Source organism: Panthera onca, chromosome A1, assembly GCF_046562875.1.
Source record: "Panthera onca isolate mPanOnc1 chromosome A1, mPanOnc1 haplotype 2, whole genome shotgun sequence".
Taxonomy (NCBI): Eukaryota; Metazoa; Chordata; class Mammalia; order Carnivora; family Felidae; genus Panthera; species Panthera onca.
Window position 1 is genome coordinate 147,750,972 of NC_138339.1, and position 72,089 is coordinate 147,823,060.

At 44.9% G+C, this 72,089-nt stretch overlaps 1 long non-coding RNA gene across 1 annotated transcript; it reads left to right on the forward strand.

Moving 5' to 3' along the window:
• The first annotated feature begins 14,659 nt into the window (after positions 1-14,659).
• On the forward strand, positions 14,660-59,212 carry LOC145715518 (uncharacterized). The gene is made up of 3 exons (XR_014137745.1): positions 14,660-14,854; positions 56,506-56,583; positions 57,969-59,212. It is a non-coding gene; the product is annotated as an uncharacterized LOC145715518 (long non-coding RNA).
• The last annotated feature ends 12,877 nt before the right edge of the window (positions 59,213-72,089 follow it).

Sequence of the window (72,089 nt, forward strand, 5' to 3'; positions counted from 1 at the left end):
TTGTAACTGAGAAATTGTTGAAGACCAAGCTTGACTCAAGAGAATGTGTGTCCATTTGAAGTTGTCCCAGGAGATGTGGAGAAAGAGGTCTAAAAGCTATTGTACAAATAAACACATACATTAATTTGAGTATCTAGAAAACTATGCTCAGTACTTGAAATGCAAAAAGTGAGAAGCAGCAGCTGTACACTAAATGGAGGGAATAAGGCCCAGGAACCTGACAGAAAAGCTATCTGGTCCTACAGGCAGGAAAGGCTAAAGGCAGGATTCCAACTCCCTCCTCTATGATCTGAAAGCTGCCATGATGGGGAAGGAGTCTCTGTGTGGGAAGAAGAGTGGAAGAAGAGAAGAATGATGGATCCCAAGGCAGCAGGAAGCCAAGTTTTCTTCCTGCACTTGGTCTCTGTGTTCCACCTGAACCCCAGGGACAAGACAGAACTAGATGTCTTCTCATTCCATTACACAGGAACAGCTAAGGCATGGCATCCCTTGTGTCAGGTATAGTGGGCTTTGATTTTCAAACTGTCTTAAACTTCAGTCATAAGAGGTGGCTCACTGCCTCTGGGGTGGGGTCCTCTCAGGAGGAGACAGGAAACAGATGTAGAGATAGCATGGACAGCTGAGGTTTCATGGGTTCCATTGGGGACCTTAGGATGTTCATGTAGATCACCTGTAAGAACCCCACAGCATCATCTCCTAGGGAACAATTCCTGAATTCCCTTCATCCCTTACTCATAGCCTCAACTTAAGCAGAAATGTTAAACTCAGCTATCACACATACAGGACATGAACTAAATTTGTTTCAACATTAGAAGTAAACCAAAGCCAGCGGGATAGGTCAAATTCATGAACTGCAGGCCAGGGGGTTACAGGGGATGCTTTGGCTGAGGGCACTCTGACCTTGATTGCTATATGCTCTGGAGTATGAACTTTAAACATGACCAGGATGCCTGAGAGGTTCAGGCGCCCCCGAAAGTGATGTGTGGTGAGGACCTCCAGGACCCGGCCAGGCACCTAGGGCCCTGTCACCTTCAAGCCCATCTCCTCAACTTCACGCAAGAGAAGGTCCCATTTCTCCATGGGATCTAGATAGGTCCTTCATTAGCTCTGAACCAGATCTGGAGACTTTAAGATCCTCTGGAACATTGTCAAAAGACTGAATCCTAGTGATCTTGATCTTAGTAATAGAGTGATGGATTGTTTAATAATAGCAAATTTTCAAGAGAAAGACTAGGGTAAGTTGGAATCTAAATTTGGAGAAAAAACTCATTGACTTCTCGCCAGAAATTGGAGAGAGCGTGACCCCGAAACATCAAGGATACAGGTGCGCATATACAACACAGAAATATTCTTCTAAGACAGATTACTTAAGGAGCTTCAGCTCAATGTCAATGAAAGGGTGAGGTGCAGTACTGGTAAATAAATGGATGATGCCGTCCTACTGGAAAACGCAGAAGGCAGGATGGAAGAGCTATCCTCTCAGAATGTGCAAGCTACCCTTTGAAGATTCATGAGCCTGACACTAAGAATGAATGAGATAGCAGCCAAAGAAGGGTGGCCATCTCAAGGCCTAGGAAGCTGAGTCACTATCCAGCTCCTTGGCTTCCAATTCTCTCTCCAATCATGGCCACCAAGGAGAAGAGGATAATAAATGTTGTCTGTTTCCATCTCAATTCTACTTCTTGACCTTAGCATTGGGGAAGGAAAGGTTTCATTGTTACAGTGGACTGTGCTAACACCTTATCACCCAATGCAATTGGGATCAGTATTCTGAGAATCACAAAGCCTCTAGAGCTGGTTCAGAGTTAATGGAGGTCTAGTCCTGCTCCTGGGGAGAGATGGGGGCATCTCTTGGTGAAGTTCAGGTGATGGTCTTGAAGGTGACCAGGGAAGACTTGGGCCCTGGCTGCTTGGCTAGGTCCTGGAGGTCCTTGTCACACATCACTTCCTGTGCTCCCTGAGCCTCTAAGAGTCCCTGGTCATATTTAAAGTTCAGGCTCCTGAGTGAAGTAGCAGTCAAGGTGAGACTGCCCTCAGCCAGAGCAGCCCTTGTATCCACAGGAGATGTGACCGACCCCAGTGGCTTTGGGAACTTGGCAAAGGCAGCTGTTTTCAAAGTTGGAATCCCACATGAATACACTGCAGGTGACACAGATTCATGAGTTTTTTCCTGCTTTGCAATGAGGTGTTAATCTGCAAAGACTTCTTAGTCAGCATTTGGTCATTTGTCTGCTGATGGCCTTCTGGGTGTGTGACAGAGCTCTGAGATGTAGTGAGATTTCTGATGACAGATCTTGAAGATGGGCCAGAGAGATTCCACCTGAGTCCAGAGTTAGTGAGGTTCTGGATCCACTTGCCCAACTCTCCCAATGTTGGTTCCTCAACCCCCAGTCATGGTGTTGAAGGGTGGGGGCTGTCCACGCTCCTGTTCATGTTCCATGGGAGGCTGTATGAGGCTGAGTTCAGAGGTCCTAGGAAGTAGCCTTAACTTTATGCCTCCTTTACTGTCTGCTGAGACTGTGTCCTGAGCTGAGGAATATGTTCTGGTGGATTCCAAGGGCTGCCTGTAGATAGTCAAGGCCAACCAGGCCACTGTCCCAGTTGACTCATCCAAGTTTTAGTCTTTTGTTCTCTTCAGCCATCATCACACAACTGCACCTGTGAGTAGAATCTTGGGAGAGGATAGCTGTAGACTAGAGAAGATGGGGTTTCCAAAGTCCCAGGTCAACTATCTTTCAATGAAACAATTCCCTAATCAGGCTGAAATTCCAGATGTAGATTTGACCAAACAAGCACCTATTTTGAAGGTGTTGTCAAAGTTTGTGTATATCCTCTGCCTCTGGCCAGAATTTCCTCTAATAGGGTTAGAAAACTCCCCCATTTTTGGTCAATTATGGATGGACCCAGTGAGATCTCTTGTGATTTTTAAAATGCACAAAGGAGGAGAGTTTCTGTCTCTCTAGTTAAGACAGGCCAGTCCACAAAGACTGTGGTTAATTCGAGGACTTAGGACTTGGAGTCCATCTCTGTAATCACAGCTAAACTAGTGCTTGGTTTGGTCCCCAGGAGTGTGTGTGCCTGATCGCAATGTGGCAGAGATCGTGGAACAACGTTGGGCCACATGCCCTACCTTGAAAACGAAAGTTTGGGTAATTCTCACAAATGCACACCCCTGATTGCAGAATTCTTTTTTCCTTGCTGAGGGTTTCCAGGCTAGTGTGAAGTACAGAAACACCAGTCTGTACGTAAACGTGAAATTAGCTGATGGTTCTTCACTCTGGAATTCAACTAGTTGTGGCATCAAGTTGGGCTTTTCCCATGGACACCAGCAGTAACATCCTCACTGGCAACCTTGCTTGTCTTGTCCTTGGTGTTCAGACCAACCCACCTAACACTGATAAATGGACACAGGAGCTTGTTTCTGGGTGGGTGGGGGGGGGAGGCCCCTGATCAGGGTGGTCGTGATCCAGTCGCGGTCAGATGTGCATGTACCCAAGGCTGTCAATGACTGACATGTGGTGCACTGCCCAGTGCAGCAATCCTAGTATGACCCTTGGTCTGGTTTTTAACAGGTCAGAAGTTCTCAGTCAACCCCAGCACCAGATGGGAATGTTCATTTCTGCCTCTGGGGTGAGGTGATGGGTGCCCTCTGTGACCCATCAGGCAATAGAATTCTCACTAAGCTAATATTTTCCATGGGAGATCAATTATCTGCAAATACCCTCATTCCTGTTGTGCCTTAACTAGGCATTGTTAGGAATGTGAAATGAGAGATGTATACATACAGGTATATGTTTGTACCTGACAAATTGTTCAAGACAAAACTTTGAATACATATCCTTTTGAGTAGATTGACTTTGACTTTGTCAACATGTTTGAGGAAATGTGGAGAACATGTCTTAATTAAGAAAATTTAGAAAACTATGCTGGGTACTTTTATTGTAATGCAAAAAAGTGTCTACTTGGGTGAGAAGCAGCAGCTGCACATTGAATGGAGGGAATGAGGCTCAGGAACCTGACAGGAAAGACATCTGATCCATCAGGCAGGAAAGGCTGAAGGCAGGTTTCCAACTCTCTGGTCTGAAAGCTGCCATCATGGGGATGGAGTCTCCATGCAGGAAGAGCAATGGAGGAGAGAGAGAATGACGGGTCCCAAAGCAGCAGGAAGCTGAGTTTTCTCCCTGCCCGAGGTCTCTGTCTGTGTTCCTCCTGAGCCCCAGATAAAATACACAACTAGATGTCCCTTTTCTCTATTACACAGCTTCTTTCATTCCATCAGATATGGGGACTAGAAGCAGCAATGGCATCCCTTGTGTTAGGTACAGTAGGCTTTGACATTCAAATTATTGAAGTTCCAGGCTCAGCCTAGTCCTATAAAGTGACTGACTGCCTCTGGGGTGGAGTCTGCTGGAGAGGAGACAGGAAATGGGTGTGGAGATACCTTGGACAGCTGAGGTTGTAGGGGTCCCATCAGGGATTTTAGGATGTTCGTGTAGATCACACGCTGGGGGCCCACACCATTCCTCACAGGGAACAATTCCTGAATTCCCTCCATCCCTCACACACAGCTTCAACTTAAGCAGAAATCTTGAAATCCAATGTCATACATATGGGGCATGAACTAGAGGTTTCCATATTTAGAAGTAAAAAGTCCAGGCACGGAAGGTCACTCTCAAGATCAACAGCCACAGCATTATTATGGGGATCTTTCTCTCACTGTCCCTGGTTTGCAGACCAAATCTCTTTATTAGGCTATCCAGGACAGTGATTTCTTTCCATGTCTGACCACTCGTTCAGGCTCAACTTCCTCGATTATCCGTGTTCCAGCCACACTGATCTTCTGCACCATCCTGAGTACATCGAGCATGCTTTTCCTTTGAGAGATGCGCTCCTTCTGTGTTAGTTGCACATCACCCTCCAGTGCTACTTACAAGCTGGCTCCTACCCCTGTCTAGGGTGTCCATTTTCTTGTGCATAAAGTCCTTTCAGAAGGTGAACCCCTCAGTCTGTACTTGACCTCACCCAACACTTAGTAAATCCCACTGTAAGTCCTGGTCAGTGAGATCATGGATCATGTGTACAAGGGAATTCAGCTGCAGACTCCTTCCCAGTCCCAACAGTGGACTCCTCTTTTCATAGGTCATTGCCAGTGTTTGGCCCTCAGCCCAAATGTACTGAAGTCTCAAGGATTTATATTTTTGAAGCATCTGGGTGATTTCAGAATGCAGCCTGGGTAGAGATTTCCTCCCATAGGGGAATAGCATGTATCCTGTCATGAGCCACGTGAGAGCAGGGGGGAATTCCCCACCTCAATGTACTGCAGGGGCTGGGATTTTAGTCACACGGAGGCTGTGGATTAGAACTACCTGTAGAGGGTCTCCCAGTGCTGATGAGTGTCCTTTCTTCAGTCAGTCTTATGTGATGATCAAGGCGGGGCCCAAATAGCAATGGTTCTGAAGGACCTGGGTGATCGGAATTTGTACTCTGGGTGCAGATGCTCAGCCTCAGGAGGGTCCAATCAGCCTGGATTTTATGTTCTTTTCTTCCAGGGAGACCTAAAAAGAGCTTTATATCAGAGCAGCTCAGGGAAGAGGACAAGGGCCAGACCCAGAATTCTTCCTGATTGACTCTAGAGGGATATAACATTTGATTAAGTGACTTTTCAGATGTTTTTAGGGCTGTCTTAACATGTGAGGAAATGCTCATGTTCTGCCTTAAAGCTTGTGGCAAATCCTCACTGTAAGGGAAATGTTTTACACTTAAGCCATTTTCAGTATAAATGTAAGGACAACCTGTAATGGACACACTTCTGTGTAAATACATTTAAGTTCTTGTTGAATACTTGAATACAAGGGGCACTGTTTCAGTATCCTAAGGCAAAGTACTAGATGCAAATGAACATAATAGGTTTTCCAGGAGGAAGGGCTTCAGGGGTCAGAACTGGGGGTGCCTGGGAGCCTAGGACAGTGGCTGAAGTGCCATAGAATTGACTTGGAGGCATTTTGGGAGATGCAATCACTGTACATTCCTAGATGGCACGAGGAAAGTTTATATTTCAGTAGAGACTACATGTCAGGGGATAACTGAGCAGGAAGAGAAAACCTGATTGAGAGAATGCTTGACACCATTTTAACCCCAGTGTGATGACAGGATGACCCATCACTAAGATGGGCTGAGGACAGGGGGCTCAGACACACAGTGACCACATCTGGGGACAGGGGGCTCAGACACACAGTGACCACATCTGGGGACAGGGGGCTCAGACACACAGTGACCACATCTGTGCTCAGGGTCAGGATGGGGCTTCCCCCCCCCCCCCCCCCCCCCATTGAGGCAGTCTTGCTTTCCCTGCTGTAGAGCTACCAGCCCTTTGGTGTCCCAGGTGTCCCAGAGGGTGGTGGCTGACACCTCCTCAGATGTCAGGGAAGGTGTGGGGACCAGGTGGCCCTGACTGGGGGTCATCCAGCTGTGAGCCTGGGTCAGACCAGCATCATGTTTGGTCCTCCCTCCTCAGATGCTTCAGGAAATCTGTGGGTAGAGTTGTGTGTGGATCCTCTGGGTAGGTGGTGGTTTGGGAAGGGGCCCAGCCTACAGCTGCAGTAGTTAAGAGACCCACGTATCAATCAAGATTGGGGAATTCCGATCCTGGTGAATGTGGAGCTGATGCTTCCATTCTGTGCCCTGGAGGAAGATCTTTGAACAGCTTGCCAGGGTGAAGACCTGGAGCCCAGGACTAGTTGGGTTCAGCCAGCAATGCCTCTACTTGCTTGGAGATGCTTCCAGGGGACAAGTTCAGAGGCAGTGACTGGACTCCAATCCCAGCACATGTGCTTGAACCAATGCTGATTGCTGACTAATCTGTGGGGGTGGGGGGGGGATGCCCACTCAGTGCATCCTGGAGAGTCCCTCTCTGGGCTTTGACACACAAGACAGAAGTTCCAAGTCCCTGAGGATGTTCCTTTTTGGATGCTGGCCATTCACAGGTGCCCTCTAGTGACCACTAAGCCAGCTCTGTTTTCCTGCAGTTTGTTCTACATAGGAAGGCAGTATTTGTCAAAAGACTGAATCCTAGTGACTTTGATCTTCTCAGTAATAGTGATGAATTGTTTAATAATGGCAGCTTTTCAAGAGAAGGGTTAGGGAAAGTTGGGATCTAAATTGGGAGAAAAAGTCCTTGATTTTTCAGCAGAAATTGGAGAAACCGATGCAGGACACAGCATGACCTCAACATATCCCATATGCAGGTATGTATCCACAACAGGGAAATAGTCCAATGAGACAGATTAATTAAGGGACCTTAGCGCAATGTTTTTGAGAAGCCTGGCTAGAGGTTTGTCAATTTTGTTTATTTTTTCAAAAAACCAACTCTTGGTTTCGTTGATCTGCTCTACAGTTTTTTTAGATTCGATATTGTTTATTTCTGCTCTGATCCTTATTTCTCTTCTTCTGCTGGGTTTAGGCTGCCTTTGCTGTTCTGCTTCTATTTCCTTTAGGTGTGCTGTTAGATTTTGTATTTGGGATTTTTCTTGTTTCTTGAGATAGGCCTGGATTGCAATGTATTTTCCTCTCAGGACTGCCTTCGCTGCATCCCAAAGCGTTTGGATTGTTGTATTTTCATTTTCATTTGTTTCCATATATTTTTTAATTTCTTCTCTAATTGCCTGGTTGACCCACTCATTCGTTAGTAGGGTGTTCTTTAACCTCCATGCTTTTGGAGGTTTTCCAGACATTTTCCTGTGGTTGATTTCAAGCTTCATAGCATTGTGGTCTGAAAGTATGCATGGTATAATTTCAATTCTTGTAAACTTATGAAGGGCTGTTTTGTGACCCAGTATATGAGCTATCTTGGAGAATGTTCCATGTGCACTCGAGAAGAAAGTATATTCTGTTGCTTTGGGATGCAGAGTTCTAAATATATCTGTCAAGTCCATCTGATCCAATGTATCATTCAGGGCCCTTGTTTCTTTATTGACTGTGTGTCTAGATGATCTATCCATTTCTGTAAGTGGAGTGTTAAAGTCTCCTGCAATTACCACATTCTTATCAATAAGGCTGCTTATGTTTATGAGTAATTGTTTTATATATTTGGGGGCTCCGGTATTCGGCGCATAGACATTTATAATTGTTAGCTCTTCCTGATGGATAGACCCTGTGATTATTATATAATGCCCTTCTTCATCTCTTGTTACAGCCTTTAATTTAAAGTCTAGTTTGTCTGATATAAGTATGGTTACTCCAGCTTTCTTTTGGCTTCCAGTAGCATGATAAATAGTTCTCCATCCCCTCACTCTCAATCTAAAGGTGTCCTCAGGTCTAAAATGAGTCGTGTAGACAGTAAATAGATGGGTCTTGTTTTTTTATCCATTCTGATACCCTATGTCTTTTGGTTGGCGCATTTAATCCATTTACATTCAGTGTTATTATAGAAAGATACGGGTTTAGAGTCATTGTGATGTCTGTATGTTTTATGCTTGTAGTGATGTCTCTGGTACTTTGTCTCACAGGATCCCCCTTAGGATCTCTTGTAGGGCTGGTTTCGTGGTGACAAATTCCTTCAGTTTTTGTTTGTTTGGGAAGACCTTTATCTTTCCTTCTATTCTAAATGACAGACTTGCTGGATAAAGGATTCTCGGCTGCATATTTTTTCTGTTTAGCACACTGAAGATATCGTGCCAATCCTTTCTGGCCTGCCAAGTTTCAAAAGACAGATCAGTCACGAGTCTTATAGGTCTCCCTTTATATGTGAGGGCACGTTTATCCCTTGCTGCTTTCAGAATTTTCTCTTTATCCTTGTATTTTGCCGGTTTCACTATGATATGTCGTGCAGAAGATCGATTCAGGTTACGTCTGAAGGGAGTTCTCTGTGCCTCTTGGATTTCAATGCCTTTTTCCTTCCCCAGTTCAGGGAAGTTCTCAGCTATTATTTCTTCAAGTACCCCTTCAGCACCTTTCCCTCTCTCTTCCTCCTCTGGGATAGCAATTATGCGTATATTATTTCTTTTTAGTGTATCACTTAGTTCTCTAATTTTCCCCTCATACTCCTGGATTTTTTTTATCTTTTTCTCAGCTTCCTCTTTTTCCATAACTTTATCTTCTAGTTCACCTATTCTCTCCTCTGCCTCTTCAAGCCGAGCCGTCGTCATTTCCATTTTGTTTTGCATTTCGTTTGAAGCGTTTTTCAGCTCCTCGTGACTGTTCCTTAGTCCCTTGATCTCTGTAGCAAGGGATTCTCTGCTGTCCTCTATACTGTTTTCAAGCCCAGTGATTAATTTTATGACTATTATTCTAAATTCACTTTCTGTTATATTATTTAAATCCTTTTTGATCAGTTCATTAGCTGTTTTTTTTTTCCTGGAGATTCTTCTGAGGGGAATTCTTCCGTTTGGTCATTTTGGATAGTCCCTGGAGTGGTGAGGACCTGCAGGGCACTTCCTCTGTGCTGTGGTGTATAACTGGAGTTGGTGGGCGGGGCCACAGTCAGACCTGATGTCTGCCCCCAGCCCACCGCTGGGGCCACAGTCAGACTGGTGTGTGCCTTCTCTTCCCCTCTCCTAGGGGCGGGATTCACTGTGGGGTGGCGTGGCCCGTCTGGGCTACTTGCACACTGCCAGGCTTGTGGTGCTGGGGATCTGGCGTATTAGCTGGGGTGGGTAGGCAAGGTGCACGGGAGCAGGAGGGGCAGGCTTAGCTCGCTTCTCCTTAGGTGATCCACTTCAGGAGGGGCCCTGTGGCAGCGGGAGGGAGTCAGACCCGCTGCCGGAGGTTTGGCTCCGCAGAAGCACAGAGTTGGGTGTTTGCGGGGAGTGAGCAAGTTCCCTGGCAGGAACTGGTTCCCTTTGGGATTTTGGCTGGGGATGGGCAAGGGAGATGGCGCTGGCGAGCGCCTTTGTTCCCCACCAAACTGAGCTCTGTCGTCCAGGGGCTCAGCAGCTCTCCCTCCCTTTGTCCTCCAGCCTTCCTGCTTTCCGAGCAGAGCTGTTAACTTATGACCTCCCAGACGCTAAGTCGCGCTTGCTGTCAGAACACACTCCATCTGGCCCCTCCACTTTTGCCAGCCAGACTCGGGGGCTCTTTAGCACAATGTTAATGAGAGGGTGACGCACACTACTGGTAAATGAATGGCCGATGCTGCCCTGCTGGAAAATGCAGAAGGCAGGATGGAAGAGCTATCCTCTCAGAATGTGTAAGTTACCCCTTGAAGGTCCATGAGCTTCTGAGCACTAAGAATGAATGAGATAGCAGCAGGAGAAGGGTGTCCAAATCCAGGCTCTAGGAAGCTGAGTCCCTTTCCAGCTCCTTGGCTTCTCATTCTCTCTCACCAATCATGGCCACGAACGAGAAGGAGATAAATAAAGGTTGTCTGTTTCCATCCCCAGTCTGTTTCTTGATCTTAGCCTTGATAGGGAAGGAAAAGTTTCGTGGTTACAGTGGATTGTGCTATAACCCACAATGCAATTGGGATCAATATTCTGAGAATCTCAAAGCCTCTGGAGCTGGTTCAGAGGTGATGGAGGTCCAGATCTGCTCCTGGGGAGAGCTAGGGGCATCTCTTGAGTGAAGTTCAGGAGATGGGCTGGAAGGCGACTGGGGAAGACTCAGGCCCTGGGTGCCTGGCTGGGTCCTGGAAGTCCTTGTCACACATCACTTCCTGTGCTCCCTGAGCCTCTGAAGATCCCTGGTCATGTTTAAAGTTGGGGTTCCTGAGTGAAGTAGCAGTCAAGGTGAGACTGCTCTGAGCCGAGCAGCCCCTGCATTCACAGGAAATGTGGCAAAGGCTTTGGGAACTTGGCAAAGGCAACAGTTTTCAAAGTTGTAATCCCATGTGAATACACTGAGGGTGACACAGGCTCATGAACTTGTTTTCTTTTTTTCTCTTTGCAATGAGGTATTAATCTGCAAAGCCTTCTCTCGGTCAGCATTTGGTCTTTGTCTGCTGATGGCCTTCTGGGTGTGTGACAGAGTTCTGGGATGTAGTGGGATTTCTGGTGACAGATATTGAAGATGGGCCAGAGGGATTCCACCCACCTCCAGGGTTCGTGAGGTTCTGGATATACTTGCCCGACCCTCCCAGTGTTGACTCCTTAATCCCCAGTCATGGTGTGGAGGAGGGTGTCCCCACTGTTTCTCACTTCCATGGGGAGGCTGCTTGTGTTAGACTGAGATCAGAGGTCCTAGGAAGTAGCTTTGACTTTCTACCTCCCTTCCTCTCTGCTGAGACTGTGTCCTAAGCTGAGGGATGTGTCTTGGTAGATTCCAAGGGCTGACTGTGGATGGAGTCATGGTCTCCCTGGCCACTGTCCCAGTTGGTTCATCCAGGTTTGGGGACTTTGTTCTCTTCTGTCATTGTCACACACCTGTACCTGAGCTGGGCTGTGAGTGGAATTGGTCTAGAATGACGCTGGGGTTTCCAGAGCCACATGGTCAACCAGCTTTCAGTGAAACAATTCCCAAATAATGCTGAAATTCCAGATCTATAGATTTGACTAAACAAGTACATATTTTGAAGGTGTTGTTAAAGTTTGTGTATAGGCTCTGCATTTGGCCAGACTTTCCTCTAATTGGGTTATAAAACTCCCCCACGATTGGTCAAGAATGGATGGACCCAGGGAGAGCTCTTATGGTTTTAAAAATCAAAGAGGAGAGCTTCTGTCTCACCCTCTGGGTGAGTTGGCCAGTCCACAAAGACTGTAGTTAATTCAATATTTTAAGACTTGGAGTACATCTCTGTAATCACAGAGGCCCCTAACTAATGTTGTATTTGGTCCTGGGGAGAGTGTGTGCCAGAGACCATGGAGCATTGTTGGGCCCTATGCCCCCATCTAAAAAAAAGTTTGGGGCATTTTCACAAATGTACACCCCTGATCATAGAATTATTTTTTCCTTGCTGAGGTTTTCAGGTGTGCAAAGTGCACCAATACCAGCCTGTACATAAATGTGAAATTAACTGATGGTTCTTCACTTTGGAATTAAAATAGTTGTGGCCTCAAGGGCTTCTTCCCATGGACACCAGCAGTAGCATCCCCTGGACTTTTAGTCACAATGAGGTTGTAGATTAGAACTACCTGGAGAGGCTTTCCCAGTGCTGGTGAGTGTCCTTCAGTGAATCTGATGTGATGACTCAGGCAGGGCCCAAATATCCATTCTGAAGGACCCATATGATTCTAATGTGCACTCTGGGTTGAGAAGCTCAGCCTCAAGAGGCTCCAATCAGCCTTGTTACTTTTTTTTTTTCTCCTTGAGCGACTGAAGCGCTTTATAAATATCAGAGCACCTCGGGAAGAGGACAGGGCCAGACCCAGGATTCTTTCTGAGGTTGACTTGAAATGCATGACTGCATTTCATGAAGTGACTTTTCAAATGTTTGTAGGCTGTCTGTCTTCTTGAGAACAAGTGAAGAAATGCTCTCATTCCACCTTAAAGTTTATGGCAAATCCTCACTGTAAGGGAAATGGTTTCCCCTTTTAGTGTAAAACAGTATTTTCGGCAAAAGTACAAGAGTTTCAGTTAAACGTGTTTAAGCAGAAGGTATTTAAGTTTTTGGCTGAATACTCAAATACAAGGGGCACTGTATTAGTATCTTACAGGCAAAGTACTAGACGTGAATGAACATATTAGGTTTTCCTGGAGGAAGGTCTTCATGGGTCAGAACTGGAGGTGAACTGAGCCCAGAACAGTGGCTGCAGTGTCACGGAAGTGACTTGGAGGCATTTGAGGAGATGGAGTCACTGTATATTCCTGCAAGGCAGGAGGCAAATGGTATTGTAAGACTATCAGGGGAAAAGAAACTGGAGCAGAGGGAGAAACTGAGGAATTTGCTAGTCACTTTTAAACCCAAGTGCGTGAGCAGTGCCTGAGTGTAGGTGAGGTGGAGCTGTGGACAGGGGTCTCAGACACCAGGACCAAGTCTGTGCTCAGGACTCCGAACCTCAGACTGACCCTATTCTAGAGGAGCCTTGCCTCTCCCACTGTAGACCCTCCAGCTTTTGGTGTCTCTGGTGCCCCTGTGGTGGCTGGCCTAGTAGGTGGCTGAGACCTACTACAGGTCTCAGTGGAAAGGGTGGGGACAATGCGGCTCTTACTATTGGGTCATCCAGGTCTGAATGTGGTTCAGAGCAGCATCACATTTACTGGTGACTTAACTGATGCTACATAAACTCCAAGGGCAGCAAGCTGTCTTTTGAGACCTCTGGGTGGATGGGTAGGTGGGTGGGGGTATCAGCCTTCTTACAGTCACTCCCAGTACCAAGAAGGGACCCTGGGTCCTGTTGTACCTGTGGCAGCTGCCTTCTGTGCCCTGTGACTTGGAGACTCTTTGAAAGGCCTCCCAGGGTGAGCACACAGAATCTAGGTCTAACTAGGTTCAGGTACCTTGTCTACGTCCACAGACCTGCCCTGGGGGAGGGGCTCCCAGACAGGGTGACTGCATTTAAAGCCAGCAGATGTGTCTGCATCCACCCCTGTCTCTGGCTAACCTACGGGTGCATTGCCCACCCCCTGGTCCTAGCAGAGTCCCTTTGTCTGGGCTTTGACACCCAAAACAGAGGGTCTGGGTACCCTGGAATGTTCATTTTTGGGTGTCTGGCCCCTCACCAGCGCCCTGTTGTGACCATGAAGTCGGATCCATTTTCACAAAGTTCATATTCTGATCAGGAAGACCATATTTGTCCATGGATGGAATCTGAATGGTTTGGACTGAACTTATTAGTAATAGGATAGTGAAGTGTTGTGTGTAATGATTTTGAAGATAAGGACTAGAGTAGTTGAGCTACTCTAACAGGAGGAAAGTTTAACAGGAGGAAAGTTCACTTACTCTTCTTGTGAGGCATGTGGAGAAATGGCTGTCATACCACGTGAACTCAACATATATGTACGGATGTATGCATGACAGAAATAATCTGAGACTGGGCTGTAGTTGCTTCAGTAGTCAATGTAGTAGGATGATGAGGCCCAGAATTTAAGTGAAAGGTCAAGGCTGCCCTCCTAGAAATAGCTGAATGCAGGGCTGAAAGTCTGTTCTCTTATGTACAAGGTGCCCCATGAATGTCAATGAGCCTGTGAACATGAAGAATGAATGACCTCCTCCCTTCTCCACCTGCTATATGAATCTCCAGGCCTCAGGAAGCTCAACCCCTCCTAACTCCTGGCTTCCATGTCTGTCCTCCAACCCTGGCTACAGGGAGAAAGGGATGGAGGTTTTCTGTTTCCATTCCAAGTTTATTCATGACCTTGGCCTTGGAAGAGGTAGGGTTCCTGGGTAAAGGGACCATGACAATACCTTGTCTACCCAATGAAGACAAGATTAATATTCCAGAGAATCTCCAAGTCTCCATATCTGACTCAGCGTGAGGAGAATATGGGTCCTGTACCCCAGGAGAGCTGCGACCTTCTCTTGGGCAAAGTTGAAGAGATGGGCTTGAAGGTGATGGAGGAAGACTCAGGCCCTGGGTGCCTAGCTGGGTCCTGGAGGTCCTCACAACACATCTTACTGGGCTGCCTGAGCCTCTCAGGGGCCCTGGTCATGTTGAAAGTTCAAGGTCCTGTGCGATGTAGCAGTCAAGGTCAGACTGCCCTCAGCCAGAGCAGCCCTTGCATTAACTGGGCCTGCAGTTCATGAATGTGACCCATCCCACTGGCTTTAGGGTCTTGGCAATGACAGCTGGTTCCAAAGTTGGAATCCCACGTGAATATATGGCAGGCAATAGACTCTCATGACCTTGTTTTCCACTTGACCCTCAGGTGTGTCCTGTCCAACCTTCTCTCAGGCAGTGTTCATGGAATAGACTGCCGCTGGCCTTCCTGGTGTGACAGAGCTCTGGGAGATACTGGGATTTCTGAGGTTTGACCTTGAACATGGGTGAGAGAGTTCACTTGCCTCTTTGCCTTCCTCAGGTTCTGGGTCCACTTGCTACATCTGCAAGCCCAAGTCACCCAGTGTCTGCTCATCGGTACCCTGTTACTACAGGGGAAATTTCCAGGCTCCTCTACACTTTCCCCAGGGAGGCTGCTTGTGTGGGGCTGAGTTCAAGGTTCCAGAGTGTACCCTTAAGCCATAAGCCTCCCTTTCCCTCTGCTGAGAGCTGCCTCTGGATCTCAGGGATGTTTCCTGGTAGATTTTCACTGCTGCCTGTAAATGGAGTCAGGCCCCACTAGGCCACTGTCCTTGTCCATTATCTCCAGAATTGGGGCCTTTGTTGTCCTTCTGCCAGTCCTTGCACATCTGTTCCTTAGCTGGTCTTTGACAGGAAAACTGGGAGAGGATGTACTGTGAACCCAAGGGAAGATGGAAATCTCCAGTCACATGTTGAAACTTCTTTCAGTGAAATCTTTGACACCAAGGGTTGGATATTCCATGCCTATAAATTGAACTTAAGGATAAATTTGAAAGTCCTAAAGTTTGTTTATATCCTTTTGACCAAAGGAGTATCCCATTTTCTCTAATAGGGATAGAAAGCTCACCACAGGATTGGCCTAGCATAGGTATTCCTGTTGAGATCATGGTAGTGGAACAGTGTGGTAATGATCAGGCCTTTGCTGCTGGTGTCAGAGGATCATCCACATAGACCACATTTGGGGAGAGACACACAGTGCTCCTCAAATGGAAGTGGGTCATGGTCCAGGACTAGAGCTGTACCATGAGATGGGTGGTAGCTTCCTTTGCACAGGAAAGACCCAAGTAGCGAGAAAGGCACAGTGGATTGCTCTTGAGGGCATGCCCACCTTCTCCCTGAACCTTTGCTTAAGGCCTGGCCACTCCCATGGGCCACGTCGCTGAACAAGTCCAGAGGAAAAGTCCTTCAAGATCAATGGTTTATGGCAGGATGAGACATTTCATGAAACTAAGTTATGAAAAACAAAAAACTTTCTATACATATTCACAACACCCTGCCCCCCAGAAGCCTTCTAGGAATTGTAGAGAAAACATTGGAACATATCCTTGTGTATATTAGCTTGAATTTAAAACCAGAGATAGACTTTTTTTTGTTGTTTATTTACTTTTGAGAGCATGAAAGGGGAAGGGGCAGAGAGAGAGAGAGAGAGAGAGAGAGAGAGAGAGAGAGAGGGAGAGACAGAATCTGAAGTAGGTTCCAGGCTCTGAGCTCTCAGCACAGAGCCCGAAGCGGGGGTTGAACTCACGAGCCATGAAATCATGGCCTGGGCTGAAGTCAGACGCTCAACTGGCTGAGCCACCCAGGTGCCCCAGAGATAAACATTTTTGCATTTATGACTTGAACCTCATCAGCTTCCATTTTCTTCCTCTTCCTTAGTCCTCTTCTACAAGTGACCAACTTAGCCTTGTCTGTGCTTCCTGCAGTGTGCCTGGTTCTCTATTCTCCAGGCATCTTGATGCAATAATGGCTTGCAGCCCTGGGCAAAGCTCTGGCCATAGACTGGATGTGTTTTCCTCTGGGTATCAAAGTCTCAGTGAACTAAAAGGCCTTTCTTGTGCCCTGGCGCATCTGCTTTAATCCACACTCCACATCACTGTGCACAGCCCCGTCCTCCTTCCTGTCTGGGTACCACACTAAGTGTTCCTCACGCTAGAGAAATCTCCCAGCTGCCTCTTTGTCCTCTGGTTCCAGAATCTGTGCCTTCTGTTGGTGGAACCTGGTCAGGAGCTTGCCGTGTGTAATCTGAAATGAGTCTCTATATGTGGAGGGCAGGGAGAGATTGAAGAATGAACAGGTGACTCCAGATAGTGGGGGACAGGTTTAATAAGCAATAGAATATCTATAGGAGGCTTGTGTCTGGTGGCCACAAGACGAGATCTCTGCTTAGGCCCACCAAATCGTAAAAGTATACATAGGGGCCTAACTGGTTTCAGGCACGCATACCATCCTGATCATCTCAAGAAGCCTTTGTTCTCTCCAGAATATGTGTTCAGAACAGCCCCCAGAGTTGGGACACTTTGCAGGCATCCATACCAAGGATCTGGGTGGGTGGGTGGGGGGAGGCTGCAACTACCTAGGGCCTGTTGGAGGGCCAACTGGAGGCCACTCCTCTTACCACCTCCAACACCTTTCTAGCCTGCAGGCCCAGGGAACTCTTCTTGGATGAAGAAACTCTTCCCCTCTCCATGGGCTTCCTGTTCAGTTTGCTTCTCAAAGGCACTGTACCACCTGTTTCCTCTTCTCTCTTGTCCAGTTAGGTGTAGGTGTACCTCCCTTTCCTGACACCTGTCCTATTCCTTGTCCTGTGGTGTACCAGTTGTGGAGGGCACACCATCTTGAATGACTTGCAAAATAATGTGTCAGCTTCGGAAGGTTGTTTCTTGGCCAGCTCGTCTTTGCCCTTTTTCATGAATTTCTTGCAGCTGGGAACTGCCTCAGGCAGCAGAGGGTGTGGGTGAGCTTGCTGGTGACAGTATCACCTGTGTTAAGTGGTGAGGGGCCTCTACGGTGGGGCAATTGACCTTGCTGTGGGTGGGGGCAGTGGGGATGTCTGTGAACACCTTTTTCCTCCTGGTCCATCATGTGGCCTGGCAGCACCAGCTCATTCCTGTTTTGAGTGCATTTGCTTCAGTGGATATTTCCTTAAGTTCTTCCTGCACTTTGACATTATTGGAAGTCCTAGATCAGACCATCTGAAGCAAAGCAAAATACAGTGTTTTCAAAAAACAAAAAGGTGAAATCATCTGATTCACAGTATAACTTTACCACTGAACAAAGCCAATGTTAAAGGCAATAAAATATCCAAATGCCAACAAGCAAAAGGCCAGAAGCTGACTTGTATCTAAAATTGGCAGGCACACAACCCATGACAAGCCAACAGTGGGAAATGACAGTGTGTGGAATCAGTAGGGAAGGACTTGAAAGCATCTCTGGTAAATAGACTGCTGTGGTCAAGCATCCACAGAGTATGAGCACAGGAGGTAGGACAAGAACATCCTCAAGATATAAATGGAATATTGGAGATATAGAATAGAGTGAGGGAGCCCACAGATCACAGCAGGCCCACAGTCCCCTTAACATCAGGAATGTTGCAGGACCAGCCCAGGAAGGTGTCAGGAGCAGCATGTAGCAGCTTTGTGTGCTGGGGCCTCACTGCTGAGAGTCTGTCTCCAGCTCTGAGAAGTGCAGCTGGGTCAAGGAGGCTACCACCTGCTCTGCCAATGAGGGTAGTAATAGCACCACCCACCAGGCATGTCTTGAGGATCAAATGCATCCATATTTGTAAGGTACAGAGAACTGTGCATGGCACATATTTCTCAGATGGGAAATGCCTGTGTAATGAAAAAGATCTACTTCCCATTAACCCACAGGAAGCTACCTTCCTAGACGTGCCTCCTTTTGCCCTCTTGGGTTTTCCCTGCGATCCATCATCTCTCAGCAGCAATGAGGCTGCATCCAGGACTCGCAGAGCTGGCACACACTTCTGTTTTGCTTGAAGTTTGGGAGTCAGGCAGTCCCAAATGTAGAAATGTGTTTGCTGTGCTTGTAGTCTGGCTGTCTCTGATGCAAATGGAGGTCTAGCTATTCCTGAAGGGCTTGGATGTGATTTAGTTAGACACATTCTGCACACAGAGTTGCCAGGCAGCTCCCAGTAGGATGATTCCCACCAGACGATGGGAAACACTAGATGATTGCATCCAGCACTGGGAGTGAGCCCTGGGCATCAAGACCTCAGTTCCAGGGAGGAGATCTGAGATGAGACTCCGTGCTCCCATGTGCCCTGACCTGGTTTCATCTTATGATCCCCTGAGTCCTGGCATCTTGCACTGCAAAGGGGGAGGATTATCTCACCCACCATCATGTCAACCCATGAATCCAATGGTTCACTTAAGGGCTTGGGACACAAACTAAACCTGGGGAAGACACAAGAAATGGGTATGCACATACCATGGACAGCTGAGGGTGCAGGGATCCCATTGCAAAGCTTAAGGTGTTCAAAAAAATCACATTCCAGGGAGCCCACAGCATCTCTTCATAGGGAGCAATTCCTGAATTCCCTTCATCCCTCACCCACAGCTTCAACTTAAGCAGAAATCTTTAAATCCACCATCACGCATATGGGGCATGAACTGTATATTTTCAAGTAGAAGTAAATAGTCCAGGCATGAAAGGTCACATGGAAAACAGCCATAGCATTCTGATGTGGACCCTACTTACACTGTCCTTGGTGTGTAGACCAAACCTGTTGGGTCAGTACAGTGGTTTCTTCCTCCATGTCTACCTGATCAGATCAGGCTAATTTTTCTCCACTATCCATGCTCCAGCCACATTTCTCTTCACCATCCCAAGTACCTGGAACACGATTTTGCCTCCGGGGCTGTGCTCCTTCTGTGTTAGTTGCACATCACCCACTGGTGCTATTCATCTAGCTGGATCCAACTCCTGGCTGTGGAGTCAGTCACCTTGGGTGTAAAGGCCTTCCCAGGAGTGACCCCCTCTCTAGTCTATGCTTGACTTCACCCAACACTTGGCAAATTCCCGTGTAAGTCCTTGGTCAAGTCCCCTTCCCTGCCTGTTGTCTGAGGTCAGTCAGAGCATCGATCATGTGTGCAAGTGAATTCAGCTACAAACTACTTCCCAGTCCTGAAGCAACAGTGGATTCCTCTTTTCAAAGAACATTGCCAGTGTTTGGCCCTCAACCCAAATGTACTGAAGTCTCAAGGATTGGTCTTCTTCCTCCTCCTTCCTCCTCCTTCCTCCTCCTTCCTCCTCCTTCCTCCTCCTTCCTCCTCCTTCCTCCTCCTTCCTCCTCCTTCCTCCTCCTTCCTCCTCCTTCCTCCTCCTTCCTCCTCCTTCCTCCTCCTTCCTCCTCCTTCCTCCTCCTTCCTCCTCCTTCCTCCTCCTTCCTCCTCCTTCAAAAAAAGTCTGTGGGTGATTTCAACATGCAGTCTGGGTGGAGCTTTTCTCCCATAGATGAATAGCATGTACCCTGTCATGAGTTGCACCTGAAAGCAGGAGCCTCCTCACCTTCCCCACCTCACCATGCTCCAGGGGGCTGGGTTTGGGTGAGTCACACTTGGCCTGTCAATTAGAACTACCGGAAGAGGGTGTCCCAGTGCTGAGGAGGGGCCCTTCTTTAGTGAGTCTGTGATGATCCAGGTGGGGTCCAAATAGCAACAGTTCTGAAGGTCCCAGATGGTTCTAATGTGCCCTCTGGGTGCAGCAGCTCAGTCTCAAGAGGGTCCAAACAGCCCAGTTTTTCTCTGAGAGATTGAAGACCACTTTATGAACATAAAGCAGCTTAGGGAAGAAGATGAGGGCCAGACCTAGAATTCTTTCTGAGATTGACTCTGGAGGGATATTATATTTGATAAAGTGACCTTTCACATGTTTTAAATTTTTGAAATGTTTATTTTTGAGACAGCATAAGTGAAGGAGGGGCAGAGAGAGAGGGAGATGCAGAATCTGAAACAGGCTCCAGGCTGAGCTGTCAGCACAGAACCCGATGCAGGGCTCAAACCCATGAACTGTGAGATCATGACCTGAGCCAAAGTTGGACGCTCAACCAACTGACCCACCCAGGTGCCCCCGACTTTTCACATGTTTTTAGGTCTGTCTTCTTTTAACGTTTGTTTTTGAGACAGAGACAGAGCATGAACGGGGGAGGGGCAGAGAGAGAGGGAGACACAGAATCGGGAGCAGGCTCCAGGCTCTGAGCCATCAGCCCAGAGCCCGACGCGGGGCTCGAACTCACGGACCGTGAGATCGTGACCTGAGCTGAAGTTGGACGCTTAACCGACTGAGCCACCCAGGCGCCCCAGTCTGTCTGTCTTCTTGAGGACATGTGAGGAAACACTCGTATTCCACCTTAAAGCTTATGGCAAATCCTCATTGTAAGGGAAATGTTTTACACTTAAATCATTTTTCAGTATAAATGTAAGGACAACCTGAAATGGACACACTTATGTGTAAATACACTTAAGTTCTTGGTTGAATACTTGAATACGGGGGGCAATGTGTCAGTATCCTACAGGCAAAGTACTAGATGTGAATGAACATAATAGATTTTCCTGGAGGAGGGTCTCCAGGGGTCAGAGCTGGGGGTGCCTGGGAACCTAGGACAGTGGCTGGAGTGCTATGGAAGTGACTTGGAGGCATTTTGGGAGATGGAGTTATGGTAGATTCCTGGATAACAGGAGGATAATTTATCTCAGGGAGTACAGGTCAAGGGGTAACTGAACAGGGAGAGAGAACCTGATTGGTGGAATGTTTGAGACCATTTTAACCCCAGTGTATGATGAGAGACTGACAAGTTACTAAGACTGGGGCTGGGGAAGGGGGCTCAGACACACACAGTGACCATGTCTGTGCTCAGTGAGTGCACCCTGACCATCTCGTTGAGGCATCTGTGCCTCTCCCCACTGTAGACCCTGCAGCCCTTTTGTGTGCCAGGTATCACTTGGTGGTGGCTGGAACCTTCAGGTGTCAGGGAAGGTGTGGGGACCAGGTGGCCCTGACTGTGGGTCATCCAGCTGTGAGCCTGGGTCAGACCAGCATCATGTTTGGTCCTCCATCCTCAGATGCTTCAGAAAATCTGTGGGCAATGAATTGTTCTGGAATCCTCTAGATGCATGGGGGTTTTGGAGGGGCTCAGCCCACAGCCACAGTAGTTAGGAAACCCACCTATCAGCCAAGGTTGGGGAAACTAGATCCTGGTGCACCTGGAGCTAATGCTTCCATTCTGTGCTCTGGAAGAAAATCTCTCAACAGCTTAGCAGGGCAAAAACCCAGAGCTCAAGACCAGTTGGGTTCAGCCAGCAATGCTTCCACTTGCTCAGAGATGCTTCCAGGGGACAAGCTCAGAGACAGTGACTAGACTCCAATCCCTGCACATAAGATTGAGCCCATGCTGATTGCTGACTAATCTGTGGGGGGATTGCCCACTCAGTGGGTCCTAGTGTGTCAAAGCCTAGAGAGGGACTCTCAAGACAGAGGGTCCAAATCCCTGAAGATATTCCTTTTTGGATGCTGGCCAGTCACAGGTGCCCTCTAGTGACCACTAAGCCAGCTCAGTTCTCCTGCAGTTTATGTCCTGCACAGGGAGGCAATATTTGTCAAAAGACTGAATCCTGGTGATTTTGATCTTCTTAGTAATAGAGTGATAAATTGTTTAATAATGCAGCTTTTCAAAAGAAAGATTAGGGTAAGTTGGGATCTAAATTGGGAGACAAAAACCTCACTCGTTTCTCACCAGAAACTGGAGAAAGACAGAATGTGATCTTGACATATCCGGGATACAGGCGCACATACACAACACAGAAAAATATTCTAAGACAGATTATCTAACAATAGTCAGCTCAATGTCAATGAGAGGGTCAGTATTAGTAAATGAATGGATGATGCTGCCCTCCTGGAAAATGCAGAAGGTGGGAGGGAAGAGCTGTCTTTTCTGAATATACAAGTTACCATTTGAGGCTCAAAGAGTCTGAGCACTAAGAATTAATGAGATAGCAAGAGAAGGGTGGCTATCTCAAGGCCCTAGGAAGCTGAGTCCCTTCCCAGCTCCTTGGCTTCCCATTCTCTCCTCAATCATGGCCACCAAAGAGAAGGAAGTAAATGTTGTCTGTTTCCATCTCAATTCTGTTTCATTACCTTGGCCTTGATAGGGAAGGAAAGGTTTCATGGTTACAGTGGATTGTGCTAACACCTTGTCTCCCCAGTGCAATTGGGGTCAGTATTAGAATCTCAAAGCCTCTAGATCTGGTTCAGAGGTAACGGAGGTCCAGTCCCACTCCTGGGGAGAACTGGGAAGATCTCTCGAAGTTCAGGATATGGGCGTGAAGGTGACCGGGGAAGGCTCAGGTGCCTGGCCTGGTCCTGGAGGTCATCATCACACATCACTTCCTGTGCTCCCTGAGCCTCTGGGGGGCCCTGATCCTGTTTAGATTTTAGGGTTCCTGAGCAAAGTAGCAGTCAAGGTGAGACTGCCTTCAGCCAGAGCAGCACCTGCATCCAGAGGATGTGACAAATCCCAATGGCTTTGGGAACTTGGCAAAGGCAGCTGTTTTCAAAGTTGGAATCCCATGTGAATATATGGTAGGTGACAGCAACCCTGGTGACATTGTTTTTTCTACTTTGCAATGAGGTGTTGATCTCTAAAGCCTTCTCTCAGTCAGCATTTTGTCATTTGTCTGCTGATGGCCTTCTGGGGGTAACAAAGTTCTGGATGTGGGATTTCTGACCAATCTTGAAGATGGGCCAGAGGGATTCCACCTGCCTCCAGGGTTAGTGAGGTTCTGGATCCACTTGTCCAACTCTCCCAGTGTTGACTCCTCAACCCCCAGCTATGGTATGGAGGGAGGATGTCCATGCTGCTCCTCACTTTTTACGGGAAGCCTGCTTGTGTGGGGTTGAGTTCAGAGGTCCTGTGAAATAGCTGTGACTTTCAGCCTCCCTCTCAGCTGGGACTGTGTCCTGAGCTGAGGGATGTACTGGTGGATTCCAAGGGCTGCCTGAGAATAGTTAGGGCCAACCAGACCACTTTCCCACTTGGTTCATCCAGTTTGGGGCCTTTATTCTCTTCTGCCATTGTCACACACCTGCACCTGAGCTGGGCTGTGAGTGGAATCCTGGGAGAGGGTGTGCTGTGGTCTAGAGAGACGCTGGGGTTTCCAGAGTCACATGGTCAACCAGCTTTCGATGAAATAATTCCCAAATCATGCTGAAATTCCAGACCTGTAGATTTGACTAAAGAAGCACATATTTTGAAGGTGTTGTCAAAGGTTGTGTATAGGCTCTTCCTCTGGCCAGAATTTCCTCTAATAGGGTTAGAAAACTCACCCATGACTGGTCAAGTATGGATGGACCAACTGAGATCTTCTGGTGGTTTTAAAAACCACAGAGGAGGAGAACTTCTGTCTCACCCTCTGGGTGAGTTGTCCAGTCCACAAAGACTGGTTAATTTGAGGACTTAGGACTTGGAGTACATCTGTAATCACAGGGGCCACTAAACTAGCATTTGATTTGGTCCCTGGGAGAGGCTGTGCCTGATCACAATGTGGGCAGAGATTGTGGAGCATCGTTGGGCCCCATCCTCTCACCTTGAGAATGAAAGTTTGGGGCATTTTCACAAATGCACACCTTTGATTTCTGAATCCTTTATTCCTTGCTGAGGGTTTCTAGGCTAGGGCAGAGTGCAGAAACACCAGCCTGTATATAAATGTGAAATTAACTGATGGTTCTTCATTCTGGAATTAAATTAGCTGTGGCATCAAGTTGGGCTTTTCCCATGGACACCAGCAGTAGCATCTTCACTGACAATCCTGCGTGTCTTGTCCTTAGTGTTCAGACCAGCCCTCCTAACTTGGGTAACTAGACATAGGGTCTTGTCTCTGGGGGAAGGCCACTGATCAGGGTGGTCATGCGCCAGTACCCAAGGCTGTCAATCTATGGTGTACCGCCCAGGCCAGCAGATCCCCGTGTGACCCTCGGCCTGGGATTTAACACACAGTTCAGAAGTTTTCAACCAACCAGGCCTAGGTACAAATGTTCATTTGTGCCCCAGGGGTGAGATGATGGGTTCCCTCTATGACCCATCAGGCAACTGAGTTCTCACCAAGCTTATATTCTCCATGGCTAAGATATGTATGTATGTACACATACATACATACACATACATACATACACACACTCGGGTGTTTTCTTATTTTAGGAATTGTTAGTAAAATGAAAAAAGGAGTCTACATAGGTGTATGTTTGTGCCTGACAAGTTGTTCAATCAAAACTTTGAGTCTACTCAAAAGGATGTGGAATCATCTGATGAAGTTTTTCGAGGAAATGTGGAGAAACAGGTCTAAAGGGTACAGTACAAATGAACAACTATGTTATGTGAAAACTTATAAAACTATGCTTGGTACTTCTATTGTAATGGCAAAAGTGTCCACTGGAGTGAAAAGCAGGAGCTGTACCTAAATGGAGGGCATGCGTTCCAGGAATCTGGAATGCAAAACAGCCCTCTGATCCTATAGGCAGGATTCCAACTCCCTCCTCTCTGATCTGAAAGCTGCCATGATGAGGAAGGAGACTCCGTGCAGGAAGAGCAATGGAGGAGAGGGAGGAGAACAATGGGTCCCAAGGCACTAGGAAGCTGAGTGTTCTCCCTGACCCTTGGTCTGTGTTCTGCTTGAGCCCCAGGCACAAGACAAAATTAGATGTCCTCTTAATTATACAACTTCTTTTCATTCTACTGGGATTGGGGACAAGATGTAGCCATGACATCCCTTGTGTCAAGTGCAGGTGGGATCAGCTTTCAAATTAAAGTCAAAACTCGGCACAGTCATCAGAGGTGGCCTCTGGGGTAGGATAAGTGGAGAGGAGACAGGAAATGGTTGTGGAGATACCATACAGGGCTGAGGGTCCTTTCAGGGACCTTATGAATTTCCTTGTAGGTCACATGTGGTGTGGAGGTCCCATAGCATCTCCTAGGGAACAATTCCTGAATTCACTTTATCCCTCATTCACAGCCTCAAACTTGTAATTTTAGAGTATAAATAAGTAGCATGACCTGGATGTTTTTTCCACACTGTCGCAGACTGTCTGGAGTTCTCTTGCCTAGCAAGAGAGTGGATACAGAGTTGAATATGAGAGAGGCTAATGTCTGGGAGGAGACCAGAGCCCTGAACAGAGGTTTTGTCTCCGTATTTTTTTGAGCTCACAAGATATTACCCACGTGGTGAATGTGAAGAAAACAAGATCTTACACACATGAACGTGGAGAAAACAATCAAAGTAATCATTAACTTGTATATGTAAGAAGCAAAGGGTGTGGGGAATGCCAAGTGGAGTTGGTGATCAAAGTACAGTAGTATTTTGGCGTCAGCTGCTAAGTGATTTCCTGCAGGTGATAAAACAAGTTACTCATGATCCCATTACTCTATCTCGCTCTTTAACCTTGGGTGCTTTTGCCCCCTGGTGGCGACTTTCTGTCCTGAGCTTTTTATAGAACCTATTTCCCCACACCACACTAGAAATGTAGACATTAAAAGTCACTCCAATGGTGGGGCGCTCAGTCAGTTAAGCATCTGGCTCTTAGTTTCGGCTCAGGTCATGATCTTCCCATCTGAGTTCAAGCCCCACATCAGGCTCCACACTGATGGTGTGGAGACTACTTGGGATTCTCTTTCCCTCTCTGCCCCTCTCCAGCTCACGTTCTCACTTTCTCTCAAAATAAATAAATTAAAAAGTCAATCCAATGGAAAACAGCCATAGCAATCTGATGGGCACCCTGCCTACATGATTACTGGTATGTGGGCTACACCTCCTTGTTTAGGTCTTCAGGACAGCAGTTTCTTCCACATACCCTTGCTAGATCTTGCTGGTCGTCTTCTACTCTCGTGCTCCAGCCACGCTGATATTCTGCATCATCCTGAGTACTTCGAGCATGCTGTTGTCTCAGGATCCCTATGCCTTCATCCAGCTGGAATCTACTCCAGACTGAGGTGTCAGTCATCTTGTGCATAAAGGCCTTCCAGATGGTGTCCCCTTATAGCTGTTGCCTCCTTACTCTTTCTGTGACCTCAGCAATAGTTAGTAAATTCTAGTGTAATTCCAAGGTCAAGATCCCTTTCCCACTGCTGTTTAAGCTCAGTGAGATCACGGATCGTGTGTGCAAGTGAATTCAGAATAGCTTCCTAGTACCTGGTGCTACAGTGGACCCCTCTTTTCAAAGGTCAGTCCCAGTGCTTCAGACTAAGGAATGTTGGACTGAGGTCCAGGCATTTGTTTTCTGAAAAAACCCATGGGTGATCTCAACATGTAACCTGGGTGGAGATTTACTCCCTAGAAACACATCATACATCTGGGTTTGAGCTTCACTTGAGAGCAGGGGCCTCCTTGGTCTTCCCCATCTCACTGTGCTGCAGGGGACTGGGATTTTAGTGAGTCATACTGAGGCTGTGGATCATAACAACCTGGAGAAGTTTTCCCTGTGCTGAGGAGAGTCCCTTCTTTAGTGAATCTGATCTGATGATCCAGGTGGAGCAACAGTTCTAAAGGTTCTGGGTGGTTCTAATGTGCACTCTGGGTGCAGAAACAGCCTCAAGAATGTCCAAGCAGTCCCTACTTTGTTTTTTCTCCTTGAGAGACTTGAGAGGTTTATAAAGATCAGGCAGCTTGGGGAAGAGGACTAGGGACAGACCTAGAATTCTTCCTGAGGTGGATCCTGGAGAGAGATTGCATTTGAAGTGACTCTTCTAATGTTTTTAGGGCTGTCTTCTTGAGGACATGTGAGAAAATGCTCGTGTTCTGCCTTAAAGCTTATGGCAAATCCTCACTGTAAGTGAAATGGTTTCACTTTTTAGTGTAAAATGATGTTTTCAGTATACATACAGTAATTAGTTAAACATTTTCTATGTAAATACATTTAAGTTATTGACTGAATACTTGAATACAAGGGGCACTGTGTTAGAAATTCTCAAGCAACCCCAGCTTTGGGTGTAAATGATCATTTATGCCCCAGAGGTGAGGTAATAGTTGCCTTCTATGACTCATCAGGCAAAGGAGTTCTCACAGAGCTGCTTATTCTCCACAGGAAAGGAACTTTTTTGCACATACTCTATTCTGGATTGTTTTGTGTTATTTTAAGTATTGTCAGGAAAGAGAAATAAGCTGGGCCTACATAGATGTAGATGTTTGTAATTGAGCAATTGTTGAAGATAAAACTTGCAAGTCTACTCATGGGATGTATGTTCACTTGAACTTGTCATGGGAAATGGGGAAAAACAGGTCTAAAAAATACAGTACAAATAAACACGTATGTTAATATTAAAACGTATACAACTACACTAGGTACTTCTCTTGTAATGCAGGAAATGTCTACTGGAGTGAGAAGCATAACGCACATTAAGTAGAGGAAATGAGGCCCAGGAATCTGACAGAACAGCCATCTGGTCCTACAGGCAGGAAAGGCTGAAAGCAGGATTCCAGCTCTCTCCTCTATGATCAGAAAGCTGCCATGATGGGGAAGGAGTCTCTGCAGGAAGAGCAATGGAAGAGAGGGAGAAGAATTATGGTCCCCAAGGCACCAGAAAGCTGACTTTTCTCCCTGCCTCTTAGTCTGTGCTCTGCTTGAGCCCCAGGCACAAGACAAACTGAGGTCATCTTGTTTAATTACACAGCAGCAGGCATGGCATTCCTTGTGTCAGGTGCAGTAGGTTTTGATGTTCAAATCCTCTAAATCTTCAGTCATAAAAGGGTGGCTCACTGTCTCTGGGGTGGGGTCCGCTGGGGACGAGACAGGAAATGGGTGTGGAGATACAATGGACAGCTGAGGGGGCAGGGGTCCTATGAGGAATCTTAAGATGTTCGTGTAGATCACATGCTGGGGAGCCCATAACATCACCTCATAGGGAACAATTCCTGAATTCCCTTCATCCCTCACTCGCAGCTTCAACTTGGGCAGAAATCTTAATCCACCATCACACATACGGGGCATGAACTAGATGTTTCCACACTAGAAGTAAAAAGTCCAGGCATGGAAGGTTAACAGCCACAGCATTCTGATGGGGATCTTTCTCTCACTGTCCCTGGTGTGCGGACCAAGCCTCTTTGTTAGGCTATTCAGGACAGTGATTTCTTTCTTCAATGTCTGTCCACTTGATAGATCAGGCTGACTTTCCTCAATTATCCATGTTCCAGCCACACTGATCTTCACCATCCTAAGTACATTGAGCATCCTTTTGTCTTGGAGCTGTGCTCCTACTGTGTTAGTTATGCATCGCCCTCCAGGACTATTCATCAAGTTGGTCTCCTATCCCTGACTCAGGTGTTGTTTCTTTTGTGCATAAAGGCCTTTCAGGGAGTGAACTCATAAGTACTGTCCCCTTTTTCTGTCCTTGACCTCAGCCCACATTTAGTAAATTCCAGTGTAAGTCCTTGGCCAAGTTCTCTTCTCCCTCTGCTATCTAAAGTTAGTGAGATCATGGATCGTGTATGCAAGTGAATTCAGCTGTCCACTACTTCCTAGTCCTGATGGGACAGTGGATTCCTATCAATGGTCGGTCCCGGTGTTTGAGACTTCAGTACATTGGGGTTGAGGTCCAGGGATTTATATTTTTGAAGTCTCTGGGTGATCTCAGCATGCACCCTGGATAGAGCTCTATTCTCATAGAGGAATGCATGTACCCTATCATGAGTTACACCTGAGAGCAGGGCTCTCCTTGGCCTTCCCCACCTCACTGTGCTCCAGGGATCTGGGCTTTGGGTGAGTCATACTGAAGCTGTTGATTAGAACTACCTGGAGAAGCCTTCCCAGTGCTGAGGAGGGTCCCTTCTTCAGTGAGTCTGATGTGATGATCCAGGCGGAGCCCAAATAGTGGCAATTCTGAAGGTCCCAGGTGGTTCTAATGTGTGCCCTGGGTGTAGAAGCTTGGGTTCTGCCAGCTTCTCTTTACTTTCCTTGTTTTTTATCCCTGAGAGACTGGGTGTCCTATGATTCAGATGTTCTTCCTTTTTAAGAAGTCACTGAGTTCTCTAAGTCTTGTATCGTGAGTTTTTGCCTTTGTTTCCTTTTTTTTTTCTGCTTCATTCTCCATAATTTAATCTTCTATATTGTTGGTTCGCTGCTTTATTTTGTCCATTCTTGCCATCGTGGCATGCATTTGAGATTGCATCTCAGTTATAGCAGTTTTAATTTTGGCCTGACGACATTTCACTTCTTTTATCTCCGCAGAAGGGGATTTTCTGGTGTCATCTATGCTGTTTTCAACCTCAGCTAGTGTTCTTATCATGGTTCTAAATTCTACTTGAGACGTCTTATATCTGTGTTAAGGCCTGGGCTGTCATTTCTCTTGGGGTGAATTCCTTTGTTTTGTCATTTTGGAGGAAGGAAAAACATAAAAGCAACTAAAAATTAAGAAATTAAAAACAAAACAAATCAAAGGACGCTAAATCCTAGGGGTGTTTTAGTCTGCTTGTTGAAAAAAGCTTGATAGAATAGAGAAAAAAGGGAAAGGAAAGAAAAAGGTAAGAAAAAAATTAAAAAATATAGGAAGAGAAAGAAGAGGAAGAAGGAAAAACAATTTAAGCAAAAACATAAGCAAAGCAAGGAAAATGAACAAATAAATGAACCAGCCAACAGAATGAAACCCAAATGAAGTTACATCCAGTTTCTCCTAGAACTGAAACTATTAGCACTGGATGGTCCAGTATAGAGTCCATCAAGCAGATGGAGTGACTTGTGCTGGTCTTCTGGGGGATGGGCTTGGAGGGTGTAGTTGTGTGTGTGTGTCGGAGGGGGGGTTGATATATTGGCTCTGTTCTCCACTAGGTGGTACTGCTTGGCTTACTGGGGTGGATCAGTATGCCTATGCACATGTGTATGTGCAGGAGATGTGGAAATGGCTTCATCCAGCTCCCTAGTCTCTGGTGCAGGAACTTTGCACTCACTGACCCCCGATCAAGCACCCCTCCTTTGTTTCAGGCCTCTATCCACTCCCTGGCTCTACCCTGTCTGACCAAGCCGTCTGCCTCCCAAGTGGCACCTCCCTCCAGAATTTTATACCAGATGGGGTTGTTTCAAAACCCCACACTTGAGAGAACCCTGCGGCTTGGACCTGCCGTGATTCTCTGGGGGAGGGTCTTGCTGAGCAATGACCAGTGCTGGCTTGCCCCAGAAAACATTTGTGTGATTTCAGAGTGACAGAGGTTCAGAGACTGTGGCAAATCACAACACAGAGCTGGTGCCACCACACTCTGGCATCTTTGTCCCAATACCAGCAAACATGGCTGCTCCTTGGGGTCTGCTGGGACCTTTGCCTGTGGGAGGTTGTATGGCCTCTACCAAATGCACTCCAAACGAGGAAACCACTTCTCCCCATGTGGCATGTAGACCCCTCAGACCATGCTTCCTCACCAGAGCACCACCAGGCACTGAGCTTGGAACTTCAGACTCTGTGTTCCACCTTTTATAGAATCCTGTGGTATTGAAACCTCATTTCTTCCTGTCAATGGTTTTGGGGAACCGATTACTTGTTCAGTTCCCTGTGAGTGTTTTCACTCTCTTCAGCTATTTTGGTGGGGGGAGTGCTTTTCTTGCATGATCCCGATCCACCGCATTCTCCCCCTTTCTCTTTCTCTGTCCTCTCTCTGCAAAAACCACTCCCTACCCTCTGCGGCTTTTCTCTCCCCCAGTTCACCTGTCTGCACCCACATAACTGCTGAGTTCTGTGCTCAATCTATGCAGATTGTTGCATTAATCCTCAGATCAATCTGCTAGGTGTTCAAAATGGTCTGGTGCAGATCTAGCTGCATTTCAGGGATAAGACAAGTTCAGGGTCTCCATGCTGCTCTGCCATCTTCTCACCCTGAGAGACTGAAGAGAACATTATAAATGTCAGAGCAGCTCAGGGAAGAGGATGAGGGCCACACTTAGAATTCTTCCTGAGATTGACTCTTGAGGGATATTGCATTTGATGAAGTGACTTTTCAAATGTTTATATGATTGTCTTGAGGACATGTGAAGAAATGCTCATGTTTATCCTTGAACCATATTATGGCAAATCCTCACTGTAAGGGAAATAGTTTCACTTTTTAGATGAAAACAATTTCAGCAAGAATGTAAGAATTTCAGTTAAACGTATTTACATGGAGTATTTAAGTTCTTGGCTGAATACTTGAATACAAGGGGCACTGTATTAGTATCTTACAGGCAAGGTACTAGATGTGAATTAACATATTTAGGTTTTCCTGGAGGAAGGTCTTCATGGGTCTGAACTGTGGGTGCCTGAGAGCCCAGAACAGTGGCTGAAGTGTCACGGAAGTGACTTGGAGGCATTTGAAGAGATGGAGTCACTGTATGTTCCTGGAAGGCAGGAGGAAAATTATATTGTAAGACTGTCAGGGGAAAAGAAATTGGAGCAGAGAGAGAAACTGAGGAATTTGTTCCTCACTTTAACCCAAGTGTGTGATAAGAGGCTGAGGTAGTTGAGGTGGGGCTGTGCACAGGGGTCTCAGACACACAGAGGGACCATATTTGTGTTCAGGGTGAACCCCAGACTTACCCTTTTCCAGAGGAGCTTTGCCTCTCCCATTGTAGGACTCTCCAGCCCTTTGGTGTCCCTGGTGCCCCCAGTGCTGGCTAGCACCTCCCTCAGGGGGAAGGCTGGGGACAGGTGGCTCTTAGTGCTCGGTTATCTTGGTCCTACCTTGGTTAGAACAGCATCGTGTTCACTTCTGACTCCTTGATGTTTCATTTCTGACAGCATCTGGTTGTCTCTTGAGGCCTCTGGGTGGAGGGGTAGGTGGGTGTGGGTATCCACCTGGCAGCCATCCTACAGTCACCCCCAGTACCAAGAGAAAGGACCCTGGGTCCTTGTGTACCTCCAGCAGCTTCGTCCTGTGCCCTGAAGGAGAGTCTCTGAAAGGCCTCCCAGGGTGGGCATGTAGAGTCCAGTCTAATCAGTTTTAAGTACCAGTGTCTATTTCCACAGACATGCCCTGGGGAAGGGGCTCCCAGATAGGGTGACTGCACTTAAACCCAGCAGATGTGCCTGCATCTACCCTTGTCTCTGACTAATCTATGGGTGCATTGTCCACCCCCTGGTCCTAGCAGAGTATCCTCTGCCTGGTTTTTGACACCCAAGACAGAGGGTCTGTGTTCTCTGGAATGTTCATTTTTGGATCCATGGCCACTCACAAGCATCCTCTAGTGACCATGAAGTCATCTCAGCTCTCACTAAGTTCACATTCTGAGCAGGAAGACTATTTGTCCAAGTCCTAATGGTTTAGACTAAACTTATTAGTAATAGATAATAAACTGTTTGATTTTAAAGAGGACTACAGTAAGCTGGGATATATATCAGGAGCAAAGTTCATTGTGAGGCATGTGGAGAAACAGATGTAAGACTATATGACCTCAACATACGTGCATGGGTGTATACACGACACAGAAATATTCTACTGAAGCAGCTGCAGCTCAGTGTCATAGGAGGATGAGGCCCAAAACTCCTAAATGAAAGGACAAGCCTGCCCTCCTATAAAATGCTGAAGACAGGATTGAAAGGCTGTTAACTCTGATGTCCAGGTTGTTCCTTGAGCCTGTGAGCACTAAGAATGAACAAGATAGCAGGAGGAGAAGGATGGCCAATATGAAAGCCTCAGGAAACTGAGCCCCACTCCACCCGACCCCCACTCCCAGTTCTTTGGCTTCCATGTCTCTCTCCTCCTATCTGGCTACAAGGAGAAAGAGATCAAGGTTGAGTGTCCATTCCAAAGTTTATTCATGACCTTGACCTTGGAGAAGGAAAGGTTCATGGTTACAGGAGACTGTGCTGATACTTTGCCTCCTGAACGGAGTCAGGGTCAATGTTTCACATAATCTCAAAGTGTCCATATCTGATTCAGTTAATAAAGGATCTATCTAGATCCTGTGGAGAGACGGGAGTTTCTTGTGGGTGAAGTTCAGGAAATAGCTTGAAGGTGACAGGGGAAGACTCAGGCCCTGGGTGCCAGGCTAGGTCCTAGAGGTCCTCATCACACATCACTCACTAGGTTCCCTGAGCCTCTCAGGGGTCCTGGTCATGTTTAACATTCAAGGTCCTGAGTGATGTAGCAGTCAAGGTCAGACTTCACTCAGCCAGACTGGTCCCTGCATCCACAAGGCCTGCAGTCACCCCTGCACAAGGCCCCACATTCACAAGGCCTGAATGTGACCCATCACACTGACTTGGGATCTTGGCAAAGGCAGCTGGTTCTATAGTTGGAATCCCAGGCGAATATACAGCAGGCCATATAGATTCTCAGTACCTTGTTTTTTCCCACTTGGAAAGTAGGTGTGGATCTTCCTGGCCCACTCTCAAGCAGTGTTCCTTCAGTTGTCTGAGGATGGCCTTTCAGGTGTGATAGAACTCTGGGATGTAGTGGGATTTCTGATGATGATGATTTCACTTGCCTCTTGTTTTACTGAGGTTCTGGTTCCACTTACCGTCTCTTCAGTCCCACATCACCCAGTGTCTGCTCAACAGTCCCAAACATGTTTTTGGGGGTGTTTTGAGGGTGCTCCCCACTTTCCACAGGGTGGCTGCTTGCATGCGGCTGAGCTTGAGGTCTGGGAGTGTAGCCATAGCCATCAGCTCCCTTCCCCTCTGCTGAAAGCTGTCTCTGGAGATCAGGGATGTGTCCTGGTGGATTTCCAGGGCTGCCTGTGGATGGAGTCAGGCCCAACTAGGCCACTGTCCTTGTCAATTATCTCCAGGATTGGGGACTTTATCTTCTATGCCAGTCCTTGCACACTTGCTCTTGAGCTGGGCTTTGACTGGAAAACTGGGAAATGGTATGCTGTGGACCAAAGGGAATAGGGAAATTTCCAGAGTCTCATGTTTATCCATGTATCCATGAACTCATTTACAAACCAGGATTGAAATTCCACATCTATAAATCTGACTTAATCTGGATACATTTAGAAAGTGTTCTTAACGCTCATTTGTAGCCTCTTCTTTGGATAAAGACTTGTCCTCTTTTTCTCTAATACGGATATTAAACTCACACCTGATTGGCCTAGCACAAGTGATCCCAGTGAGCTATCTGTGACTGTTTTTATGAAAAGGTCCTGGGGCCTCATGACCTCCTTGACCTTCTAGAAGGTCCTACGGTGTTTCTTCTTCAGCAGTTACCCCTTACTTGGGAAGTAGGGTACCACTCTGCCCGTATGGTCTGACTGGCAGAGACCACTTGACATCTGCTTAGCCCCTTCTGAGTGTTCCTTTGCCCGTTCTCCTACCTTGAGGTATCCCAACCACCCTCATTTCCTGGAAGAAGACAGGATGAAACATGCCCTTAATCTGGGGTTATCATGCGGTCATAGCACCCTAGCCAGTCTGGCCATCATGATGTCACAGGACATAAAATTATCTGTACAGGCCTGTGGCAGATGGGAAAATATAAGTGGGTGGCTACCTGCCTCACGAGATCCCACTTATGATGGCCTCAGCCTGCATAGGGGAACCCAGGAATGCAATGCCTGGACCCCTTGGGAGTGCCTGGAGCTGCTCCCATACAAGCCCTATATAAGAGCCTCAGAGGGCTGCGCATGGTTGGGCACATGGAGCCCATGGGTATCTGCTCCAGTCTCTAATGGCTCCAGGCTGACTTATGGGGAAACAGCCACTGAACCTAGGTCTGAGCTCCTCAATCACTGTGAGGTATGCTGGGCACTTTTCTTTTTTTTTTTTTTTTTCTCACTTTTTTTTTTTTATTTTTTAATATATGAAATTTACTGTCAAACTGGTTTCCATACAACACCCAGTGCTCATCCCAAAAGGTGCCCTCCTCAATACCCATCACCCACCCTGCCCTCCCTCCCACCCTGCCCTCCCTCCCACCCCCCATCAACCCTCAGTTTGTTCTCAGTTTTTAACAGTCTCTAATGCTTTGGCTCTCTCCCACTCTAACCTCTTTTTTTTTTTTTTTCCTTCCCCTCCCCCATGGGTTTCTGTTATGTTTCTCAGGATCCACATAAGAGTGAAACCATATGGTATCTGTCTTTCTCTGTATGGCTTATTTCACTTAGCATCACACTCTCCAGTTCCATCCATGTTGCTACAAAAGGCCATATTTCATTTTTTCTCATTGCCACGTAGTATTCCATTGTGTATATAAACCACAATTTCTTTATCCATTCATCAGTTGATGGACATTTAGGCTCTTTCCATAATTTGGCTATTGTTGAGAGTGCCGCTATAAACATTGGGGTACAGGTGCCCCTATGCATCAGTACTCCTGTATCCCTTGGATAAATTCCTAGCAGTGCTATTGCTGGGTCATAGGGTAGGTCTATTTTTAATTTTCTGAGGAACCTCCACACTGCTTTCCAGAGCGGCTGCACCAATTTGCATTCCCACCAACAGTGCAAGAGGGTTCCTGTTTCTCCACATCCTCTCCAGCATCTATAGTCTCCTGATTTCTTCATTTTGGCCACTCTGACTGGCGTGAGGTGGTATCTGAGTGTGGTTTTGATTTGTATTTCCCTGATAAGGAGCGACGTTGAACATCTTCTCATGTGCCTGTTGGCCATCCGGATGTCTTCTTTAGAGAAGTGTCTATTCATGTTTTCTGCCCATTTCTTCACTGGGTTATTTGTTTTTCGGGTGTGGAGTTTGATGAGCTCTTTATAGATTTTGGATACTAGCCCTTTGTCCGATGTGTCATTTGCAAATATCTTTTCCCATTCCGTTGGTTGCCTTTTAGTTTTGTTGGTTGTTTCCTTTGCTGACTGGGCACTTTTCTATCTGTAGCTAACCAACAGATAACCTTAGGTATGTGGGACTTTTTTTTTTTTTTTTTTTTTTTTTTTTTTTTTTTTTTTTTTTTTTTGAAAATTATCCTCCAGTGAGCAGGATTGACAGAGGAATGTGAGAAGGATGACAGACCTCAAGTCAGCCAATAGCCTCATTTCACGTTGTCCCTTGGCCTGTCTACTTTGGGATCCCACCACCTCCAGGGTCCAGGTAGAAAGAGAGGAGGATCCTCTTACTGGATTTCAATTTGTATTTTCTGCACACAGGGTTTGGGGATGGGGAGGGGTGTAGCAAATAGATGACTGTGACTTTTGTTTCTCTCAAGCTGAATCAAAGTCTGATTTCCAATGGTTAAGTCCTTGATAAGGTTCAGGGCAGTTGAGGTTCCTGGTGATGGTAAAGGATCCTCCCTGCAGGAACATGATGGAGTGAGAATGACAGGGTGACTGGTCAGAATGACCAGGCCCCCAGGATACAGAGCTGCCTCCCTTTCTCTTGCCCTCCCTATTTTAAAAATCTATTTTCCAAATGTTATTTTTATTCCAGTATAATTGCCATAGTGTTAGTTTCACATGTACGATATAGTGATTCAGCAATTCCATAGTAACCCAGTGCTCATCATGATACATGTACTTTTAAAATTTTTTAATGCTTATTTTTGAGAGAGAGAGAGAGAGAGAGAGAGAGAGAGAACGAACATGAGTGGGGAAGAGAGAAGGAGACAAAGAATCTGAAGTAGGCTCCAGGTTCTGAGCTGTGAGCACAGAGCCCATTGAGGGGCTCCAACCCACAAACTGTGAGATCATGACCTGAGCTGAAATTGGGTGCTTAACTGACTGAGGCACCCAGGCGCCCCATGATACCTGTGCTCTTAATTCCCATCACCTATTAACCATTCCTCCCACCCACCTCCCTTCCGGTAACCATCAATTTGTACTTTATACTTAAGAGTCTGTCTCTGATTTCGCTTCGCATTATATTCTAGCTCCATCCACTTGTTGCAAATGACAGATTTCATTCATTTTTATGGCTGAATGCTATTTCACTGTATGTGATACACATATCTACACACCACATCACCTTTATCACATCAGTTGATGAATGATTGGAGTGATTTCATAATATGGCTGTTGATAATGCTGCTATAAGCATAGGGTTACATATTTGGATCAATATTTTTATCTGCTGAATAAATACCAGTAGTGCTATTATTAGATCTTAGTGTACTTCTATTTTTTATATCTTCCACAGTGGTGCACCAGTTTGCATTCCCACCAACAGGGCAAGGGGATTTCAGTTTCTCCACATCCTCATCAACATTTGTTTCTTGTATTGTTGATTTTAGCCATTCTGACAGGTGTGAGGTGATATCTTATTGTGGTTTTGACTTGCATTTCCCTGCTAAGTGTTACGCATCTCTTCATGGGTCTATTAGCTATCTGGATGTCTTCTTTGGAAAAGTGGCTATTCATGTCTTCTCCCCATTTCTTAACTGGATTATTTGGGGGTTTTTTTGGTGTTAAGTTTGGTTAAGTTCTTCATAGATTTTTGGATAGCCCTTTATCTTATATGTCGTTTGCAAATATCTTCTCCCTTTCTGTAGGCTGCCTTTAGTTTTCTTTATTTTTCCCCCCACTGTGCAGAAGCCTTTTGTCTTGAAGTCCCAGGAGTTCACCTTTGCTTTCATTTCCCTTGCCTTCGGCAATGTATCTAGTAAGAAGTCGCTGTAGCCGAGGTCAAAGAGAATCCTGCCTGTGTTCTCCTCTGGGATTTTGATCGTTTCCTGTCTCACATTTAAGTGTTTGATCCATTTTCAATTTCTTGTGTGTGGTATAAGAAAGTGATCCAGTTTCATTCTTCATGTTGTTGCCCAGTTTTCCCAACACCATGTATTGAAGAGACGGTCTTTTTTTTTTCCATTGGATATTCTTTCCTGTTTTGAAGATGAGTTGACCATATAGTTGTGAGTCCATTTCTAGGTTTTCTATTCTGTTTCACTGGTCTATGTGTTTGTTTTTATGCCAGTACCATACTGTCTTGATGACTACAGCTTTGTAATATAGCTTGACATCTGGAGTCATGATGCTTCCAGTTTTGTTTTCCTTTTTCAGAATTGCTTTGGCTATTTGGGATTTTTTCTGGTTCCATACAAATTTTAGGATTGTTTGTTCTAACTCTGTGAAGAATGCTGGTGGTAATTTTATTGGGATTGCACCAAATGTCTATACACTGCCCAAAACAATCTACACATCTTAACAATGTTTTTCCAATTCATGAGCACGGAATATTTTTCCATTTCCTTTGTCCTCTTTAATTTCATGTCCTTTATAGTTTTCAGAGTACAGATCTTCTACATTTTTTCTTTATAATTTTTTTGATGTTTTACTTATTTTTGAGAGAAAGACCGCATGAACAGGGAGGGGAAGAAAGGGAGACAGAGAATCCGAAGACAGGCTCCAGGGTCTGAGCTGTCAGCACAGAGCCCGACATGGGGCTCGAACCCACGAGCCATGAGATCATGACCTGAGCTGAAGTCAGACGCCCAACGGACTGAGCCACCCAGGTGCCCCTGGATCTTCTCTTTTTAAAAAATATTTTTTTTTAACGTTTATTTTTGAGACAGAGACAGAGCATGAACGGGGGAGGGTCACAGAGAGAGGGAGACACAGAATCTGAAACAGGCTCCAGGCTCTGAGCTGTCAGCACAGAGCCCGACGCGGGGCTCGAACCCACAGACCGTGAGATCATGACCTGAGCCGAAGTCGGACGCTCAACTGACCGAGCCACCCAGGCGCCCCTTCTACCTCTTTAGTTAGGTTTACTCCTAGGTATCTTATTATTTTTGGTGGCCTTGAAAATGGGATAGATTCCTTGATTTTTTTTTTTCCTGCTGCATTATTGGTTATAGAAGTGCAACAGATTTCTGTATGTTGATTTTATATGCTGTGACTTTGTTGAATTCATGTATCAGTTTAGCAATTTTTTGGTGGAGTCTTTCCTATTTTCTTTGTAGAGTATTATGTCATCTGCAAATAGTGAAAATTTGACTTCCTCCTTGCCAATTTGGATGTGTCTGGCTGAGGCTAAGACTTCCAGTACTATGTTAAACAGTAATGGTGAGAGTGGACATCCTTGTCTTGTTCCTGACTGTAGCAGAAAGGCTTTCAGTTTTCCCATTGAGGATGATATTATCAATCATCAATGGGTCTTTCATATGTGGCCTTTACGATGTTGAAGTATGTTCCATCTATTCCTACTTTGTTGAGGGCTTTTATCAAGATTTGAGGCTATATTTTGTCAAATGATTTCTCTGCATCTATTAAGAGGATCATTTGGTTCTTAACCTTCTATTAATGTGGTGTATCATGTTGATTGACTTGCAGAACCACCCCTGCAGCCCAGGAATAAATCCCACTTGATTGTGGTGAAGAATTCTGTTAATGTACTATTGAATTCAATTCGCTAATACTTCATTGATAATTTTTACATCCATGTTCATCAGGGATATTGTCCTGTAATTCTCCTTTTTAGTGGGGTCTTTGTCTGGTTTTGGAATCAAGGTAATGCTGTCCTCATAGGAAGAGTCGAAGGACAACTTCTAAACTCAATCTTTTTTGAAACAGTTTAAGAATAGGTATTAACTCTTCTTTAAATGTCTGCTAGAATTCCCCTGGGAAGCCATCAGGCCCAGGACTCTTGTTTGTTGGGAGATTTTTGATTACTGATTCAATTTCTTTGCTGGTTATGGGTCTGTTTAAAATTTTCTATTTCTTCTTGGTGCATTTTTTGTAGTTTGTGAACTTCTAGAAATTTGTCCATTTCTTCCAGATTGCCCAGTTTGTTGGCATGTTTCATAGTATTCTCTTACTGTTTGTATTTCTGTAGTGTTTGTTGTGATCTCCCCTCTTTCATTCATGATTTTTATCTATTTAGGTCCTTTCTCTTTTCTTTTTGGTAAGTTTGGCTGGGGTTTTATCAATTTTGTTAATTCTCTCAAAGACCCAGCTCTTAGTTTCATTGATCATTTGTTTCTATATCATTTATTTCTGCTCTAGTCTTCATTTTCCTTCTGGCGTGAGGCTTTATTTACTGGTCCTTTTCTAGCTTTCTTAGGTGTAAGGTTAGGTTGTGTGTTTGAGACCCTTCTTGCTTCTCAAGATAGGCCTGTATTACCATATGCTTCCCTTTTAGGACTGCCTTTGCTGCATCCTAAACCATCCTCTCACTTTTAATCTGCAGTTGTCTTTGGGTCCGAAATGAGTCTCTTGTAGGCAACACGTAGATGGATTTTTTTTTTTTTAATCCATTCTGCCACTCTGTCTTTTGATTGGAGTGTTTCGTCCATTTAAATTCAAAGTAATTATTGATACTCCCATTTTGTGTTTTGTAGTGTTTCTCTGATCCTTTCTTGCTCTTTCATGGTTAGCTCTCTAGTGATCTACTTGGATTTCTTTCTCTTTATTCTTTGCATATCTATTACTAGATTTTGATTTGTGGTTATTAGGTTTGTATGTAAACTCTGCATATAGCAGTCTATATTAAGTTGATGGTTGCCTATGTTTGAACCCATTCTTCACTCCTCTCCCCTCCACATTTTAGGTATCTGGTGTCATATCTTATATCTTATTACATGAATGCCTTGAATTATTTTTTACAGAAATACTTACTTTTACTGGTTTTTTTTTTTTTGTTTTGTTTTGTTTTACTTTTCATACTGACTTATGGTCTTTCCTTTCCACTTAAAGTCCCCTTTAATATTTCTTGTAGGGCTGGTTTAGTGGTCATGAACTCCTTTGACTTTTGTTTGCTTGAGAACTCCATATCTCATTCTATTCTGAATGATAGACTTGCTGGATAGTTTTTTGGCTGCAAATTTTTTTCCTTTCAGCACTTTGAATATATCCTGTTACTCCCTTCTGGCCTGCAAAATTTCTGTTGAAAAATCTCATGATAGCCTTATGGAGTTTTCCTTATATGTAACAGTCGTCTTTGCTCATGCTGCTTTTGAAATATTTTATTACTTTTTGCCATTTTAATTACCGTGTATTGGTGTGGACCTCCTAGGGTTGATTTTTTTTTTTTCCAGGGGGTGCAGGGGGAGGGAGGGAGGGGTGATCTCTATGCCTCTTGGATCTGGATAGGTTTCTTTCCCGAGATTAGGGAAGTTTTCAGTGACGATTTCTTGACTTTTTTCAGGGATTCCTTAATGTGTATGTTATGCTTGATGGAACCACTGAGTTCTCAAAGACTATTCTCATTTTGAATACTTTTTTTCCTCTCATTGGCTCAGCTTGATTTCTTTTCATTACTCTATTTTCCAGGTGGTCATTAATTCATTTCTCTGCTTCTAGCCTGCTATGTATTGAATGTGTTTTAAATTTCATTTATTGTGTTAATCAGACTAGTTTTTAAAATCTCTTTGTGAAGAGTCTCACTAGTGTCCTTCACTCTTTTCTCAAGTCCAGTGAGTATCATTATGGTCATTACTTTAAATTTGCTATCGGGCATATTACCTATGCTGGTAATATAGGTCTTTTCTATCATTTTGTCCAGTTCTTTCATTTGGGACATATTCCTTTTTCTCATTTTACTTGCGTGTCTTTTTTTGTGTTAGGAAAGTCAGCTGTGTCTCCTGCTCTCAAAGGTGATGGTCTTATGAAGAGGTACTTAGTGCCCTGCAGTTCAGTGTCCCCTGTTTCCCCAAGACCTGGTGCTATAGGGAGTGTCTCCTCTGTGTTGTGTATGTTCTGTTGTTGGGTCCTGGCCTCTTTTTCCTTCAGTGCAATTGTTTACAGAGGATCTCTCTGCCTGTTGTGGGCAGTGTTTAGCTCCCAGCCAGATGGGGTACATTGAGTAATGTGCGTGCTGGTTTGCTTGTGAAATGTGACCTGCCAGAACCAAGGCCTACAAAAGGTGCAGGTGCAGAGACCTGGTGCTGGCAAGATTTGCACCAGTCTTTTGGGGGATGGGGCACACATTGCCAGGACTGAGGTATGTGTGACTGACTGGAATGGGAAGATCTGCCAAAGCACAGGGTGAGTACAGCTTAAGTAGCAACTTAAGTAGCGAATGTTGGTGCCCTGTTGGTTCCTCTAGCTGGCTCTGTGTGCAGAGTGGGGAAGTGGTGTCTGCCTCTCCAGGCCTCACACTGATAGGAGTAAATCACCCTTCCTCCTGTCTGCCTTTTGGGTTTTTCAAACTGCTGCTTCCATGCTCTATTTCCCAGGCCGTTTGTCCTGCTGTCTCTTTAAGGGAGGAGACTCTGCTTCCTAATGCTCTCAGAGCCAAGCCAGCTGATTTTTAAAATTCCAGGCTTTAAGTCCTGCTGGTTCTAAGAATTCATTAGGTTAAGCCCGTCTCACTTTCAAAGCCAAATGATCTGGGGATTCATCCTCCTCATACAGGCTTGCTGGTGTGATACTGTTTTTCACCCTTCTGTGTCACTGGCTCCCTCCCCATTGGAGACGGCCATGGTCCTTTGGCTCCCAAACCCATGTCTACCCTTCCCTACCCTTGTTGTAGTCTCTTCTCTACCTGTAGTTGTGGAGTTTGTTCTGCCAGTCTTCAGGTCACTTTTCAGGTAATTTACACTGATGTGAGTGTTACCTAGTTCTAGTTATGGGACGAGGTGAGCTTAGAGTTCTCCTATTTTGCCATCCACACACACAGCACCCCACTATCCCTATCTTTTTTTTTTTTTTTTTTTTTTTTTTTTAGATCCTCTCCAAGCCCTGGCTACAAGGCAAAATCAGAAGATGATTTATTTACATATCCACTGTTTATTGGATTTGGGGAAGAGAAGTGTGTTGGGATCTCTCATTTTTCCAAATAGATTCCAGTGAAGGATGTGGATCATACCAGGGGAGATGGACTATGCTGCTGGGATATGGAGGCTCCTGAGAGAAAGGCAGGAAAGGGCATGGTCATGACCATGCAGGGTTCTGGGATCAGGCCTTTCCTGATGGTACCTGTGGATGTTCCACCTAGATCACAATTGGGGTAACGACAGCACTCTCCAAATGGAAGGTGGGTGGTAATGGACTGGAGCTGGTACCTTGAGATGGGAGACAGCTGCATTTGTAGGGAAGACCTGAGAGAGGGATAAAGGCACATAGAGAGCTCTTGAAGGCACTACTTACCTTCTCCCTGAATCTTTGCCTAAGGCCAGGCCACTCCTGTGGGCCATATCCACTCTGAACAAGTCTTCAAGGTCAATGCTTTATTTGGCAGGTTAATACATTTTAATGAAACTAAGTTATTAAAAACAAACAAACAAAAAAAACCTTTTATGAATGTTTAAAACCCTTAGCCTTCTGGGAACTATAAAGAGAGCAGTAGGAATATATCCTTGTGTAGATTAGTTTGAATTTATTTTTTTTAATGTTTTATTTTTGACAGAGCATGAGTGGGGGAGGGGCAGAGAGAGAGGGAGACACGGAAACCAAAGCAGGCCCCAGGCTCTGAGTTGTCAGCACAGAGCCTGACGTGGGCTCAAACTCATGGACCATGAGATCATGACCTGAGGCAAAGTCAGATGCTCCACTGACTGAGCCACCCAGGCGCCCCAGATTAGGTTGAATTTAAAGCCAGAGATGAACATTTTGAATTTGTGACTTAAACTCAATCAGCTTCCATCTTCATCAGCTTCTTCCTTAGTCGTCTTCCTCAGGTAACCAAAGTCAGCCTTGTCCCTGCTTCCTGTCAAGTGCCTGGTTTTCTGTCTGGTAGACCTCTTGGTACAATAATGGCCTACAGCCCTGGACAAAGCTTTGGTGACCAACTGGCTATATTTCCTCCCAGGGTGTCAATCCTGTGAAATCAGTCTGATTTACAATACTTAACTTCACTAGAAAACAAAGCCAATATTATTCAAGGGCACCACATTCTCCAAGTCCCAACAAGTAAAATATCCAATGCTGACTTCTAAAATCAGCAGGCACACAACCCCCTACAAGCAGAATCAGTGAGAAATGACATAGGGTGGAATCAGTAGGACTTGAAAGCTTCTCTGACCACAGCAGTCTATTTATCAAGCATGTAGGGAAAGCATGAGCACAGGAGGTAGGACAAGAACCTCATCAGGACTTAAATGGAATATTGGAGATGCAGAATAGAGTGAGGGAGCCCACAGATCAGAGCAGACCCACAGTCCCCTTAACATCAGGAATGTTGCAGGACCAGCCCAGGAAGGTGTCAGGAGCAGCGTGTAGCAGCTTTGTGTGTTGGGGCCTCACTGCTGAGAGTCTGTCTCCAGCTCTGAGAAGTGCAGCTGGGTCAAGGAGGCTACCACCTGCTCTGCCAATGAGGGTAGTAATAGCACCACCCACCAGGCATGTCTTGAGGATCAAATGCATCCGTATTTGTAAGGTACAGAGAACTGTGCATGGCACATATTTCTCAGTTGGGAAAATGCTTGTGTAATGAGATAAAAGACAAGTGACTTCTCGTCAACACACAGGAAGCTGCCTCCCTGGGATGTGCCTCCTTTTCATTCCTGAGTTTTCCCTGTGATACATCTCTTGGCAGCAACTAGGCTGTATGCAGAGCTCATAGAGCTGGCACTTACTCTGATTTTTCTGGAATTTGAGAGTCAGGAGTTCCTGAGTATAGAAATGTGTTTGCTGTCGGCGTCTGGATGGCTGTTGCAGGTGAAAGCCCAGTCACTAGTAAAAGTCTTGGATGTGATAGACCTGTCCCATGCACAGAATAGCTGGTCAGCCTACAGTTAAGACAATTCCCTCTAGAACCAGTGTTGTGCCCTGGGAGTGAGCCTCAGTTCCAGGGAGAAGTTCTGAGAGGAGTCTCAATGCTCCCAGGTGCCCTGATCTGTGCCCATCCTTTGTTCCCCTGAGTTATGAGCATTTTGCATTGCAAAGGAAGAGAACTTCTATCTCATCCACCTGACTGAATCAGGCCAATCCATGAATCCTGTGGTTAAGGACTCAGGACGTGGGATACATCTCCTAAATCATTTACCCTGAACTAGGTTTTGACTGGGCTCCTGGGAGAGGGTGCGTCTGATCACAAATAGGGCAGTGATTGCAGTGTTCACGGGCTCCACTCTCCAAAGAGCAAAATGAGCAGTTATGGTGTTGGTAGAAATGCACACCCTGATACCTGAAGTCTCTATTTCCCTGAAATTTCCAGGATTTTGACTCCATGATCTATGATCTGAAAGCTGCTATGATGGATACGCAGTTTCTGTGCAGGAAGACAGGGAGAAGGATGATGAGTCCCAAGGCATCAGAAAGCTGTTTTCTCCCTGCCCCTTGGTTTCTATGTTTATGTTACCCACTCCCCAAGCCCCAGACAAAATCAAGAATTAGATGTTGTCTTGTTCAATTATGCATCTTTCATTCTGTTGGGTTTGGGGCCATGACCTCCCTTGTCAAGTGCAGTGGGGTTCAATGTTCAAATTGTCTTAAAGTCAGGGTCAGAATAGTCATCAGAGTGGCTGACTGCCTCTCGGGTGGGGTCTGCTGGGGAAGAGGCAGGAAATAGGTATGGAGACACCATGGACAGCTAAGGGGGCAGGGGTCTCCCCAGGGACCTTAGGATGTTCCATGTAGGTCACATGGGAGGGCCCACAGCATCTCCTCATAAGGAACAATTCCTGAATTCCTTTTCCCTCACTCACAGCTTCAACTTAAGCAGAAACATTGAAATCCTAGAACACAAATACTTAGTTATGAACTAGTCTTTCTATAGTAGAACTAAAAACTCCTGGTATGAAAGGCCACCCCCATAAACAGCCATAGCATTCTGATGGGGACTCTGCTTACATGGTCCCTGGTATGTGGACCAAATCTCTTTGAAACTTTCCAGGACAGCAGTTTCTTTCTTCCGTGTCTGTCTACTGGATAGATCAGATCAGGCTGATGTCCCTCCATTATCCATACTCCAGGCACAGTAATCTTCTGCACTATCTTTAGTATAGGGAGCTGGCTTTTGCTGGGCAGCTCTGCTCCTTCTGTGTTAGTTGCACATCACCGATCAGGGCCATTCATCAAGCTGGCTCTTCCCCCTGACTGAGGTGTCTATCACCTTGTGCATAGAGGCCATCCGACTGTGACCCCTTATAGGATGTCCGCCCCCCCCCCCCCCCCCCCGCAGTCTGTCATTGATCTCAACCCACACTTAGGAAATTCCAATGCCCTTCCCCTGAGACCTGTGGGAGGTACCAGATGCCACTAGAGGGCACTAGGGACACCAAAGGGCTGGTGGAGGGTCTATAGTGAGGGAGGCAAGGCTCCTCTAGCAAGGCACCCTCTAGTCTGGGTGAGGCTTCCTCTCAGCACAAAAGAAGTGGTCAAGTCCACTTCTCCCACTGCTCTGCAAGGTCAGTGATCTTTTGGATTATGTCTCTATGTGAATTCAAATGCAGAACAGCTTTTCATCCCTGATGCTACAGTGGACTTCTCTTCAAAGTGTTTCAGGGCTGTTATGTTGTGCTGGGGTGCGGGGAGTTGTATTTTTCAAAAGACTCTGAGTGATGCAGTAAGGGCGGAGATCAACTCCCTAGAGGAACATTATGTACATTGTCATAAGCTGCACCTGAGAGCAGGGCCTTCCTGGCACCTTCTTACCTCACTGTGCTCAAGATGGGCAGAGACTTCAAGAACTGATCACACCTAGGCTGTAGATTAGAATTAGTGTATCTGGCAAGGCTATCCCAGTGCTGGTGAGGGTCCTTTCCTCAACGAGTTTGTGATAATCCAGCTGGGGCCCAAATATCAGCAGTTCTGAAGGTCCCAAGTGATTCTAATGTACAATCAAGGTAGCAAGGCTCAGCTGCAAGATGGTTCAAAATGGCTAGGTTTTTCTTTTCTTTTCTTTTTTTGAGAGACTAAAGATATTTGTAAGAATCAGAGCATTTTGGGAAAGAGGATGAGGGCCATACCTAGAAACTCTTCTTGAGATTGACTCTGGAGGGGTGTGTGGATTTGATGAGAATGTGTATTTTTAGAGGTCTTTAAGGACATGAGGAAATGCTTGTGTCTAGCTTTAAAGCTTATGGCATATGATCACTGTAAAGGAAATTGTGTGTCTTGCCAATGTAAAATAACATTTTTAGTAAAATTATAACAACTTGAGCTAAAATCTGCCTGGGTAAATCCATTTAAGTTCTTGGCTGAATACTTGAATACAAGGGGGCACTGTGTTAGTATCTTACAGGCAAAGCACTTAAAGTGAATGAATATATTAGATTTTCCTGGAGGAAGGTCTTTACAGGTCAGAACTGTGGGTTCCCGGGTGAGCCCAGGACAGTTTATCAAGTGCCGTGGAAGTGACTGGAAGTGTTTGGAGAGATCAAGTCACCTCATATTCCTGGATGACAGAAGGAAAATCCTATTTCAATGGAGACAAAAGGTCAGAGGGATAAGGGGGGCAGAGAATAAAACTGATTTGGGTTAAAATTGCCTCAAACATTGTCTCAGTGTGTGATGAAAAGCTGAGTGTAGGTGAGACGAGGCTGGGGTCAGGGGATTCAGACTCACAGAGGGACCGCTTTTGTGCTGAGAGGGAGCCTCACCCAGACTAGAGGGTGCCTTGCTAAAGGAGTCTTGCCTCCCTCACTATAGACCTCCAGCCCTTTGGTGTCCCTAGTGCCCCCTGGTGGCATCTGGTACCTCCACAGGTCTCAGGGGAAGGGGTGGAGACCAGGTGGCCTTGACTGCAGGGTCTTCCAGGTGCAAACCTGGATCAGAGTAGCATGTTGATTCCTGCTTCCTTGGATTCTTCTTGAAATCTGAGGGCAGCCAGTTGTGTCTAGAGACCTCTAGGTGGGTGGTGGGTCAGGGAAGGGTACCAGCCTACAGCTACTGTAGGTACAAGACCTATCTATGAGCCAAGATAGAATACAGGTCCTGGTGAACCTGGGGTTGGTGCTTCCTTTCTGTGCCCTGGAAGAAAAATCTTTGAACAGCTTGGTGGGACAAGTACTTGGAGCCCAGGACTAGTTGGGTTCAGTCAGCAATGCTTCCACTTGTTCAGAGGTCCTTCCAAGGGGACAAGCTCAGAGACACGGTGACTAGACTCTAGTCCCCCCACATGTATCTGAGCCCATGATTGCTGACTAATCTGTAGGGGGCTTGCCCACTCCATGGGTCCTAGCAGAGTCCCTCTCTGGGCTTTGACACACAAGACAGAGGGTCCAAGTCCCTGAGGATGTTCCTTTTCATATCCTGGCCATTCACAGGTGTCCTCTGATGACCACTAGGCCAGCTCAGTTTTCCTGCAGTTTATGTTCTGCATAGGAAAGCAATATTTGTCAAAAGACTGAATCCTAGTGATTGATATTCTTAGTAATAGAGTGATGAATTGTTAATGGCAGCTTTTCAAGAGAATGATTCAGGTAAGTTGGGATTTAAACTGGGAGAGGAAAAAATTCACTTCTCAGCAGAATTAGAGAAATAGATGCAAGACACAGTGACCCAACATATCCAATATACAGGTGTGCATATACACAGCACAGAAACAGTCTAATGAGTCAGAGTATTTAAGAAACCTCAGCTCAATGTCAATGAGAGGATGAGGCACACTGCTGGTAAATGAATGGTCGATGCTGCCCTGCTGGAAAATGCAGAAGGCGGGATGGAAGAGCTATCCTCTTGGAATGTGCAAGTTACTCCTTGAAGGTTCACAAGGTTCTGAGCACTAAGAATGAATGAGATACCAGCCGGAGAAGGGTGACTGATCTCCAGGCCCCAGAAAGCTGAGCCCCTCCCAGCTCCTTGGCTTCCCAGTCTCTCTCCTCTAATCACGGCCACCAAGGAGAAGGAGATAAAGCTTGTCTTGTTTCCATTGTAGATTCTATCTCATGACACTGGCCTTGGGGAAGGAAGAGTTAATGGCTACAGGGGACTGTGCTAATATCTTGTCTCCCCAATGGAATCAAGATACTCTAGAGAATCTCAAATCCTCCAGATCTGGTTCACAGGAGAATTTTAGTTCTGCTCCTGGGGAGAGCTGGCAGCTTCACTTGGGTATAAACTCAGGAGATGGATGTGTTGGTGACTAGGGAAGACTCAGGCCCTGGGTGCCTGACTGGGTCCTGGAGATCCTCATCACCTATCACATACTGGGTCCTCTGAGCCTCTGAGGGGCCCTGGTCATATTTAAAGTTCAAAGAACAGAGCAAAGTAGGAGTCAGGGCCAGAGTGGCCTCAGCTATGGCAGCTTCTGCAGCTATGAAGACTGCAGTCCATGAATGTGACCCATCCCACTTGCTTGGGGAACTTGGCAAAGGCAGCCAATTTCAAAGTTGGAATCGGGAGTCTGAGTACATTGCAGGTGATGCAGACTTCATGACCTTGCTGTTTCCACTTGGCAATCAGGTGTGCCCTGTCCAGCCTTCTCTTAGGCAGTGTTCATTGAGTTGTCTGCTGATGGCCTTCCAGGTGTGACAGAGCTCTGGGAGGTAGTGAAATTTCTGGTCATGGACCTTGAACATGGGCCAAAGAGATCCCACTTGCCTCTTGCCTGAGGTTCTGGACCCACATGCCTCTTCAGACTCAAGTCACCCAGTGTCAGCTCATCAGCCCCCAGCCATGTGAGGGTTGGTATTTTCCAGGCTGCTCCCCGCTTTCCACAGGGAAGCCACTTGCATGGGGCTGAGCTTAGAGGTCCTAGAATGTAACCGAAGCCATCAGCCTCCCTTCTGAGAGCTGTCTCTGCAGCTCTGTGTCCTGGTGGATTTCCAGGGCTGCCTGTGCATGGAGTGGACCCAACTCGACAACTGCCCCTGTTGATTCTAGGATCAGTGCCTTTGTCCTCCTCTGCCAGTCCTTGCACACCTGCACCTGAGCTGGGCTTTGACTGGAAAACTGGGAGATGTTGTGCTGTGGACCAGAGGGAAGATGGGCGAGTCCAGATTCACGTGTTCAAATAACTTTCGAGAAAACCATTCACAAACCTGGATGGAAACTCAATGTCTATATATTGGACCACATTTTGAAAGTATTCCCAAAGCTTCTTGATAGCCTAGCCTCTTTGGCCAAAGAAGTAACCTATTTTCTCTAATGTGGATAGAGTTGGTCTAACATGGGTGATACCAGTGATACCAGATATGATACCAGATATGCAGTTGTCTTTAAAGATGGGTCCTGTGTACTTCATTGGGCAGTGTCCCTTCCAGAAGTTCCTCTAGGGTTTCATATTCAATAGGTGTCACCTGACTGGGGAGGTAGGGTACCACTCTGTCCATATGGTCTGTCTGGCAAAGCCTGGTTGGCATCGGCTCAGCCCAGTGAGTGCTCCTTTGTCAGGTCCACTTCCTGGGCATATCTCACACACACCTTCTAGAGGAAGGTGAATGAACTCTGGCTCATCCTGAAACACAGCACCATGGCAAACCTTTGATACTGTGAGTATATTCCATACTATCACATGATGCAGAAATGTCCCTGGGGTCCAGTGGCAGATAGGAAAAAAGTGGTTCAGTGGGTATCTGTATTTTAAATCTCACCTCAGGATGTCCCAAACTTGCATAGGGGGTCCTCAGAGATGCAGGGCCTGGATTCCCTGGTGGTGCCCGGGGCTGAGGCTTCTATACAGTCTCTGCAGAAGAGTTTCAGAATGCTAGCCATATTTGGGTACCTAGAGTCTATGGGCATCTGTTTCAGCCTCAGCCTCTTTTCAATACCCCCAGCAAGCCTGGAACCTGACTCCCTGGGAAAGAGCCACTAAGCCTCAGTCTGGGCTCCCCTATCAGGGTGAGGTACACTGAGCAATTTTCTTATCTTCTGGCTTCCTCAGAATTAGCGCCTCTGTTGGTCCCAATCTACTTGGACTTCTTGGTCCAAGTAATCTGAAGTTCCATATACAGAGGGCAAGGAGAGATGGAGAAAAGCAGCAGACCACTCCAGATAGTAGGTAGCAGGTTTAATAAACAAGGGAACATATATGAGAGGCTTGTTTTAGGTGGCCACAAAACAAGTAGATCTCTGCACCCACCTGACAAATGTTTAAAGTTTATAGAGAGGTTTTAACTTGGTTCAGGCATGTATGCCATTTAATTGTTCTCAACACCTTATACTCTCAAAAGTTATGTCCTTGGAACAGCCCCCACAGTGGAGACACTAAGCAGGGTGTACATTCCAAGGACAAGGGAAGAGGTGAGAAGGCTTTGACTGCCCAGGTACTGGTGGAGGGTCAACCAGGGGCCACTCCTCTTGATCCTCTCCCCCAACATCTTCCCAGCCAGAAGACCCAGCAAACTTTTTTTGGATGGAATTGTTCAACTCCCTGGCAGACCATGGACCCTTTTCCATGGTTTTCTTGTCCACGTTGTGCTTCTCAAAGGAGCTAGACCACCAATTTCCTCTTTTCTCTCTTGGTTCAGCTCTGGGTCTAGTCTAGCTCCCGTTCCTGACATCTGCCCCGTACCAGTCCCAAGACATGTTGGTCACAGAGGGCACATTATCTTCAATGAGTTTGAAAATCTGTCAACCTCTGGAAGTTTCTTTTCCAGTCCTCTTTATCCTTCATCTTGACTTTTTTTTTTTCTCTTGGGGCTAGGATCCTGCCTTAGGTAGTAAAGTGTCTCTGAGCTCGCCGAGTGTCACCTGTGTTCATTGTGGATTGGGTCTCTGTGGTGGGCCAGTCTGCCTTGCTGTGGAGGAGGCAGGGGATGTCTGTAAGAGCACTCTCCTCTGGGTCCATCATGTGGCCCAGTGGGACCAGCTCATTCCTGTTTTAAGTGTGGCTCCTAAAGAGCATGTGGTAAACACTGGATCCCGGAGGTGTTTTAAATCTTCTGTTCAGGATCCTCACCTTTGTGCATTTCCCCATGTGGATTTTCCATCAGTTCTTCCTGCTCTTTCACTTTCCTGGAAGTCCTAGCTCAGACCATCTGAAGCAAAGCAAAATACAATGTTTTCACAAAATGGTGAAATCAGTCTCTTTCACAGTACTTAACTTCACCACAGAACAAAGCCAATATTATTGAAAGGCACCAAATTATCCAAGTCCCAACAAGAAAAATTTCCTATGCTGATGTGTGTTTATGATCAACAGGCACACAACTCATTACAAACAGAATTGGTGGGAAATGACAGAGGATGGAATCAGTAGGGGACTTGAAAGCATCTCTGATAAATAGACTGCTGTGGTCAAGCATGTAGGGAGAGCATGAGCACAGGAGGTAGGACAAGAATCTCATCAGGACCTAAGGGGAATGTTGGAGATGCAGAATAGAGTGAGGGAGCCCACAGATCAGAGCAGACCCACAGTCCCCTTAACATCAGGAATGTTGCAGGACCAGCCCAGGAAGGTGTCAGGAGCAGCACGTAGCAGATTTGTGTGCTGGGGCCTCACTGCTGAGAGTCTGTCTCCAGCTCTGAGAAGTGCAGCTGGGTCAAGAAGGCTACCACCTGCTCTGCCAATGAGGGTAGTAATAGCATCGTCCACCAGGCATGTCTCAAGGATCGAAAATATCCATATTTGTAAAATACAGAACTGTGCACAGCACATATTTCTTAGATGTAAAAATGTGTAATAAGATAATCCAGCTGTCTTTCCATAAAGCCACAGGAAGCTGCCTCCCTGGACTTCCTTCCATTTTTTAGTTTTCCCTGTAATGCAGCCATGCTGCTGCCTGGAGATGCATTTAGGGCCCTTAGAGCCCACACTGATTTTCTGGAATTTAGGGAGTCAGGAGTTCCCTAGTGTAGGAATGTGTTTGTCCTCTGTCCTTTTGTGTTGGCTGTCTCTGTTGCAGGTGGAGACCCAGCTGCTAGTAAAGGGCTTGGATGTGATTGAGTTCGACCCATCTCACATGCAGGCAGAATGGTCAGCCCGCAGTAGGATGATTCCCTTCAGAACCTGTGTCTGCCCCAGGGGTGAGTCCTGGGCATCAAGACCTCAGTTCCAGTAAGAAGGTTTGCAGGAGGTGGGGGGTGTCTCAGCACTCCCACGTGCCCTGATCTGGACCCATCCCTGAGTCTTGGTATCTTGTACTGCAAAGGAGGATTTTTATCTCACCCACCTGAGTCAGGCCAATTCATGAGTCCAATGTGGTTAATTTAAGGACTCAGGACTTGAGTGACATCTCCTAAATCACTCGCCCAATCCAATACTAGTTTATGAGGTCCTATAACAGAGAGGGTGTGTCCGACCACAATGAAGGCAGTGATCGCAGAGCAATATTGAGCGTTATGTGCTAACTGCAAAAGTTCTTGAGGCAAAATCGTGCTCGATGTATTCAGGAAGACATTGCCTTGGAAACTTTGCTCCTTCTGTGTTAGCTGTTCATCACCAACAAATGCCAGTCATTGAGCTGGCTCCTCTGACTCAGGTGTCAGGCACCTGTGCATAGAGGCTTTCTCAGAGGAGGACACCCTCCTAGGCACTGCCCCCTCATTCTGTCCCGGACCACAGCCAACTCTTAGTAAATCCCAGCGCGGATCCTTGGCCAAGTACATCTCTCCCACTGGTCTCCAAGCTCAGTCAGATCATGGATCATGTCTGTAAGTGAAATCAGATGTAGAATGGTTTCTCAGCCCTGATGCTACAGTGGACTTCTTTCTTAAAAGCCCGTCCCAGTGTTTCAGACTTAATTATTTTGGGCCTGAGGCCCAGGGATACGTGTTTGTAAAAAGTGTCTGAGTGATCCAACACAGTCTGGGTAGAGATCTCCTTTAGAGGAACATACCTTCTCATGAGCTACACCTGACGCAGGGGCCTCCTTGGTCTTTCCCACCCCACTGTGCTGCAGGAAGGATCAGGGAATTTAGTAACTGAGTCCCACCCAGGCAGTAGACTAGAACTGCCTGGAGAGGCTTTCACAGTGGTGATGGGGTCCCTTTGCAAGTGATTCTGATGTGATGATCCAGGAAGGATCCATAGTGTCAGTGCTAAATGTCTCGGATGGTTTTTAAAATTTTTTTTTTTAACGTTTACTTATTTTTGAGACAGAGAGAGACAGAGCATGAACGGGGGAGGGGCAGAGAGAGAGGGAGACACAGAATCGGAAGCAGGCTCCAGGCTCTGAGCCATCAGCCCAGAGCCCGACACCGGGCTCAAACTCAAGGACGGTGAGATTGTGACCTGAGCTGAAGTTGGACGCTTAACCGACTGAGCCACCCAGGCTCCCCAAGTCTCAGGTGGTTTTAATCCACAATCGGGATGGAGAAGCTCAGCTTTAAAAGGATTCAAATGGTCAGGTTTTTCTGTTTTTGTTTTTCTTGAGAAATTGAAGAGTTTTATGAGAATCCTTGTGACTTGGGGCAGAGGACTAGGGCCTGACCTAGGAACTCTTGAGACTGAGATGCCCCACCAGGGGTGGGGAGAGGGGCTCAGACAGGTGGCTGCTCTCAAGTGCCAGCAGATCTTCCTGCACCCATGCCAGTCACTTATCTGTGAATAAACTGCCTACCTCATCAGTTCCTAACAGAGTCCCTCTGTCTGCCTTAGACACACTAGACAGAGGCTCCTGTCCCCAAGAATGTTCATTTTTTTTTAAATGTTGCCATTCATAGGCACCCTCTAGCAACTCTGTTCTCTCAAAGCTTATAATCCTCATGGAGTATTTGTCAAAGGACTACAAATCTTTTCTTTTCCCAAAGGATTGCAATTCTAATTATTTTCTAATTTTTTTTGGTAATAGAAATGTGATTGTGTATAATAAAGTTTTTCAAAAGAAAGACTAAGTCAAGATTTTCTATAAAAACACTCATTTTGATAGGTTTCTCCCAGAAAATGTACAGAAATAGGTGTAAGAGACAGTGAATTTGCAATATAAGATACAAATACTTATAAAGACATTATCCCAAAGCTTCTGCTGCTTCTAGAAATTTCAGTTCCAATTTGAAATGGTTTTGAGGATCAATAATGTTAAAGGAAGATGCTGCTTCTGCTAGAAAATGCTGAAGGCAGGATTGAAGCCTCTCCTCTCTGAATGTACAAGTTTTCACATGTTGGTCACTGGGCCTCTGAGCACTAATAATAAGAGTGGGGAGGGAGGGATGGCATATCTCCAGGCACCTGGAATCTGAGCTCCCTCTCTGTCCCTTGGCCCCTATATTTTTTTCTCAGTATAATTCTGGGTCCCACCCAAGCCACTGACACCAGGATGAAAAGTGATGAGGGCCACTTACAATTTCACATATTTTCATGACCTCGGGTTGTGGAAGGGAAGGAATCATGTGCATAGGAAACTGTGATTTTTCAACTGTCTCAAGTGCAGACAGCATCACATTTAAATGGTCTTTAAGTTCAAGACCTGATTAAGAGTCAGAAGAGGTCCACATCTTCTGCTGGGGCATGAGGTCTGCCAGCACAAGTATGGGAAATGAATGCAGAGATGACCAGGCAGGACCCAAAGTTCATGAAACCCATCTTAGTACTTGGATGTCTTCAATATATTTCACTTGTCAGGGGACTCGGAGCTTGACATTGGAATGTGGATGGGCTTGGAGCTGGTCCTGGGAAGTAGGAGAAGGTCATGTGCACAGGAAATTGCTGAGCGGAACAGACCCTTTCAGGGCTGGCTTAAATGGCCCAAACCCTCTTCCTGGATCACTGCCTCTGAACTTGCCTTCCACAGGGGCCATGACCTCCTTAGCACCATTGCTTTGGGCCCCAGTTATAGAAGGACAAACTCTGTGTTAAGTCCTTTCCAGTCTCATGAAGACAGGACCATGGGCAGAAGCTGGTCTTCTAATTCTGCACTCTGCTCAGGGCACAGTGTGATGGCTGGGCCAGCCCATGTTGGTCACTTAAGAGCCATAAAGTTCAATATAGAAGAAACCTACCTGAGACCTAGGGTCTACTGCAGGGCTTCTCCATAACTATGGGCCAGGGTTCATTTGTTGGCCTTCTGTATAGTCCCGTGTAAGTCCTGCAAAACCATCAGCATCTGGGGACACCGTCGCCAGCTCTTCTCTATGGCCCTGGGCTTGGGCACAAAGGAATCTTTGTCAGGATGGGATTCTTCTCCTTTGTCTCAAGATGAAACTCATTTCCAAAGATTCCCTATTCTTGTAAGAAACTCTAGGTTTCCTGGTCTCTCCAAGGACTGGTCTAGAAGGGACAGAGAAATGTGGATGCACCTTGGCATGACTGTGTATCTGAGTGGTTTTCAGAGATTCTTTTTCTACACTGACAAGGCCCACACATGCCTTTGTCTGCTGGTGGGAGATGATAAATCTTTAAATGGGAATGTCAGGAACTGGCATCACTAGGAGAAGCAATGTCCAATACCTCTACTCACGGGTATGTCAGGAAGCATCTCTGCCTGGATATTGCTTAATAATGAATAGGAGTCTGAAAGCCTTCAGTTAAAAGGATTGTAATTACTGATCTAGAAGGGATCTTCCTTTGTTTCAGGGAGTGTCAACTGTCCTCATGAAAGGCCTTGTTCTCCTTTAGGTTGCCAGGATTTTGTGGACGAAGTCAGAGCTCCAGGTATGTGGAGTCACAGGCCTGTCATCCTCGCAGCTGCCCTGTGGGCTGGAAGGGGAACTTAGGGCTGATGAAGGTGTTGAGGCTAGGACTGGAAATACAGAGAGAAAAAAAAAGTGTCTGTTCAATTGTTGTGACCAGAAAGAAAACCTTGTTTCTTTTTCTTCCATTCTGTGTTAGAATTTTTTTAAGCTTATTTGAGAGAGAAAGGGGGGAGAGAGGGGGGAAAGAGGAGAATCCCAAGCAGGCTCTGTGCTGTCAGCATGGAGCCCAACATGGGGCTTGATCTCCTAACTCTGGGATCATGAGCCAAAATCCAGAGTTGGATGCTTAACTGACTGAGCCACCCAGGGGCCCCTATGTTATAATTTTATATTTCTGTGAAGAGTCACCTAATGTAAAAAATAGATTGTTTAACATGAAATAGCAGATTCACAGGTAACCCATTATACATTAAAATATAATATTGAAAATAATGACTTTATTAACACTAAGAACTGAGAAATGTGTCATTTTAAAGTAATGAAGAACCTCAGTCCCAAGTTAGGAATCAATAATTTACCTCAAAATTCTTACAGAGCTTCCCCTTCTGCCTATGATGCAATAACAAGATCCAGATTCCCTCCAGCATCAAACATAAAAAGCCAGATGAATGACATTATCTGCATGTCTCAGACACTGGGCAAAAAGATGAAGGACAGTATCCGGAGGCAGGAAGCAGGTTGGGGTGCCCAGCTAAGAGCTTGCTAAGCTTCCAGGATGCAGTGAGGAGGGGATCCAGGCAAAGAGTGGGGGGAGGTCTCCCTGAAGTAAGGAAATAGGGATGAGAATATGAGGAGGGGAAGGCAGCTGGGAATCCAAGAACAGACTTACAGAGGGGAGGAAGGAGTGGCTGAATTGGGGGGGGGGAGGTTGAAGAGCAGCCAGGAAGAGGGGTCATTGAATTATCTTCAGGTATAATGGTGAGTGCAAATTGAAAAATAAATTCATTTTCTGGTGCCAAACAGGAAAGATACTACCCCTCTTTTTTCTTTCAGAGCATTTTTTAAAGAACACCTGTATCTGCAAATTCTTTCTCTGTCCTTTGGTATATATTTTTAAAAGCAAAATAACCTTCTTGCCAGCTTTTCATAGATCTAGAATGCCTTTCTCTAGTACCTGGGAGCCATCTCTATAAAACTGCATTTCACACAGAGTGTCCTTCTAACTTCAAATATGCCATTGAGAAACTTCAGAAATTATTCACACAGAGTCTTCTTAATTGTAATCAAGGAAGGTGGAACCCCCTATGCCACCATCATCCTGGGAGGGTAGAGCCTTAACTCCAGCAGGTGCCTGGCTCTAACACACAAGCATACCTTTTAAAATATTAAAAATTATTTTTCCAGGAGAAGATGACAGCAGAGTAGGAGGATCCTAGGCTTGTCTCATTCCACAAACACAACTAGATCAAATCATCCTAAATACCCAAGAAATTGACCTGAAGACTGACAGAACAAATTCTACAATTAAAGGGGGGAGAGGAGACCATATAGAAGAAGGCAAAGACTTAGACAAAGTGCCAAGATGGAGGAATCCATCCCAAATGAAAGAACAAGATAAGGACACGGCCAGAGATCTAGGTGAAACAGATATAAGTAACGTGGTTCATGGATAATTTAAAGCAACAATCATAAGGATACTCACTGGGCTTGAGAAAAGAATGGAAGACATCAGTGAGACCCTTACCACAGAGATGAGTTAAAAAAAAATCAGAAATGAAGAATGCAGTGAATGAGACTGGAGATGCAATGAACAGCAGTCTGGAAGAAGAATGAATAGGTGATATAGAAGAAAAAACAATGAAAAATGATGAAGTTGAACAAGAGAGAATTATGCAACATGACAATAGACTTAGGAAATTCAGTGACTCCATCAAACAAATATAATAACATTCATATTCTAGGAGTCCCAGAAGAAGAGTGAGAAAAGGGGCCAGAAAATGTACTTGAAGAAATAATAGCTAAAAACTTTTCTAATTTGGGGAAGGAAACAGATATCCAGGTCCAGAAGGCACAGAGAACTCCCATCAAAATCAACAAAAGCAACCCACATTAAGGCATATTTGTAAAACAAAGTGATTAAAAAATCTTAAAAGCAGCAAGACAAAAGAAGTTCTTAACAAGAGAAAACCCCATAAGGCTAACTGCAGATTTCTCAACAGAAACTTGGCAGGGAATGGCATGATATATTCAAAGTGCTGAATAGGAAAATACAGTAGCCAAGAATACTCTACCTAGAAAGGCCTACTCATTCAGAATAGAGAGATAGTGTGTCCCAAATAAAAACTAAAGGAGTTTGTGACCACTAAACTAGCCCTACAAGAAATATTAATGATGACTACATGAGTGGGGGGAAAAAGAGACCAAAAGTGACCAAGACAAAGGATCAGAGAAAATCTGTAGAGACCACAACAAAACAAGTAATAAAATGGCAATAAATAAATATCAATTATTTTGAATGTAAATGGACTAAAGGCTCCAATAAAAAAAAAAAAGGGTGTCAATGGGTAAGAAAAAAAGACCCATCTATATATTGCCTACAAGAGACTCATGTTAGACATAAAGACACCTGCAGATTGAGGAAGTTGAGAAACAATTATCATGCAAACGAATGTCAAAAGTAATACTTAACATCAGACAAACTAGACTTCTTTGTTATTGTTTTTATTCTGCTTTGGTATCAGCGTTAATACTGGCCTCATAGAATGATTATGAATGTTTCCTCTATTCCAAATTTGTAAGATTTTGATAAATATTGTCATTAGTTTTTTTGTTTTTTGATGTTTGGTGGAATTCAATGAAACCATGTAGTCTTAGATTTTTTTGTCCTGGGAGATGTTTGATTCCTAATTCAACTTTCATTCTTGCTACTGATCTAAGATGATTTCCTATTTTTTGGATTCAAGATTCATGATTCAATCTTGGTAACTTGTGCATTTTTAAGGAATTATCTGCTTTTTTTCTGAAGTTATCTTGGTGTGATAACAGATTACTATAAATAGTATTATACTATGTATTTCTGTGGTATCTGTTGTATTTTCCACTTCTCATTGTTTTTTGCAATGTAAAGAATTGACAACTTAAAAAAACTGGCCATTACTTTCAATATTTTATTTATAAAAAAAATTATTTCCCCTTTGGTAAAGGTAATTAAACATAAGTGGTAACTCAAGTCACCAGGTGAATTTAAGGTGAATTATGTATAGGGCACCTGGGTGGCCCAATTGGTTGAGATTCTCTTTCTCTCTCTCTCTTGCCCTCCCTAACCCTCCCCAACACTCCCCTGCTCGCACTGTCTCAAAAATAACCATTAAGAAATTAAAAAAACCTGTGACAAATGGTGCTGTCAAGTCTTCTTGCTTGAGAACCAGCTGTGCTTTATCTTGAGAAAATGTGATGCACTGGGTTGTCATTCTCTGGCTGAATAAAAGGGTGGGATTCCTTCTGTCTTTGCCATCTTGTTAGTGGATTGTCTGTGATGATTGTCTGGTTTAAATGTATTTAATAATTTCAGGTTTTCTCCCACCTTTGGTGGATAGATTGGTGTGGCAAGAGGTCTTGTTCTTAACTATTTCTTCTCATAGGAAGTGGATATCCTTGTGCTAGAGGGAGCCCAATACCTCATCGGCAGGAAACTTTCACCTCCTTATGCAGCAGCCAAGGCCCAGCACCCAGGAAAGGAGGCCACCACCTGCAGTGGAGTCCCTGCTGGAGCAGATCCCCTGAAATGCAGCCTGGAGGGGCCCTGTCTCCTCCTCTTCCTGGCTGTTCACCTCTTGTTGCTCCACAGCAGACCTCTGGGGCCATTGGTGTGGTCCCCTTAATTCTTGTGATAACAAGATGCCGCTGCTCCTGTTGCTTATAACAACACCATGAACATTCATGGGTATGATTGGAAGGGTATGGAGAAACAGAAAATGAAGGAAGATGTGAAGGGTGTGTGTGTGTGTGTGTGTGTGTGTGTATGAAAAGTCACATGCATATTTTATAATGTATACCAAACATGAAGTTCATTTTGACAGAACTTAAAGACTCTTTTAACATTCTTTATGGAACTGAACTACTGACAGAATGCCCTGATGTTAGTAACATTTGCTAAGTTCTTATGAAAATAGGCCAGGTTGACATAGTGCATGTTGGTTTCTTCCTTGTATTTTTACTTGTACCTTTAACCTTCTCCAAACTCCTCACCAAAGACAGAGACCTGTAATTATGGTCATGTCTTAACTGTGCCATTGAAAGGAGAATGTATCAACTCAACTTATTTCTTACCCGTGCTGGAGGCTCTGAACAGCTCTCACTTGTCGGAAGTTGTAGAGCTTAAGTAGTGCCCTCATCTGGCCAGATAAGGGCAATGGGTTCCCTCCCATAACAGCTGCTGACTTGGCCTGTCTTGGGCAGCTGTAACTGGGGACAGTTGGATCTCCTCCAGGAAGCCACCTTAGGGAGTTCTCCAAGGTCCCACTATCCCTGTGATAGGCATGGTAGACAAGGAATCTCAAATGTTGGGCAAAATATCATGGCTTCTAATGATGTCTTCGACAGCAAATTCTAGAATCAGAGCCCTGCAGGGACTGTTTGTAAAGCCACCTGCCGGGAAAGGAGAAAGTCATCCATCAATCCACTCTGGGATTTCATGGTACTGTTGCCTTGGTTTGTTTTAGGATTTTTTTTGAGAAATTTTAGGTTTACAGCAAAATTGAGTGGAAGGTATAGGGTTCTCATATGCCCTCATGCATGCATATCCTTCCCTACTACCAACATATTGTACTGAATCTGTAGATCAAGTTGGGAAGAATTCTTGACACTATGGAGTCTTCCTATCCATGAATAAAGATTGTGTATTTAGTTCATGGATTTCTTTCAATTTTCTTTAGTTCATGGGTTGTACCCCTATTTGGCCAGATAAGAGCAATGGGTTCCCTCCCATGACAGCTGATTTGGCTTGCCTTTGGCAGCTGTAACTGGGGCAGCTGGATGCCCTCCAGGAAGCCACCTTAGGGAGCTATCCAAGGTCCCACTATCACTTTATTCTGTGGTAGGCATTGTAACCTTTATTCAGTGATATACTATCATCTTCTATAACCTTTAGTAATTTTTTTTAAAAATGGCCCTACTATGCAATCCTTCAATCTGGGTTTTATTAATAAGTTACATCCACACATATACTCTTCCCATTACCTGTACCTCTGCTCCCACCCTCACTCCCTGTAAAAGTAACCATTATCAGTTTTGCATTGATTTTTTTTTCCTGCCATTTGTGGTTTTAAAGTATATGAATGTATTAATAAAATATTCTTTCACCTGTATTAAAAGGACATACTTATCATGTTGTATGAATAAGGATTTATTCATTTAAAAGGTTTTTGATATATTGCCATATATTTCAGGTGTGAAACATGATTTGATATTTGTGTATCTCATGAAATCACAATTCTGGTTAATATTCATCACCACACATAGTTACAAATATATTTTCCTTGTGATAACTTTAAAGTCTACCTTCTTAGCAGTGTAATACAATGCAGTAATACAATGGAGTAACACGATGCAATATTATAGTCACTATACTGAATATTACATCCCTCAGGACTTATTTTATAACTAGAAGCTTGTACGTTTTAACCCCATTCATTTCACCCACACCAAAATCCTTGCCTTTGAACAGATTGGCAATCACTAATCTATCAGAATTGTTTTTTTTCTTTTAAGATTCCATATATAAGTGAGATTATACAGTATTTATCATTTTGGACATCCACATACAAAAGAATAAAACTGGACCACCTTCTTACACCATACACAAAAGTTAACTCAATGTATTAAAGACTTGGAGGGGGGCCTAGGTGGTTCAATTGGTTGAGCATCCAACTCTTAATTTCAGGTCAGGTCATGATCTCAGAGTTTATCGGATTGAGCCCCACATCGGACTCCGCGCTCACAGCGTAGAGCCTGCTTGAGATTCTCTTCCCCCACCCCCTCTCTCTCCAAATGAGGAAATGAAAAAAAAAACGTGGAATGTAATACCTGAAACCATAAAACTAGAAGAAAACAGGCAGTAAATTCCTTAACATTGGTCTTAGTGGTGATTTTTCCCCCCATTGGATCTGACACCAAAAGCAAAGGCAATAAAAGCAAAAACAAACAAGTGGAGCTACATAAAACTAAAAAGCTTCTGCATAGCAAAGGAAACCATCAGCAAAATGAAAACACAACTTATGGAATAGGAGAAAATGTTAGCAAATCATTGACTGTTCATACTCTCCATGGGAGCTTCCTGGGTGAAATCTGAAATGGGTCCCTATGTGCAGAGGGTAGGGAGAGACTGAAGAAAGGCAGGAAACTCCAGCTTGACAGGTGGCAGGTTTCATAAGCAAGGGGACTTGCATATGAAGTTTGTCTTGGGTGACCAGAAGATGAGTAGATTTCCACGTCTGCCCATTAAATCTTAATAGTTTATATATAAGTCTTCACTGAGTTCAGTCACTGAGACCATCTCAAGGCTATGTCCTTGGGGTGGATTCTGGGCGCAGGGAAGGTAAGTGGGCTGCACATTCCAAGGACACGAGGTGCTGTGAGGAGCCTCCAATTTCCAGGTCTAGCTCATGGGTCTAATCATTTCAATGACCTCCTCTAACAATCCAACACTTGTGACCAACTCTTATAATCTCACACTTCTCTTGTGCAGTGTGCTGAGTGATCAGCAATGTGTCCTGTTCCCAATATAAGGATGCCTGGGTGTTTGAATGTCTGTAATCTGACATTTGTAATCTGAGGTAACCTATGAAACCCATTCCAAATCTGGCATCGCCACCATGGCTCTGATGGTAATATTTATAGGGCCATTATGGTCAGCAGTATAATGGGCTGCCTGTGTAGTCTGACAGAAAGGATACCAGTGCCCAGTCTTATTGATGGTGTGTACCACAGACCAAGTTTCTGGATCAGTATAGGTAATATCAGATGAACTAAGAGTACTAGTCCCAGCTCATTTGTTCTCAATGTACTGTTTTTGACCCTTCCAATTCCCTACCTAGAGTGGTGGGTGATACCCATCTTGGTAAGCTACCCACATAATCAACATCCGGGCTGATTTCTTTGTCAGGAATATGAGTGAGCCCACTGTAGAAAGGAATTTGTCAGGTGCCTATCCTGTAACTGGATGCCATAGGAGCAACGGAAGTATGAGGCTGAAGACTGGTACCATTGACTCTTGAACAACAGAGGTTTGAACTGCAAGGTCCGTTGATACACAGCCTTGTTTCAACAAATGCGTTGGGAAACTTTTGGAGATTCGTTACAATTTAAAAAAAAAACTTGCAGATGAACCATGTAGCCAAGAAGCATTGAAAAAATTAAGTTAGGTATATCGCAAATGAGTAAGATATTTGTGGACGGCAGCCCATTTTATCACTTACTACTGTAAAATATATAAAATCTAAGAAGTTAAAAATCTATAAAAACTTATGTACACAAACACTACCAGACAGCATGTGGTGCCATTTGCAATTGAGAGAAATATAAAGATGCAGTATTAAGTTGTAACTGCATAAACTTAACTTTAGTATACTGTACTGCTGTAATAATTTTATAGCCACTTCCTGTTGCTATCGCAGTGAGCTCAAGTGTGGTGAATATCTGCTTAAAATGCCATGTGACACTAATCCATGTCGGCAATTTAACTCTGCAATAAATTGTGTATTGCATTTAAAAGTGATCTCTTGTGTTTCTTGCATATTTTTCATTGGGTTTAGTGCACTACCATAAACCTCAAATAACACCATGGGACCCATATCAAGTGCTACTAGTGATGCTGGAAGAAGCAGAGAAAAGTCACATTATAAGATCAAGGTGAAATGCTTATATGCACCACAGATTGATGTTTACACCTGCAGTTGCCCACTATTTTAAGGTAAGTTAATCCAGTGTAAGGACCTCTGTAATAAAAGGAAGTTCGTGAAGCCACCACTGCAGCTGCACCAGCAAACACAAAATCCTTGGACTTTTTGGTAAAATATCTCTTGTCTCATACTGAGGGTGCAGTACTTATGTTGGTGCAGAATTGCTACAAGAAAGGCATACTTATAGATTCTAATATTATCCCAGAAAAAGCAAAGTTATTGTATGACAACTTAAAGCAAAAAGCAGGTAAAAAGATATAAAGGTAAAAAGATAGGATATAAAGCTGTAGAATTTAATGCCAACAAAGGATGGTTTGACAATTTTAGAAGTTTGGCTTTAAAATGTCAAGAAAACAGAAGTAGCCACTTCTGCCAACCAAGGGGCAGCACACAAGTTTCCAGATGCCATTAAGAAAACGATTGAGTAGGGGCATCTGGCTGGCTCAGTTGGTGTAGCCTAAGATTCTTGATCTCAGGGTTGTAAGTTCGAGCCCCAAGTTGGGTGTAGAGATTACTTAATAAAATCTTTTAAGGGAGATGGCAGCGTAGGAGGACGCTGGGCTCACCGCGTGTCCTGCTGATCACTTAGATTCCACCTACACCCGCCTAAATAACCCAGAAAACCACCAGAAGACTAGCAGAACGGAGTCTCCAGAGCCAAGCGCAGATGAGAGGCCCACGGAAGAGGGTAGGAAGGGCAAAGAGGCGGTGCGCGCTCCATGGACTGGCGGGAGGGAGCTGGGGCGGAGGGGCAGCCTGCCGGCCAAGCAGAGCCCCCGAGTCTGGCTGGCAAAAGCAGAGGGGCCGGACAGAGTGTGTTCAAACAGCAAGCGCGACTTAGCATCTGGGAGGTCATAAGTTAACAGCTCTGCTCGGAAAGCGGGAAGGCTGGAGGACAAAGGGAGGGAGATTTGCTGAGCCTCCAGACGACAGAGCTCAGTTTGGTGGGGAACAAAGGCCCTAGCCAGCGCCATCTCCCTCGCCCATCCCCTAGCCAAAATCCCAAAGGGAACCAGTTCCCGCCAGGGAACTTGCTCACTCCGAGCAAACACCCAACGCTGTGCTTCTGCGGAGCCAAACCTCTGGCAGCGGATCTGACTCCCTCCCACTGCCACAGGGCCCCTCCTGAAGTGGATCACCTAAGGAGAAGCGAGCTAAGCCTGCCCCTCCTGCCCCCCCATGCACCTTACCTACCCACCCCAGCTAATACACCAGATCGCCAGCACCACAAGCCTGGCAGTGTGCAAGTACCCCAGATGGGCCATGCCACCCCACAGTGAATCCCGCCCCTAGGAGAGGGGAAGAGAAGGCACACACCAGTCGTACTGTGGCCCCAGCGGTGGGCTGGGGGCAGACATCAGGTCTGACTGCGGCTCTGCCCACCAACTCCAGTTATACACCACAGCACAGGGGAAGTGCCCTGCAGGTCCGCACCACTCCAGGGACTATCTGAAATGACCAAACGGAAGAATTCCCCTCAAAAGAACCTCCAGGAAATAACAACAGCTAATGAACTGATCAAAAAGGATTTAAATAATATAACAGAAAGTGAATTTAGAATAATAGTCATAAAATTAATCGCTGGGCTTGAAAACAGTATAGAGGACAGCAGAGAATCTCTTGCTACAGAGATCAAGGGACTAAAGAACAGTCAGGAGGAGCTGAAAAACGCTTCAAACGAAATGCAAAACAAAATGGAAATGACGACGGCTCGGATTGAAGAGGCAGAGGAGAGAATAAGTGAACTAGAAGATAAAGTTATGGAAAAAGAGGAAGCTGAGAAAAAGAGATAAAAAAAATCCAGGAGTATGAGGAGAAAATTAGAGAACTAAGTGATACACTAAAAAGAAATAATATACGCATAATTGCTATCCCAGAGGAGGAAGAGAGAGGGAAAGGTGCTGAAGGTGTACTTGAAGAAATAATAGTTGAGAACTTCCCTGAACTGGGGAAGGAAAAAGGCATTGAAATCCAAGAGGCACAGAGAACTCCCTTCAGACATAACTTGAATCGATCTTCTGCACGACATATCATAGTGAAACTGGCAAAATAAAGAGAAAATTCTGAAAGCAAGGGATAAACGTGCCCTAACATATAAAGGGAGACCTATAAGACTTGTGACTGATCTCTCTTTTGAAACTTGGCAGGCCAGAAAGGATTGGCATGATATCTTCAGTGTGCTAAACAGAAAAAATATGCAGCCGAGAATCCTTTATCCAGCAAGTCTGTCATTTAGAATAGAAGGAAAGATAAAGGTCTTCCCAAACAAACAAAAACTGAAGGAATTTGTCACCACGAAACCAGCCCTACAAGAGATCCTAAGGGGGATCCTGTGAGACAAAGTACCAGAGACATCACTACAAGCATAAATCATACAGACATCACAATGACTCTAAACCCGTATCTTTCTATAATAACACTGAATGTAAATGGATTAAATGCGCCAACCAAAAGACATAGGGTATCAGAATGGATAAAAAAACAAGACCCATCTATTTGCTGTCTACACGAGACTCATTTTAGATCTGAAGATACCTTTAGATTGAGAGTGAGGGGATGGAGAACTATTTATCATGCGACTGGAAGCCAAAAGAAAGCTGGAGTAGCCATACTTATATCAGACAAACTAGACTTTAAATTAAAGGTTGTAACAAGAGATGAAGAAGGGCATTATATAATAATTACAGGGTCTATCCATCAGGAAGAGCTAACAATTATAAATGTCTATGCGCCAAATACCGGAGCCCCCAAATATATAAAACAATTACTCATAAACATAAGCAGCCTTATTGATAAGAATGTGGTAATTGCAGGGGACTTTAACACTCCACTTACAGAAATGGATAGATCATCTAGACACATGGTCAATAAAGAAACAAGGGCCCTGAATGATACATTGGATCAGATGGACTTGACAGATATATTTAGAACTCTGCATCCCAAAGCAACAGAATATACTTTCTTCTCGAGTGCACATGGAACATTCTCCAAGATAGCTCATATACTGGGTCACAAAACAGCCCTTCATAAGTATACAAGAATTGAAATTATACCATGCATACTTTCAGACCACAATGCTATGAAGCTTGAAATCAACCACAGGAAAAAGTCTGGAAAACCTCCAAAAGCATGGAGGTTAAAGAACACCCTACTAACGAATGAGTGGGTCAACCAGGCAATTAGAGAAGAAATTAAAAAATATATGGAAACAAATGAAAATGAAAATACAACAATCCAAACGCTTTGGGATGCAGCGAAGGCAGTCCTGAGAGGAAAATACATCGCAATCCAGGCCTATCTCAAGAAACAAGAAAAATCCCAAATACAAAATCTAACAGCACACCTAAAGGAAATAGAAGCAGAACAGCAAAGGCAGCCTAAACCCAGCAGAAGAAGAGAAATAATAAGGATCAGAGCAGAAATAAACAATATAGAATCTAAAAAAACTGTAGAGCAGATCAACGAAACCAAGAGTTGTTTTGAAAAAATAAACAAAATTGACAAACGTCTAGCCAGGCTTCTCAAAAAGAAAAGGGAGATGACCCAAATAAAATCATGAATGAAAATGGAATTATTACAACCAATCCCTCAGAGATACAAACAATTATTAGGGAATACTATGAAAAATTATATGCCAACAAATTGGACAACCTGGAAGAAATGGACAAATTCCTAAACACCCACACTCTTCCAAAACTCAATCAGGAGGAAATAGAAAGCTTAAACAGACCCATAACCAGCGAAGAAATTGAGTCGGTTATCAAAAATCTCCCAACAAATAAGAGTCCAGGACCAGATGGCTTCCCAGGGGAGTTCTACCAGACGTTTAAAGCAGAGATAATACCTATCCTTCTCAAGCTATTCCAAGAAATACAAAGGGAAGGAAAACTTCCAGACTCATTCTATGAAGCCAGTATTACTTTGATTCCTAAACCAGACAGAGACCCAGTAAAAAAAGAGAACTACAGGCCAATATCCCTGATGAATATGGATGCAAAAATTCTCAATAAGATACTAGCAAATCGAATTCAACAGCATATAAAAAGAATTATTCACCATGATCAAGTGGGATTCATTCCTGGGATGCAGGGCTGGTTCAACATTCGCAAATCAATCAACGTGATACATCACATTAATAAAAGAAAAGAGAAGAACCATATGATCCTGTCAATCGATGCAGAAAAGGCCTTTGACAAAATTCAGCACCCTTTCTTAATAAAAACCCTTGAGAAAGTCGGGATAGAAGGAACATACTTAAACATCATAAAAGCCATTTATGAAAAGCCCACAGCTAACATCATCCTCAATGGGGAAAAACTGAGAGCTTTTTCCCTGAGATCAGGAACACGACAGGGATGCCCACTCTCACCGCTGTTGTTTAACATAGTGTTGGAAGTTCTAGCATCAGCAATCAGACAACAAAAGGAAATCAAAGGCATCAAAATTGGCAAAGATGAAGTCAAGCTTTCGCTTTTTGCAGATGACATGATATTATACATGGAAAATCCGATAGACTCCACCAAAAGTCTGCTAGAACTGATACATGAATTCAGCAAAGTTGCAGGATACAAAATCAATGTACAGAAATCAGTTGCATTCTTATACACTAACAATGAAGCAACAGAAAGACAAATAAAGAAACTGATCCCATTCACAATTGCACCAAGAAGCATAAAATACCTAGGAATAAATCTAACCAAAGATGTAAAAGATCTGTATGCTGAAAACTATAGAAAGCTTATGAAGGTAATTGAAGAAGATATAAAGAAATGGAAAGACATTCCCTGCTCATGGATTGGAAGAATAAATATTGTCAAAATGGCAATACTACCCAAAGCTACCTACACATTCAATGCATTCCCAATCAAAATTGCACCAGCATTCTTCTCGAAACAAGCAATTCTAAAATTCATATGGAACCACAAAAGGCCCTGAATAGCCAAAGTAATTTTGAAGAAGAAGACCAAAGCAGGAGGCATCACAATCCCAGACTTTAGCCTCTACTACAAAGCTGTCATCATCAAGACAGCATGGTATTGGCACAAAAACAGACACATAGACCAATGGAATAGAATAGAAACCCCAGAACTAGACCCACAAACGTATGGTCAACTCATCTTTGACAAAGCAGGAAAGAACATCCAATGGAAAAAAGACAGTCTCTTTAACAAATGGTGCTGGGAGAACTGGACAGCAACATGCAGAAGGTTGAAACTAGATCATTTTCTCACACCATTCACAAAAATAAACTCAAAATGGACAAAGGACCTGAATGTGAGACAGGAAACCATCAAAACCCTAGAGGAGAAAGCAGGAAAAGACCTCTCTGACCTCAGCCGTAGCAATCTCTTACTCGACACATCCCCAAAGGCAAGGGAATTAAAAGCAAAAATGAATTACTGGGACCTTCTGAAGATAAAAATCTTCTGCACAGCAAAGGAAACAACCAACAAAACTAAAAGGCAACCAACAGAATGGGAAAAGATATTTGCAAATGACATATCGGACAAAGGGCTAGTATCCAAAATCTATAAAGAGCTCACCAAACTCCACACCCAAAAAACAAATAACCCAGTGAAGAAATGGGCAGAAAACATGAATAGACACTTCTCTAAAGAAGACATCCGGATGGCCAACAGGCACATGAAAAGATGCTCAACGTCGCTCCTTATTGTCAAAATGGCAATACTACCCAAAGCTATCTACACATTCAATGCAATCCCAATCAAAATTGGGAAATACAAATCAAAACCACACTCAGATATCACCTCACACCAGTCAGAGTGGCCAAAATGAACAAATCAGGAGACTATAGATGCTGGAGAGGATGTGGAGAAATGGGAACCCTCTTGCACTGTTGGTGGGAATGCAAATTGGTGCAGCCGCTCTGGAAAGCAGTGTGGAGGTTCCTCAGAAAATTAAAAATAGACCTACCCTATGACCCAGGAATAGCACTGCTAGGAATTTACCCAAGGGATACAGGAGTACTGATGCATAGGGGCACTTGTACCCCAATGTTTATAGCAGCACTCTCAACAATAGCCAAATTATGGAAAGAGCCTAAATGTCCATCAACTGATGAATGGATAAAGAAATTGTGGTTTATATACAAAATGGAGTACTACATGGCAATGGGAAAGAACGAAATATGGCCCTTTGTAGCAACGTGGATGGAACTGGAGAGTGTGATGCTAAGTGAAATAAGCCATACAGAGAAAGACAGATACGATATGTTTTCACTCTTATGTGGATCCTGAGAAACTTAACAGAAACCCATGGAGGAGGGGAAGGAAAAAAAAAAAAAAGAGGTTAGAGTGGGAGAGAGCCAAAGCATAAGAGACTCTTAAAAACTGAGAACAAACTGAGGGTTGATGGGGGGGTGGGAGGGAGGGGTGGGTGTGTGATGGGTATTGAGGAGGGCACCTTTTGGGATGAGCACTGGGTGTTGTATGGAAACCAATTTGACAATAAATTTCATATATTGAAAAATAAAAAATAAAAATTTAAAAAAAGTCATTGAGTAGAAAGGATATATTTCCTGGACAGGTTTTTTGTTTTTTTTTTTTTTTAGTATGAAATTTATTGTCAAATTGGTTTCCATACAACACCCAGTGCTCATCCCAACAGGTGCCCTCCTCAATGCCCATCACCCACCCTCCCCCTCCCTCCCACCCCGTCAACCCTCAGTTTATTCTCAGTTTTTAAGAGTCTCTTATGGTTTGGCTCTCTTCCTCTTTTTTTTTTTCCTTCCCCTCCCCCATGGTCTTCTGTTAAGTTTCTCAGGATCCACATAAGAGTGAAAACATATGGTATCTTTCTCTGTATGACTTATTTCACTTAGCATAACAATCTCCAGATCCATCCATGTTGCTACAAAAGGCCAAATATCATTCTTTCTCATTGCCTACCCCAATGTTTATAGCAGCACTTTCAACAATAGCCAAATTATGGAAAGAGCCTAAATGTCCATCAACTGATGAATGGATAAAGACATTGTGGTTTAGATACACAATGGAATACTAATTGAATTTCTTTCTTTATTCTTTGCATATTAGTGGTTTTTGACATAGGTTTACCATTAGGTTTGTATATAACTTCTCTTGCATATAGCAGTCTATACTAAGTTGTTGGTCATTTAAGGTTGAATCCATTCTTCTCTCCTCCCCACATTTTAGGTATGTGTTATTATATTTTATATCCTTTTATTTTGTGAGTTCCTTAACTGATTTTCTACAGAAATACTCATTTTTACCACTTTTGTGTTTCTATACTTCTATACTGTCACTTTTGGTCTCTCCTTTCCACTCAGTCCCTTTTAATATTTCTTGCGGGCCTGGTTTAGTGGTCATGAACTCCTTCAGCTTTTGGTTGTCTGGAACACTCTATTTCTCCTTCTATTCTGAATAATAGCCTTGCTGGATAGAGCATTCTTGGCTACAGAAGTGTCCCATTCAGCACTTAGAATATATCATGTCACTCCCTTCTGGCTTGCCACATTTCTGTTGAAAAATATCTCCTGCTAGCATTATAGGTTTTCCCTTATAAGTTACTGTCTTTTGTCCTCCTG